The sequence below is a fragment of the Porites lutea genome, chromosome 5 (assembly GCF_958299795.1).
Source record: "Porites lutea chromosome 5, jaPorLute2.1, whole genome shotgun sequence".
Lineage (NCBI taxonomy): Eukaryota > Metazoa > Cnidaria > Anthozoa > Scleractinia > Poritidae > Porites > Porites lutea.
This window is the reverse complement of record NC_133205.1, coordinates 18,505,575-18,577,663: the sequence shown is the minus strand read 5'-3', so window position 1 is coordinate 18,577,663 and position 72,089 is coordinate 18,505,575. Positions and strand designations below refer to the sequence as shown.

General features: G+C 39.1%; 1 protein-coding gene and 1 pseudogene across 1 annotated transcript; both read right to left on the bottom strand.

Moving 5' to 3' along the window:
- Positions 1 to 50,892: 50,892 nt before the first annotated feature.
- LOC140938025 (uncharacterized) lies at positions 50,893 to 51,684 on the bottom strand (annotated as a pseudogene).
- Positions 51,685 to 58,820: 7,136 nt separating this feature from the next.
- LOC140938024 (uncharacterized) lies at positions 58,821 to 64,347 on the bottom strand. The gene is made up of 5 exons (XM_073387574.1): positions 63,784 to 64,347; positions 60,576 to 60,790; positions 59,927 to 59,967; positions 59,266 to 59,362; positions 58,821 to 59,001 (listed from the first exon to the last, which is right to left on the bottom strand). Exons 1-5 carry the CDS (start codon positions 64,345 to 64,347, stop codon positions 58,821 to 58,823), a joined length of 1,098 nt encoding a protein of 365 aa, XP_073243675.1.
- Between the last annotated feature and the right edge of the window lie 7,742 nt (positions 64,348 to 72,089).

Here is a 72,089-nt window from a genome sequence, read left to right as displayed (position 1 = left end):
ACAGCATGCTAACTCAACACGCTTAGTGTGTCCAAAGACACACTTTATATGCATATTTAATTGCTGAAGCAATCAATGACACACTGTGTTTTGTTTCAGTGTATTTAGCACGCTAACCCTTTGTTTTAGTCAAGTGTGATCGATGACATGCTTAGTGGGCAAGTTGACACAGATTAACATGTTAAAGTAAAAGAAAACGTATCTTGAAAATATAACTCTCGTATAAATTTAATTTTTTATTGGATAGCCTCCATGCCAACTTTCAGTGAGCAAACAACAAAATTCCCTGCTCTTTTTGTGGTTTTGCAATGAAAAGGTAAAATATTTGATCCCCAGCTTAAGGCGAAAATTGTCCGCTGATTAAAGGTAAACAAGCAAGCACTTGAAATTCGCTTCTGTGACTTCCGCTGTAGTGCAGATGAAGTTTCTTGTCTAAAAATGATGTTGAATGAATCTGCAAGTCTTAGAAAAACCTTGATCAGTATTATAACCATGACTGTTTCCCCTTGCTTTTAAAAGCTTTAGGTTACTATCGTATGTATTAAGTCTACAAAAAACTTTCGATGTGTGTAAAAGCAAGAGGTTTCAAATTGCACGTGACATTCCTCGATTTGCTAAAATCGAAGCAGTGCTACAAACGGTACACTCGGAGATTTCTCAGATCATTTATTCTGTGTTATCTTTGTCTTTTTTGTAGTACGTTTTGTGGTAAATTTTTGAAATTATCCCATCGCAGAAACATTACATTTAAACTTAGAAAATGATTCTCGGCAGCTGTATTTCGATCTTCCTTCAACCCGTTGCATATGACAAATGCAGATATGTATACATGTACCTTCACATGCTATGCTCCAAAAATAAACACACTTTCTATACTTCAAAAGATAGACTTCATAACGATAATTTTCTAGCTTAAGTTTTATGATTTATCTACAACTTGGTTACGTAATGTTGATGTGCTAGTTCATGTTATGCGGTTGAAGTAATTCGTTTAATATTATTTCAACCTTAAAATTGAAGGTGCTCTAAAAGAAAGCTACAAGAAATACGTTTGAGATGTTTTGGAAAAAAAAGAACGCGCTCCACATAAACTGAAAACTCAAAAAGTCTGGTTTAAATCCTTGACCCCTTTGTAGAAAATGTTTCAGCTTTGTTTTTCTGATCATGAAGTTGACTGATTATTTACTGATAAGAGCTTTGGCTTTCCCATAAGAATTACTGTGCAATGATTGCATTACAATAATGTTACTTTCACTTCTCATCCAGTACGTTTGCGTGCAATGTACATGTACATGTAAGCACACTAAGTTGCACGCTTTAAATAGTATGGTGTCTTCTTCCATGTGAACTTGTGTTATCAAAAGGTAACTCGCTGTCTGTGTTAGGCTGCTCACGCTTCACTGTTCTGTGATGCACGCTTTATTGTTGTTAGTGTGTTATGTGAGACAAAAGCTTTGCCTTCTTAAATTGTGCTCTAGTGTGCTTTGTAAGCATGTTAAAGTTGATTTCTTTTGTTTTTAAGTGGAATCATGTTGTGAGTATGTTATCACCTTTGTCTCTGAAATCATAGGGAGGGTCACATAATGTTTTCATATTCCTTTGGCCCATTTTTGGTCCAGGAACTACCATATGGGATTCAAACAAAACCCCAAAAAATCCCTGCACCAAAATTTAACCCCCTCAAAAACCTCATGCCAAATTTCCGAACCATAAAAATTTTCCATAAAGCATTAAATTTAATGTTATAACACAAAAATACAAAAAATTATGTCCCAAACATAATTACATTTTTGCGTCAGGATACCTGTTGTTATCATGCACTGGCTGCGTGAACTGGGTACTAGGGAACATGTGATCGAGGATTGCTTTATAATACGTTGCGCAAATACGAGGGCCCCTTTCTACCTCTACACCATCGTGTGGCAAGTTATCTGTTCAAATTTTTCAGGCAAGTTCTTTTGCGTTTTTCTTTTTTGTCTGCATGGAACAGCCGAGGGTTCTGATTTTGGGTCACTCCTTTATACGTAGGCTCCGGGATTTTATTATTAGGAATAGTCCCACATATAACCTCAATTTAAACATTAAAACCCCGGTTACAATTCATTGGCATGGCGTTGGGGGTCGAACAATCGATAAGGTTAGGCGGTTTGATTTAACCGAAGTAGAACGTTTTAAACCTGATGTTGTAATTTTACAAATCGGTACTAACGACCTCACACGCCGTCGGTCTTCTCCAGCATCTGTTGGCTCTGCCATCGAGGATTTGGTCTGTTTACTTCATAATGAGTACGGGGTTCGCTTAGTTTGTGTCGGTCAAACCGTTAAAAGGCACCCGGTTGGGGCGTTCAATGCAAACGTACAAATCCTGGCGCAGTACCTTCAAGGGGTCTTAGAACCGCTCCCCTTTGCCATATATTGGACGCATCGGGGATTTTGGCGGGCTTCCCGTTCATACTTGTCATACGATGGTGTCCACTTAAATACAGAAGGGCAGCATAAACTCTACAGGAGTGTAAGGGGGGCAGTACTGCATTGTTTAAAACGCATAACAACATAACGAATTTCTCGCCCAACCAGTTTTAATTTTTGGCAAGTTCTGGCCTTGGCCAAGGAGTTGCGTTCAGTGGGCTTTTGGTGTCTTTCTATGTTCTGTCCATGTGCTTTTGTTGCAATTTAATAGTTGCTTTGGGATTCTGTGCATTCCTGTGTGATGCCCATCCCTGATTTATGTCAATCATGGTCTTTGGAATTTTTTGCGTTATGTTGCCTGAGTGACAACCAAATCCGGCCGTCGTTGACGTGCCCAATTCACTCCAGCTATTAACGCTTTTACATGTGTATTTATAGATACCTATGTTATCGGCCCGTGACTGACGCTCTCACATCACATCTGATGAAATACGATTGTTGTAGCTGGTTAATGGGCATCCTGCATGTTTGAATTAGCGTACAATGCATTCTGCCCCCTTGATTCTCCTTGTTGTCTAATCCCGACTTTGCCTATAACATGTCCGAATTAACTCTAGCTAAGTTTTATAGGCCTTATTAATCAGCATGCCGCCACGAAGGAAATCGCGACGAACAGCAGGACCGGCAGATGATACCGTCAACGTACAATTTGTTCCCGACCCGGTCGAAATCCCCCCCTCCCAAGCGGCCGTTGAGGCGTCTACATCTGGTGCGGGATCGGAGGGCCTTTCCGATGCAATGGTTTCGTCTATTGTAGCTGCAGTGAAGACGGCGATACAGTCGACCAACGCGGCCCAGAATTCTTCCCGTTCCATCAATCTGGTCGCCGACGCAGTGCAACGCGATGTGCAATCTCTTACCAATACTCCAGTTGGGGCCGTTGAGTCGTCAGGTAGCGAGACATTACCCAGTGCGCCTTTATTTTCTAGTATAGGTGTGCCCTTAGGTAGCCGCTTGAGTGCACGCCTAAAGAATAAGATCTGGGCGGAGGAATTCGTCAACTTTGGCTCTCTTCTAGATACGTCCCCTTATCCGGATAAGTTCGCATTATCTATCACCGCTCCCACCGCCGGAAATGGGTCTAAAACCCCTAATTTTACATTCGAACCGGTAAACAATGCAAAGAAATTGACGTCTATTCACGAGTGGGTGTCGGCTTTCCACTCTTTTGTCGCAGTCTACTGCGAAAAATTCCCCAGAGAGACGCCAAATTTGATGCAATTTTGCGAAACAGTGCGCGACATCGCCACACGTGGGGGGGACTGGAACTATTACGATGAACAGTTCCGGTATCTTCGTCAAGGCAACCCACAAACGTACCCTTGGGGAGTGGTACATTGGGAGTTATGGCATCGTGCGGTGACTTTTCGTGCCAAATCTGGGTATTTTGCAACCGACAAACCCAACTCGAGGTTCAGGGGAAAACAATCAATGGTCAGAGGGGTGTGTTTCACGTTCAACGCCGGTCGTCCCTGTGCGGGCTGCAGATATGACCATAAATGCTCCAAATGTGGTGGTAGACATGCAGCTACGTCCTGTCAATCTGCCTCAAACATTCCTAAACCAGCCGGAGATAGAACTATCGCAACTCCATCACATAATAAACAGCCCGCCAGTAACGCCGGTAAAAGTATCCACCCTTAGCCCCCTTTTACAACAATACGACCCCCGTCAAAGGAGGAGTTTGCATATATCCCATCATGCTTTGCGTTTGAACTATATTATCAAACTCTATTCGTCACGTGATACTGTTAGTTCAAGATGGACGCCGTGGAGAGAAGGCCGTGCGACGTGAAGCTATTAAAAGATAATCGCTACGTATGGCTTCATTGTATCGATCTGGAAAGCCGATTCGAGCCTACAGTCAAAAGCTTTCCACTTTTGAAGGTCAAGCTTGTTTACGGCCACTTTTCGTTCATGTGGGATTTGTCGGAACGAAGACTAGTAATGTTGCCCGACTCGGATGATGTGATGTCGAAATTAACTGGAGTAAAATCGCCTTGTTGTATCGACGTGAAGTCAAGTGATGGAGCGCCTTGCTCTAGGTGTATCTGTGTTCCATGACGATTCATGAGATCGGCGCTTGCTCTCGGGTTTACCCGGAGAGTCGAACGTAGGTACATGTCTACGTTTTAGACTTCCCTCCTCCATAACAAACAAACCTAAAAGGAACAACTCAGGACGTCGGATGAATATTTCTAGTGATTTAGATCTCAAATAATACCAAAAGGAATCCAAAATAAACCTAACGATACATACAAATATGTCTATTGCAAATCCATAAAACAAAGCACGTGGAAAAGGAACAAGATCATGCGGAATTTGCATCACACAAAAGCACCGTCAATTCTTAACAGACCAAAATTTGCACGCTTTTCTTGGTCGTCTACGGTTAAAACTAGAGAGGTCAAAAGAGGTCAAGACCCGTTTTCTGAATATTCAACCTTCACTTTCTGAAATGGAACTACCGTTGAGATTTATATTTGCATTAAACATTATGCAAATTAATAAAGATAGGAACCACTCGACTGTAAACACAAACACAAAGGCGCGCTATTGAAAAAACACTCTATTGTTTCATTGAACTCTTCACGCTTGACGACCATAAAGCGCCGAAAAAATAAAACTAACGAAAACTTGAAAGAAAAATTCATAAAAAATGGTAAAATCACTTACCTGGAGTACGCCAAAGTTGGCAAAATGGCAGGCTAAAAATCACTCATTAACGGAAAGACGACCGCCTTCGACCCGCCATTTTCATAACAAGCGTAACGAAATTGCACCAAAGCATGCTGGGATATATGCAAAATCCTCCTTTACCCCCGTCTAAAGCAATTTTTGATTGATGGCTTTTCGTTTGGATTTCGCGTTGGGTTTGTTGGTACTAGCCAATTACGTCTTGCTTCAAATTTGCGCAGTGCGAAGGATCAACCTGAAATTTTAGCTGCTAAACTTGAGAAAGAATGGTGCGCTGGAAGAATTGTAGGTCCATTTTCTCGTCCACCTTTCGATAATTTTATTTCTTCACCTTTAGGCGTAGTTCCAAAGAAAACCCCAGGGGAATTTCGTATTATACACCATTTGTCATACCCAGATGGATCGTCGGTGAATGATTTTATTCCGGACCAATTTTCGTCGGTTCAATATGCTTCAATAGGTGATGCTATTACACTCATTAAGTCGTTAGGTAGGGGTTGCTTCATGGCCAAGACCGATATAAAATCAGCTTTCCGCATTATCCCGATTCACCCTGACGACTACCATTTACTGGGTATGACATGGAATAATTCGTACTTCTTTGACCGGTGTCTGCCCATGGGCTGTTCTTCGTCTTGCGCTATATTTGAAGCTTTTAGCACTGCGCTCGAGTGGCTTGCTAAACATTATCTCTGTGTTTCCGATGTTTTGCATATTCTGGATGATTTCTTGTTTATTGCTACCTCTCAAGGGAAATGTGCCTCCGATTTAAACAACTTTTTGAGCCTATGTGATTGTTTAGGGGTACCTATAGCACATGAAAAAACGGAAGGTCCTTCAACCACTTTACAGTTTGCGGGGATAACACTCGACACGATTAACATGGAAGCGCGTCTGCCGGACGATAAGCTTCAAAAATGCAATGCTCAGTTATTGGACATGCACAGACGCCGTAAAACTACTCTGAAAGAACTTCAATCTTTGATTGGATTATTAAATTTTACTTGTTCAGTTGTTCTACCTGGTCGGGCCTTTCTTCGGAGGCTTGTTGATCTCACAAAGGGTGTCCGTCTCCCTCGCCATCGTATACGGATTACTGAAGCCTGCCGTCGAGATTTATTAGTGTGGCTTCAATTTTTAAGAGATTTTAACGGCCGTACATTTTTTCTGGACGAACCGTGGCAGGTTTCACCGCCTCTCAACCTTTACACCGACGCCGCGGGCTCAAAGGGCTATGGCGCACTTTTTGGGAAACATTGGTTTTACGGAGAGTGGCCTGCCAATTGGAAATCATTGAACATTGCATTTTTGGAGCTTTTTCCGATTACTATCTCGCTCCACGTGTGGGGATGTCAAATGAGCAATCAATGTGTCTCTCTGTTTACTGATAATGCGGCTTTGGTTGACATTATCAATAAGCAGACTTCAAAACACCCCATGATCATGATCTTAGTACGTGACCTTGTCCTAACATCACTACGTCATAATATTTTGTTTCGGGCTTATCATATACCCGGTGTTGACAACACCCGGGCGGACTTAATTTCTCGTTTACAGATTGTAGATTTCAGGAAAGCATTCCCAGATGCCGACCCAGAGCCAACTCATGTTCCCGAGACCCTTCTCCCGCAGAAGTGGTCGATACGTTAAAGGAATTACTACATTCCTCACTGTCGGAGCAGTCTCGCAAACAATACTCACGTGCTTGGGTTGTCTTTACTGAATTCTATACCCGCTATCAGGGTGCCGATTTACATTTGCCTGTTTCGACCGCGTGTATCGCATTATTCATTTCCTTTTTATGTGCCAAGGGCCTTGCTCCTGCTACCATAAACTCGTACCTGTCAGCAATAGCATATGTACATAAGATCAAAGGCCACTACGACCCGACCAAATCATTTTTAGTTGAAAAGCTTCTTGTGGCCGTCGGCCGCCGTGGTCAGGCCGATGTTCGTATGCCCATTTCACGTCCATTATTGTACGAATTAGTTAGAGCTTTACAGCATACTAGCCCATCTGCCTATCGTCGATCTCTGTTCGGGGCAATGTTCCTGACAGCATTTTATGGTTTCTTTAGAATAGGTGAATTATCTTGCAATAGTAAACAGCAAGTTGACACCGTTGTGCAATTTGATCAAGTCACTTTTTTGAAACAATCTTCTCGAGTGACGGCTGTCAAGATTGTGATCACTAAGTTTAAACACAACACGAATAATCGGCCGTTTGTCATAACTATAGAAAGCGAACCTTCTGAAACGTTTTGCCCCGTGCAGACCTTAATCGACTACATTAAACTTAGGGGTTACCATAAAGGCCCCTTGTTCACGTGTGCAGCCGGCGGGGCAATCTCGACAAATAATTTTAACACTGAGCTCCGTCGGGCTTTGAACTTTTGCGGCCTTGATTGTTCTCGCTACAAGAGCCATAGCTTTCGCATTGGTGCAGCGTGCCATGCGTCTGAGAAAGGTTTTTCGGATTCGCAAATACGTGCCCTAGGTAGATGGAGTTCGGACGCTTTTAGAACTTACATTCGTCCGCCTTCGCTCAAGGCTAACTAATTGTTTTTAAACGTTTCAAAGACGCAGGTCAAGCCGCGGTTGGATCTCCGTTGTATAGGTCAGTCAGGAGCTGCTATACAGTGGTGATTTTCACTACGGCTATTTAATCATCCGTTATGGGACCAGTATATTTTGTCTTCAGCTCTGGTTAGCTTTCACGGGCCACGGTGGATTCTCTGATGCGTGGGTCAGTCAGGGGCTGCCATACTGAAAGGGTTTTTCACTGTGGACTCTTTCCGCTATCACTTACTATGTACTTTACCAATCTGTTCCCATGTATTACTTTATCAATATGTTATCTGTATTACGAAGGAGCTACGGTCCTGGCACGAATTGCTATGTTATTTAACCTCTGTTTTTAATGTCAGTTCGCGTGCGGTTCATGACTAGGTCAGTCAAGGGCTGCTGGAAATGACCGTACTTTACAGGATTTTCTTATATCCTCGCTGTTTTCAGTTTAATACTCCTTGGGGTTCTTAGTTCCGGATCTTGGTGGGGTGGTCACACGCTGTGTGCCTTGTGGCGCTTATTTCTTCCCCACCTTTTCCGAAGAGACATTCAATTACTTAATTTTTTCCATGTCACGTCACGCTCTGATTAGTTTGTTAAGCGTGGCGTGACTTTTTACTGTTATATTAATAAATACGTCACAATAGTGGCCAATTTTATCCAACCATATGAGTACATTGTCTCTTCGTAAAACTAGTGCGACCCGGAGCTAATTACCCCTCGACTACCTAAGTTTGCGAGATTAGTAAATCTCTTATATATAACTTTCGGAAAGGTATCGTGATGTAAAAACAAAAAATTATGTCCCAAACATAATTACATTTTTGCGTCAGGATACCTGTTGTTATCATGCACTGGCTGCGTGAACTGGGTACTAGGGAACATGTGATCGAGGATTGCTTTATAATACGTTGCGCAAATACGAGGGCCCCTTCTACCTCTACACCATCGTGTGGCAAGTTATCTGTTCAAATTTTCCCACCTACCTCCCCCTCTTCGCCAGCCAGTGTTTAGTTTTCTCTCGGAAGGCGCTTATTTCTTCCCCACCTTTTCCGAAGAGACATTCAATTACTTAATTTTTTCCATGTCACGTCACGCTCTGATTAGTTTGTTAAGCGTGGCGTGACTTTTTACTGTTATATTAATAAATACGTCACAATAGTGGCCAATTTTATCCAACCATATGAGTACATTGTCTCTTCGTAAAACTAGTGCGACCCGGAGCTAATTACCCCTCGACTACCTAAGTTTGCGAGATTAGTAAATCTCTTATATATAACTTTCGGAAAGGTATCGTGATGTAAAAAGAACCATTTTAATAGTTTTGAATACCCAAAAAGTCCCTTCTTAAATCAAGCTACCCCAAAAGATTCTTGCCAAAATTTTCCGGGTGAGGATAAAACATGGACCAGGGGTCCATGGACCCCCACTTTGGACCGGGTCCATGGACCACTTTCATGGACCGGGTCCATGGACCCCCTGTCATGGACCGGGTCCATGGACAGTTTTTTTAATAATGATCAGAAATGAACAAAAACAGAAATAGTGCAAAAATAAGGTTAAAAAACAACAACAACAACAAACAATGCTCGATTGATCAGTAATGTTTAATTGTGCTTACATAGTATAACAAAAAGGGGGGGGGGTGGTACCTCATGCCAAAATGCTGCTTGTTCCAATGAATTGTTTTCTCTGATGGGTAGATTATGCTTCAGAGGAAAACCTTTTGACTGAGCAAATGTGAATTTTTGCTACTTATTTCATACCGAGAGGTTGTGACACACATATTGATTTTCTACCTCTTTTAAAATGTAAAGCTGTTCATTGCGGCTGATCAAAAGGGTTTTAGGTTGTTTAATTTCTCCAAAGTGCATCCTGGATCTGAATAATTCTAAGCCACTTTCTTTTTGTCCATGAATGTCACTTTTTCCTGCAATGTTTTGTCACGCTGGGCCCAGCTCCTTAGCGCTTTTAGCAGGACGATTATAAATTCTCACAGATAGTGATTTACAGATCCAGATCTTGAAGAAGAAGAAGTGGCAGGGATTGTAGCTTAAACTGAAGCTACATCAACTATGGAGAATTGCAATGTGACTCAGTCATGATTGCTCTAAAAGTAATGAATTCTTAACTCCAGCTTGTTTTTCTAAGGGTGGTGCGAGTCTTTGTACTGGAGGGCGTAATTCCTCTCTTGGTGATAACTTTTGAATCAGCTTAATTTAACAGTCTTGTGACTGCACTTGTGCAAGCAGAGTGTATGTCATGTAAGCACAACTAAATATTTGTGATCAATCGTGAGCATTGGTTGACACCGTCTCGTCAAATCTTTTTTTGGCACTATTTCTGTTTTTGAGTGTCCATGGACCTGGTGCAAAACCTTCTTATAAAAATAAAAATAAAAAAACTGTCCATGGACCTGGTCCATGACAGGGTGTCCAGGGACCCGGTCCAAATCCTGGTCCATGTTTTGTCCTCACCCAAACCCCCAAATTTTCCTACCCAAAAGCATCCTGAAATTGAAAATTTTAAACCCAGAAAAATCCTTCGATTGTTGCTGTCACTTGAAATCCACAGTATTCCCCCTGGGATCTGCTTCCAAGATAAAAAGAATTTATTTAAAGACGCCAAAATTTGCAGTGATCAACAATACCTCTAGGTGCAAGTGGGCGTTACCTAAGATGATTTCTGTAACTGCCTTTAACAGTTGCGACGTAAGCATGAAAGTGAGGCCTTCTTAGGGCCACCAGATCTACTGCAAACTTCAAAGAAAAGGGCAGTGAAAACAAGAACAATTTGTGATTTAGTTAGAGATTAAAAATTAACCTCAAAAGATTTTCCTTGAGCAGTTATAGTAAATAAAAGTGCATTGGAAAGTGGACAGTAGAGAACTAACTGTGGGTAAGGATCCTTCAGAAATAAATGAAACATCAAGTTTTTATAATAGTACTTTATTCAAAGACTTTTACATTTAAACATGATACATATTTGAAACGGAGGAACACAAGGTTATCCCTATAAAAGGTCCTGTAACTGAACTTTAAAACCATAAAATATAAAAACAAAAAAGCACAGGTAAAAAATATTAGAGTGGGTACAAAATGGTATAGTAAGAATGATATGTAGGTGAAAATATTATATTTTACAGTTTAAACATAAGTTATTATGTCAATAAAAGTTCATCCACCTTTTTAAGCCTTTGTAAAATTTGTTTTTGAGATTTGGGTGCTTCGTGCTGCATGCTTTGGTCTTCGTTTTTGAGTGCTTCCTTTTTGAAACTACCCCTTGGCTGTTTTGTTTTAAAGATAAAGGTTTGATGAATGCTGAAGAAGGTAACCAGCTGACTGAACCTACTTTTGGGGCCTTTTGAATGAAAATTAGCCATTCATATTTTAGTGTCAAACCTTCCAGATCATTCATGATACGTTTCTGGGAAACTGCCCACCTAGATACATGTATCCCTCCCCTAGGCCAACATCAACACTAACTTTTCACTAAAGGGCAAACTGTTGCCTTAGTGGAGGGGTAGGTGGGTAGTTCTGGCCCAGAAACATATAATAATCCAAACTTCCTTCTGCATTGTGTTTGATAATAAGTTTCTTACATGTACACTGTATGTAAACTGTTTCATTTTGTCCTTAACTTCCAACAGACAAGAAGTGGTTGCTGCGTTTTATATGTCCGGTACATGGTTAGTGTTGTTAAGCACTGGGTGCACACAGACGTACATGCAAGTGTATCTCAGGTTAGTGTGTCAGAGTCTTTTAAATGCTTTTAAAGAATAATTAATTTTTTTTCTTAAAAATGTGATTCCAGGTAGAGGACTTACATGTAATATATTAACACTGAAGAAGTGTTCTCTGTGGAGAAGTATTTCCCTAGTCTCAGCCCCTTACCATTTTTTAATCTCCAAAATTTCATGAATGTTTTGTTAACCATGAATTGCTTCATGGGAAAATTTGACAATTAATGTTTTGTTGTGCTAACAACCTACATGTATGAAGACCTATGGTCTGTGGAGACCTGTGATGAACGGAGCCTGGAAGGCCCCAATTACACTGCCAATTCAAAAACAGACTACTCACACAACGGCAACATTCTACACTACAGCAGACTACATGGTGCACTATACTTCAAGTGCTACCAAATCAAAGCTACACACAGGGCTTCTGATATTTCGTGGAAAAAAAAGCAAAATTTCGCGGGATTTTCAGGGGCAAATTCGCCGAAAAATCGGCCGATTTCGCGGGATTTTCGCGGGAAAAGAGTCAAAATTCGCGGAACAATCGGTCGATTTCGGGCGATTTTCGCGGAAGAAAAGTCAAAATTCGCAGAAAAATCGGCCCATTTCGAGGGATTTTAGCGGAAAAAAGTCAATTTTTCGAAGGATTTTCAGGGGCAAATTCTTAGGAAAATCGGCCGATTTCACGGGAAATTTCGGGGGGAAACTTCGCCAAGAAACAATCAGTAAAAAACAGCCGATTTCGCTGGGGTTTTTTTGGGCAAATTTCGCTAAAATCGATCAATTTTGCGGCGATATGACCAGCGTTGGGGAACGTTTTTTTTAACAGGGATAATCACTTGCCCTTTCAACAACAGTTCGCTCGAGAAATGAGCGAATGTTAAAGCTATTAACATTATGGTTAGTGCCCAGTTTTTCGCAACGTTCATCTAAAAACGCCTCGTAGTTTTGGGACGTTGTTTACTCGTTGCAGTGACGAAGTTTCAAGCTAATTTTGGACGTTTGGGGTGAATAAAACCAGTCTAATAGCCAAGATAAGTATTAAATATGTTTTGCCGACATGTATTTGGAAATATTTCTGGCGGATTTCGCGGTATTTCGCGTTTTTTGGGAATTTCGCGGGATTTCGCGGAAAAACCTGAATTTCGCGGGTCCGCGACTGCGCCAAATACCAGAAGCCCTGTACACAGTAGCGTACTCCAGTCTTATAGCGGTTATGAGTCTCCAACTTACCAACAACCATTCAATAATTCTAGTCCCTATGGAAGAGACCTTGCTGCCCAAACTACAGTCTACTGAGAGTAGATCAAGGTACCTCCAGATACCTGACTGCTACAAACTTTCTAATGGCAGGTTTGATGTAAAACATTTTTTACCAGTATTCTATTTCCACGTACTAGCGCTGAACTGCACTCTGATGCAATGTACAGTAATTGCCAGCTGTACTCCCTAGGCTATCAATCAAAGCCTTGTGACATCTTTATGAATCTACTCAGCAGTAGCCTGCCTTTCACTTTCTTTCAGTAAGGCAAACAGGATGCAGTTGCACCAAACTGCTGCACGAGGACTCTCTCATTTTCTTTTAGTGACCTATCCTTGCAACTAATAAACCACACTACCCTCTCGGCAGTTTGACGACAATAATTTTTCCCGCGGAGGTACACATTCAAAGAAGAGGTAGACTATTTTTCCAAAAAACCTTAACTTTATAAACAATGCCTTACAGACTGCAAGCCCTAAACTGCAAGCCCTGGCCCTGAACTACCAAAGTGCCGAGGCACCCTACAAAAATAACAAGAAAGGGAGGAAGATATGCAAGAAATAACCTGTCAAGTGAGTAGACTTGCTACCCTATAATAGTACTGATGAGAGTGTGAATATAGATCTGATACGCGTGGCTGGACCATTTGCTAAGCATCTTGATGAGGTGATCTGGTAAGCCATAAGAGGCTGCTGAAATAGCTGTGCCAATGCAAAATCTATGACCGATGTATAGCAACCAGTGACCCCAGCAGCGGAGAGGGTGGATTGAATACCAGATATCAGCCATTGTCAATTTAGAGGGGTGCCTCAGAGAGAATGAAATTGGGGCCAGAAGTTGAGCCACGGACATGTAGATACTGGGTAAGGGGGTGCATGGGGCAGAGATTATGTTTCTCAGCACCAATGTGGATATAGCAACCTTGGCGAAAGGGGTCCATCGTAGAGTACTTAATGTTAATGTGGACATCGGTGACAGCAATGTGGATGTTGGGATTGAAGTGGGAGTTGTCGCTGAACTCACCAGTGCATAAGATACCCAAAAACCCAAGACAGCAGGCAGCCCAAGCATTGTATGGTTGTAGTCAGAGAAGTTCAAGGACTGGAAAAAAATTTGCATCAGGTTGATTGTGATGGGTTGGCGTTGACACTTATTAGAGCCTTGGTGACGTTGGTGTAACTGAAGGCAACCAACCAGCGGTGAAGGGACCAGATTTCTAAAAGGTAAACCTTTTGTGAATGAATGCTGGAGAGCATTGGCAAGATGGCAGCGGAAAAGGATGAGCACGTCTTCACTGGCTAATAGCTGATCCAGATAGGCTATTGTTCTGAGCACAGAAATTCAAGAAGAGGTGTTAGACAGAGGTATAAACTTTCCTGGTAGAAGGGGCAAGACCCAGAGGCACATAGAGGTGGCATCCCTTGTAGAACCAGACATATGCAAAACCTATGCTCATGCTATTTGTTTACTATGTTGGACTATGTTTCAGCTATGTTATGTTCACTACTGCCTATGTATCAACTATGTAGCATACCACACTACATAGTCCAAAGTATGCAAAATCTATGTTGAAACTATGTTTAGGCTATTTGAAAAGTACATAGCTTTTTAATACCTATGCAAATACTATTCAAAATCTTTTCATAGTCTTTACATAGCTATGTATTTACTATGCAATAGAAAGTTCTGCTTTTCCTTCTGATTTGCATCCTATGTATTTACTATGCAACAAAGCAAAATAGCTTTTACATAGCATCTCGATCTTCAATTTTATTTCCAACAAGTTTCCTAGCTTTTACATAGTGCTATGTATATTCTATGCTAAGTGATGAAACATATTTGCAGCCTATGTTTTCACTATGTGACATTTTAATTTAGCTTTATCATGAGATAAAGGTTACATAGCTTTTACATAAACGTGATTTTTCTTATATTTTCACTCATGACAAATATGTAGTCTTACTATGCGTTTCCTATGTGATATTTCAACATACCTTTTAAAATACTAGGCATGTTGATTGTACAGGTTAAATAGCGCTTACAAAAAGCGTACTTCCAACGTAAAAAGCAGTGTTTAACACTAAAAAACTTAAAAATCATTTACTACAATTTTTTTTGTGCTTGCAGATAGTTTCTTAGTGAGAAGATTTTTGTAAAGCATTGAATCGCTACATCCATCATTCCTGACTTAACTTTCCTTTCTAGCTTTTATTTCCCTAGAGTTTCTTTGCTTGAAATGATACCTCCATGCATCATTTTCTCCTTTTATATTAGCTTCGATCCTTCGTCTTGATTATGGACGACTCCTGAATTCATGGTCAAAACTGCGAAACGCTTGTTGCAGTCCTCGGTGTTTGTCAGCCATTTTGTTTCCACTAGTTCCCAGGGAAGCCCGTGAGTTCAACACATGCGTATTTAGCGCTTTATCGTCACATGGGCCTTTTCAACCAATGAAAAGGTGTGAAAATTGGCTGATTCCACGCGGGCACTTTTAAGTCAAAGAAGACGAACTGTAAAGCGTGCGTTTTTACAAGAAGACGCTTCTTTTTACTTCAATTTAAAGTCGTTTTCCTGCCAGGTTCGACAAAAAGTATTCCTAACGTTGGTAAGTGATGTTTTTCTCAATTTGAGTTTCGATTTACCCGTGTTGTCTCCCCTTTTCGCGTACCTGAACAAGTTAGATCAGTCACCTTCGATCACGCTTCGATACTCGTTCGTTTCAATTCTAAAACGTCAGGTTGTTTTTGTGTTCATTTGCCTTAAAATCTCAACTCTCTGTTTGCAGATACTTATTCGTTGCAGTCAAAGGAAAAGTGTATGGCACTGAAGAGCACGACATCAGCCAAAAGTCTACACGATAAGCAAATTAAGCAAACTTTAACTTGTGGTTTCGATTCTGAAACTGCTCCATGAAAATACTGTATTTGTGTTGCGTGTTCGTGGTATTATATTGCTATAGTTTTCAATTTTTCGTGTCAAAACCCATTTCTTACCAATGTAAAAGATATTCTAATTCATATGTGTATACTATTTTTACTATTCTGGTGATTTTTACGAGGGTATTTTAAACACTACATTTGCTTAAGCAGATCAAAACCTACCAACATAAAAGACTATGTCAATTCTATGTAATTTCTGTTTGAACTCTAATTAAAGGCTATGTATGTGATATGTTTTACCTACTCAAATACTATTAAAATCCTATTTCAAACCTATGCAAAGACTATTTGTTCTGTGTTTTCCCTATTTTAATGCTATGCAAAGTATATGTCATCTTTAAAAAAGGCTATGTTTTCACTATTCCTAGGCTATCTGAATTCTAAGCAAACCCTATTCAAAAGCTATTTAATCAACTGGCCCCTGTTCCATTTTACTATGTAAACTCTATTTCAGTCCTATGTGAAGGCTATTTATTTCCTATGATTTTTCTATGAGGTTGACTATGAAGTCTAAAATCTCTTTCTGAAAGCTAAGTAAATTGTATGTATAGGCTATGTGGAAACTATGTCATTTCTGCCTTTATTCCTTCCTTTAAAAACTGCATAGCTTTTAAGTAGGTTCCGTTTGACTAGCAAAAACATAGCATTTTCGATACAAAAAACATAGTCCTGGCATAGAAACAACATAGGATCTGGTTAAAGCAATGTATGACTCATTAACATAGGTTTTACATAGCTTTGTGACATAGCATTTGCATAGATTCTACATAGTGTCTGATTCTACAAGGGATTTATCTGCCTGCATATATCCAAATCCAAGAGGAGCAGCTATAGAGTATGGGTTGTACTCAATTGACTGAGAGACCTGTGTAGGAAGCCATGCGACTGAAAACCAGTGACCCTGGAAAACTGCTGCATAACCAAGAGCTCCAGAGGTATCTGAAGGAACCTCGAAGTAGGGTAGTGGAGCCCATGGAAGGTACTGAAGAAAGCTGCAACCATTCCAAGACTTGAAAAACTCTTGCCACCAGGCTAGGTCCAGAAAGGACTCCTGATTGAGACAAATCGGGTGGTCATCGCAGCAAAAAGCTCATAGCAGGTTGATCATTCAACACAAGAAAGTGTGACCTCGGAATATGACCTTGCAGGCATGCTGAAGGTGACCTATTAGAGACTCCAGTTGCTTGCTTTTACACCATGACTTTTGTGACCATTCCTCCAACAAGGCAGTTATCCTATCAAATTTGTCCTGAGGAAGGCATACAATGTACCCGCAGATTAAGGGAGTCCAGTTCAATGCTTAGGATTGTTAGGCACATCTGCAGCCCTTCTTGTTTGTCTGGATGGAGGGGATGCAAAGCTTATAAAAACAGTCAACAGACCTGTTCAGATTATGTTTAGAGACAGAGGAGCCGGGAGGGCCAAGAGTGTAAAAGTCATCAACTACGAGGTAATGCATCAGGAAGGTGACATAAAAGGCACCACACAATTTCATACTCAACAACCAGCGATACTCTGTATGGACTGGCAAAATGCAGTATGCATTTTGCACATCAAGTTAATATTATTTTTGCCATAAAAGAACCCCGCCCCAGCCGCACTATGGCCGCAATAATCTCATCTACTTTCATGTACTGTAGAGAAAAATCCTCGCCTGCAATCCCGTCTTTGACACTGTGGCCAGCAGGGCTTGACAGGTCAAGGATGAGATTTCCCAGGTTGGTGGCATTTGAGGATGACGTTGAAACGGCTCACATGGAGGACAGGGAGGAGAGGCTAAGTGAAGGGGCCCGCCACCCTGCCTGTCCAAATTTCCAATTGCAAGTAATTGTCAATGACATGAGGGTTTAGGAGTGCCAAAGCCATATTCGCCCCGCTGACTTCAAGGAAGTACTGTAATTGAAGCCAAGGTGAAAACCATCACCAAGGCCTTGGACCACGTACACAACTTCGTCTGGGGTAGGATAAAGGCGGAGCTCATGGTGGTATCTATCCACTGTAATGGGAGTAGGCTGAGAAACCGGTCTTAATGGACAAATGGCCAGAGAATTCAACAAATGACCAGAACTTGGCAGACCCTGCTGCTGAGAAGGTAAAACAGAAGGAGCTGAAAAGTTATCATGAGAACCAAAGCGAACAGAATAAAAACTATGTACAGGTGAATTGGCTAGGAGAGGTGACCTAGTGATGGCAGTGAGCCCCCTTTGACAGAGAAGGGGAGTGGTACCATTCACTCCATGCTGAATGGCCAGAGCAGTGGGTGGTGCCCAAGGCTTGTTTTGTAGGAGTGAAGAAACCGGCAGTAGCCAAAAGGCATCCGTCATTCCAGGAGTAGCCTGTTCCAGGCGTTCAGATAGTGGGGAGCGGTGCGAAGTAAAAAGGAGCGCGAAAAAATAAAAGTGAGGGAGGAGGAGAGGTGAGAGAGGGAACGCCTGTTAGATTTGTTTTAAATAGACTCATCCGCCCACTCAGACCGCATCAGCTGTAGGTGGTCTTCACTTATCAATCAAGACTGATGTTACAGCTCCGTACATTTATTATTTTTCTTACGAATAAATCAAAATTTCTCAGATCAAAAATTAATATTATGTATGTATAATCGTACTGAAAACCTAATGTAAGACTTTCAGACAATAGAGATCGGGAGAAGTAATTTATTTACGGCTTTAAAACATGATTTCAGCTTGTACGTGACAAAAAAATTATGAATCAAGTGACAAACAAATATCGCTCATTTCGATAGAAAGCCGTTTCAATACAGATCGTTAATTCGAGCAATGAAAATGCCCAGCAAACGAAGGGAAAATTTACTATTCGGTGATTGAGTGGACCTCGTCAATAGCGATAGCTGCAACTTGCTTTCCAAGCTTTCCTTTTGAAGTCCTTTGGTCCATTCCTTAGACAACCACGATTTGTGACTGCAGTATGCCTTTGAGTGAATTTTGAAGGATCATACAATTTCACAGCTTCCACTTTTAAAGGCTTCATCCACATCTTCTCCCATCATTGCCACTGCTACTCCAATTTTGTTCAAATGTTCCACTTGGTCTTTAGTGATGGCAATCAAGGGAGTTACCACAACAATCGTAAATGGCATTCTATCCTGCCTTCATTCCAACGCACGCTTTATTCGAGGAAAAAGCTGGAAAATAAGTCTTTTTCCAAAGCCGATCGGTGAAATTGCGAAGACATCTATCCTGCCGACTATGTGTTTTAAACAGTTCCTTTGCTCTTCGCGTTTAGCCTCCACGTTTGGAAAGTCACTCAGCGCTGTGTTTGTTGCGAGTTCGAATTCTGGACGGGACGTAGAGTCTGTCATTACCGCCCTATCGCATTTCTCGCTGTGATAGAAGACGCTCCACTGTTGACAAAAACTGTCAAAATCAACCAATCAGAGGGTATACCAGGATCTGGTATACCGGAACGCACTTTTGTTAAAAATTCTTACAAGCATTCCCGCACCTCTCTCCCCAGTCCCCCTCTACTTTTCATCGCTTTCTTTACTTCGCACCGCTCTCCACTATCTGAACGCTTGGAACAGGCTATTCCAGGAGTGGCTATAGTGGCAAGACTGGTGATTACCCAAATATGCCAGAGGCTCTGTTAGTGACAAGGCAGAAGAAGTTGAGGAGCCTAAAGCGGCTGAAGTGGTAGTCAGAGATCTGGTTAGAAAGTTGTAGAGGTATGGGTGCATGTGAGACTAGTCGGTTGACCCGAGACTGCTGGCACTTCTTTTCTGAAGGCGATGTCTTAGTGAAGCCATTTCGTCAGAGAAGCACCTTGCTGTCTGAATAATGAGTAGCTTGTACTGGTTTAAATCTTTCCAGCAAGAGGGGAAGGTGTGGCAAAGAGTAATCCAAAAGATTGTGAAGGCTTCTGTCAAGGTGACGATGTCTGCTATTTCAATGACCCATTTCGTAGACCCAATACCACCATTTTTCTCTCCAAAAACGTTTGGGACTGATTTCTTGAGCTTGGACATTGTCTGGTTGTAGGTCGGCCAGGTCTTCCAAAATCCCTGCTGTAAGTTTGGGTCATGTAGCAGCTGTCATTGTTTTCTGTGACCAGTTAGGAGAGACCTTCCCAGCAGTTCCTACACTACTCGTAATTTTAGAAACAAGCTTATAAAATTATAAGACTGGAGCATAACCAGGACCCACTACAGATGCTTTGTTGAGACTTGAAAACGTGGAGGGCACAGATCCAATGGCACCACCACAAGAGCCCCCAACCACTACAGGCAAGTTTTCGCCAGAGACTGCGTTGAATTTATAGCTGAGATGAGAGGAACAGACGACTCAGCCATGTTTGTGGTCCTACCGCTGGAATCTCATTGGGAAGGCAGAAATCTGGCAAGAGCCCTTGAAATTGCCTGTACTAAAGAATTGTGGTCGCTAAGAATATGTACACTAACGGTTTTCCATTTAACGGCTTAAAGCATTAAGAACCTGTTAACTAAGACTTAGTGTTAAAACGACTTTGGAAAGCGTTGAAGCTGTTAGTAAAACCGTGAGAAAGTATAGCTTACCATTAAAAGCATTTGAGAAACCGTTAAAGGTATTAGTCCAGGTCGTTGAAAGTTGTTCGAAATTTCATTCCAGGACATTGAAAGCATACGGCAAAGTCATTAGATTTGCATTCTAGGATGTTTAATGAGTTTAGTGAAGCCTTAGAAGTTCTTTTTATTTTTCTGTCCTTTGAAATTATAATCATTAGGTAATAGACTTTTAAGTGGCTTTATTGGTTTGTTGTCTTCCAAAAATTTTACTGCCATGGCAACGTGACGTAACGCCTTCTCCTCTCCATAGGAATCAAATTTCATGACCTTTCTTGCCTTTTTCGTCAGTAGCTGAAAAAACTGGTATTAATAAGTGGCTATTGTAGAGAGTGTCCCCAGTGGGATTTTTGGGATCCAGGATTTACCCTTTTTGGAGCCTGAGATTTGGGATTTTAAATAAAATTTTAATGTGGAAGGGGGATTTAGGATTGCATTTATGGATCGGACGCGGGATTTAGCGTTATTATGAAGTGGGATTCAGGAAATTGTTGTCTTAAAGCACTGAGATGCGGGATTCCAGATGGTGAAAATTTTACTCTCATAATACAACCCCCTCTTTGAAAAAATCCTGGTTCCGCCCCTGGTCTTAGGTGATAGGAGAAATACATTGTATCGAAGACACATGCACCTGCTACACAGGCTATAATAATATTACAACGAGGCTTGGACATCATAATGTGATGTGATGTAATTAAAAGATTATATCGAGATTGTGATTGCGATAAAAACTTTTGGGATTTCGGGATGAAGGGAAAATTTTGGTCAGTATGGCAGGATTGAAGATTCCTTTTGGGGATGAACCCGCTGTAGAGATATGGTTGTTGTAAGGAGTTGGACATTAGTGGAGGTTCAACTGTAGTTTGAAACCAACAGCTTTCGAGAGGAACCAGATGTCATATCACCCACCACCATCACCACAAAAACTATCCTTCTTCACAGTACAACAGTTACTTTGTATGTTTTTTGTGCATAACTGAAGCCTGTATGCAGGGTTTATTTTAGAAATTAGCCAACGAGAATCAAATAGGCCCCCTTCTGTAATTTTAGGGGGCCCTTTTTCAAAAAAGGGGATCCCTCAAAAGTTATTTGAACTTATTGGTACAGACTGTTTCATGAGAAAACAAATGTTTATTGAAATCATCATTACAGACTTGTAAGTACTGAACATAAGGTTAAAATGACTCTTATGCTTTAACGTAAACGAAAAGCTTCTTTCAAAAGAACAGTACTAATCCTTGGCTTTTTTTTGTATCCCATTTGACACGGCAATGTAAATTTTATGCAGCATTTTTTTCCAAATTGCAGAAATCCCGCAAGGCTGAACTCTACAATAAACCCTGTGTATGTCCGTATACTACTAATAATAGTAAAATAACCTACAAAAGTCTGAAATTATGATGAACTTGCTTTGCTTAACCTTTGGTTATTTCTTTTTCAGGCAGAAAAGAGTAATAAAGATTTGTCTTGAACAGATGTTCATGAGTGGCTCCAACATTAGCGAGGTAACTGATCTGCAGGATGTCATTACCTCAGGGAATTAGAGATCACCAGTCATCAGGTTGGTTTGTAGACCTTTATTGGCAATATCCAAGAAAATTTGGTTATCACATGATCATACACCAACTGCCCGACCATCCATCTCACACTTTCTAGGTGCATGCTTTTTGGGAGCCCAGGTGCCACCTGATATTGCACATTCATGTTGTGATAAATTGACAGCTGTCAAAACAGGGTACATGGTGTATCTGATGACCAGTATCACCTGACCGTACTGAGGGCTCAGGTATTGACCCCTTCAAGGTTGAGTATTTTTTGAAGTTCTCTGCTGACAAGTTACTAGTTTTCAAATGATCTCGCTATCAAGTTCAATTTTTTAAAAATGCGTAGGAAATAAGTTGTGTTTATGAGCCACACTATTAAAATTTTGATTTCAAACTGACCTCGGATGCAAAAATTCAGCCAGCCATTACAGGCATGGAAGGCAGTTGCTTTTGGCGTTTCTCACCATGGTTACACATTGGTCATGCTCTACATCCAATTTTTATGTTCTGATTGGTGGGCTGTGAATTTATGTGGAAAATTAATTAATTTATTTTTTTCCACATTTTTACAATTAAAAATGTGGAAAATTTATGCTACATCTGGAAACGTTGTTTACTGATAGCTGAGGGTGACAGAGTTTTGTGTCATCTTGTGATGTTTTTATCTCTTTCTCCACTGGATGTACAAAATGAAATACGTCTGCCAGCAAGATTCTTCTGTTATTCTTGGCTGATTTGTTTATTGGAAGTTGAGAAGTGGGCCTCTTGTCAAAGTAATCGGAAATCCATTTTTTTTTTTTAAAGAGGGTTGAAAAGTCTCAAGTGATTCTGGCTTTTAAGTTACTTGATGGCTTTCAGGAGCTGCATCTGGACTGGTAAGCGTGAGTAATTATTGTATTTGATGTTTGTTTGTTTGTTTTTTTTCTTGTTTTAATGAAGTCAAGCATAGTTTAAATAAGCTGCTAGTTTATGCACATTTGTAAGATTTGAGACAATGAACTGACCAAGCAGGCATTTGTGGGAAGGGACGAAATACAATCTCGGTAAAAACACCTGCATGGGTGGGAAGTTAGACCAAAAACAGAGGGGTAGATTCTGTGGCATTTCTCAGAGGATGACATTATGTATGCTGTCCAAGACCAAGAAAGTTGAAGACGACTTACACTCGACCGATTATGAGAATGATGACTGTCAATGGTTACCTACCTGCTAAATTTAGAAATCTATTTAGTTTTGGAAATGTTTGCTGACACGGGCCAGGAAGTCGTTGAATGTGTGGTACAACGGGCCTGAGGTTAACCCTCCTAGGAGCAAGTGGATGTTGAGGAAGTCTTTTCACCCAGCTGTTGTTCCACAGCCCCTATTCAGGCAAAACCTTTTGATGTTAAAATTAATGTGGCAATTTGTCTTGAACAGGGTGTGGCAGATTGTGAGATGCATGTTTATGAGTGGCTCCAACAATAGAGAGGCAGCTGTATTAAAGGATGTCATTACCACAGGAAACTGAGATGACAATTAAGTCACTAGGTTGGTTTGTAAACCTTCATTGGTAATACTACTAGCATAGCAAAATAGAATGTTACTAGTAAATTGGGTGGTATTTTGATAAAGGACTTCTCCTGGTTAAATTGGGCATTTCTGATCATACAATGTGTATAGTCACTTCTTAATTAGAGTCTTAAGTTGTATAATTTTGTTTTAAGTATATGAATGTTATGTGTTTATCCTTATTGAATGATGTTGTTTTTATTATTGTTATTATTGATATAAATATAAATAATACCTCTGTTTTATAAGTATTGGTTCTTAATTGAACTGATAAATAGAATATTATACATATACAGTGGAACTTCATCTTTGAGATACCGATCTGTTCAATCAACAATTCCATTCAGGGGACACAAAATTTGGCCCCAGGCAAATATTCTTATATACAATCTATATATCTGCTACATCTGTTGAAGGGACACCTCTATTCAAGGGATGCAAAATTTGGCCCCAGGCAAATATTCTTATAATCTTTTTATCTGTTACATCTGTTGAAGAGACAGCTCTACTCAGGGGATGCAAAATTTGGCCCCAGGCAAATATTCTTATAATCTTTTTCTGTGTTACATCTGTTAAAGGGACACCTCTATATATTCAGGGGATACAAAATTTGGCCCCAGGCAAAATTAATATTCTTATAATCTTTTCATCTGTTGCATCTGTTGAAGGGACCCCTCTAATCAGGGGATGCAAAATTTGGCCCCGGGCAAATATTGTTATAATGTTTTCATCTGTTGCATCTGTTGAAGGGACACCTCTATTCAGGGGATGCAAAATTTGGTCCCAGGCAAATATTCTTATAATCTTTTTATCTGTTACATCTGTTGAAGAGACACCTCTACTCAGGGGATGCAAAATTTGGCCCCAGGCAAATATTCTTATAATCTTTTTCTGTGTTACATCTGTTAAAGGGACACCTCTATTCAGGGGATGCAAAATTTGGCCCCAGGCAAAATTAATATTCTTATAATCTTTTCATCTGTTGCATCTGTTGAAGGGACCCCTCTAAACAGGGGATGCAAAATTTGGCCCCGGGCAAATATTGTTATAATGTTTTCATCTGTTGCATCTGTTGAAGGGACACCTCTATTCAGGGGATGCAAAATTTGGTCCCAGGCAAATATTCTTATAATCTTTTTATCTGTTACATCTGTTGAAGAGACACCTCTACTCAGGGGATGCAAAATTTGGCCCCAGGCAAATATTCTTATAATCTTTTTCTGTGTTACATCTGTTAAAGGGACACCTCTATTCAGGGGATGCAAAATTTGGCCCCAGGCAAAATTAATATTCTTATAATCTTTTCATCTGTTGCATCTGTTTAAGGGACCCCTCTATTCAGGGGATGGAAAATTTGGTCCCAGGCAAATATTCTTATAATCGTTTTATCTGTTGCATCTGTTGAAGGGACACCTCTATTCAGGGGATGCAAAATTTGGCCCCAGGCAAATATTCTTATAATCTTTTTATCTGTTACATCTGTTGAAGCGATACCTCTATTCAGGGGATGGAAAATTTGGCCCCAGGTTAATATTCTTACAATCTTTTTATCTGTTACATCTGTTGAAGTGACCCCTCTATTCAGGGGATGCAAAATTTGGCCCCAGGCAAATATTCTTATAATCTTTTTATCTGTTACATCTGTTGAAGGGACACCTCTATTCAGGGGAAAGGGATACTTTTTTCTGAGTCCCAAATCCCAGGTTTTACCTCCATTCAGGGGAAACCTTAGTACTCAGAACATGACTAACCACAAGGAGGGTTGATAAGTTAAAGAGTACACTGATCGCAATGATTGCAGCTTTCACAACATGAGCAATATCTCACTTAAATGAAAAGTGATGTACTGCACTTGTGAGGAACAACAGTGGAACAATTTGTCAGAGAAAAGTTAACTGTGATTTTTTATTTAGCTGCTTAAAAAATGATAACTCCAGCAGATTTCAGAACTTCAATAAATTTGTTATTGGTCAAATTATTAACAATCCCTTGCCCAACCTTCATTCAAGGGGCACTTCTGTTCAGGGGACACTTTCTTCATTTTTGTGGTTGTACCCTCACTGGAAGCAAGCTCTCCTTTTGGGTGAGCAAAACGAGCTGCGTGACAACGTGCTAGTGAGTGATTTACAAGGAAAGGGGGGTTTGTTTGGTATGTAAATTACATTATTTACACACTTCCCTCGTAACGTGAGTTTGGTCTGCCTGTGATGACAGCATAGCTGACAAAGAATTGGCAGTTGACCATCAAGAAGAAAGACAGAAAGAGTAGGGAGCAGCTGGAGTAAAACTTAAGAGAAGCCTGGTTGGTGATTACCATGGGGAGCTTAGTCTTCTGAATGTGGACGACTTTTCAAATTTAAATGAAACGAGAATCAAAGTATTGAGTTGTTATTCGAGTGGACATGTTGATGTTCCATGTCCAGTGGATAAAAAAAACATATCAGTGGTCAAAAACATTTATCTTTGATGCAGTGGAATTAAAGTTGTTGTGAAAGCAAGCTAATAAGTAAATAATTTCTGTGCACCCTTGCCTATCTAAACTAGACAGGCAGTTGTTACTTTTGTAATCTGCAGCACGTTTGCGGTGACAGTTTTCACGCAGGATGGAAATGAAATTTGATAGTGATCGTTGCAAGCTCTTTTTTCTCTCCCCCGCCCCCAGCTTTCACATCTCCTCTCACATGCCTCTCGTGCGTCTACTTTTCACGATTTCCCCCAAATGCAGAGCTTGCTCACAGGCTATACCCTGAATAGAGGTTCCACTGTAGTAATGTTTCAAGAATTTCTGGGGAAGCATGCCCCAAGAAAAAAAACACCCCAGAAAAGGGGGACTTCTGGGCCCCTCATTGATACAGCTGTTTACACATTTTTATTGTCTCTAATTTAACCAGATGGCTACTTGAAACCCCTGACTTTAGATAGTTTTATCCTGGCCTGTTGCTAATGTTTTGTGGTTTTTTGTTCTTCCAGGTCAGATGCATATGCCACAAACAGACTGGATCAAGTCTTCAATGTTAAGAATAGAGGTTATCTTCAGTACTGTAAGGACTGCATAGTTTGCTTTGTAATTCAGCTCTTGAGTGAACCAGATAAATAAAATGTGGCTGGCTTGTTCAAAAGACAATTACTTATCTTATCCAGAACATTACATTAAACTACATTTAGATGTATTTTAAGGGAGTTACCGATAGAGGATATCTTGAAGGGGTCGGTTTGTCTGTGCACATCCAGTAGTTTACAACATCATTCTCATGATTCTAGTTGTATGGAGTTTCCTTTCTCCGCCGTTTTTTGCCACAAGATTCATTGATACAACTTTGTTGGAAATTAGAAAGTAAAAAATAAAAGGCAATAGTTTCCACTTTTGATGATCCTGGTCAATTCCACTATATTTGTTATGGAGAAGTTGATGTTCAAAACAAAATATATAATGTTTGCTTAATTTTCCAAAAAGTAAGTTTTTGAACAAAATCTAGAATATGATCTCAGAGCAGTTAATTGAGAAAAGAGATTGGATCTATTTACAGTCAGATTTTGATGGGTAAATGCATTTGACTAGACCCTAAACCATTTTAGGAAATAACAGTCTGTGTTTGAAGCTCAAGAAGCCATCCAATTCACTGTCTTCACAAAGTGAAGGGAAACGTCCAAAACACTTAACTGTGTGCATCTTGACAACTAAGCATAATTTGAGCAACTTTAGTGGATGTCACTCAACCTACAATCCATTGTAGGTGTTGAATAAACACTGCTAATTTATAATAAATCCTAGTTTATTGTGTGTCTAAACATTTGGCTTGAAAATTATTCATGCCAAATAGATTTAGCAATTTATCATTCCTGGATAAGTATTAGTTTGCTTTTGACCAGTTTTGCCACAGTTATGTTATAGACATGAGCTAAGTTTTGCTAGTTTACAGCAGTTTTACATCACCTCCATGTGCAAAATTGCATTGCAAAGTCATTGTTAAAGAACTATACTGTCAATGACCCAATAGTGCCAACCTGTTAATTTAAGCTCACAATCGTTGTGTCAGCAGCATTAATTTGGTGAAAGTTTGGCTAAAAAAGGAAACATTATTTTTGACAAAAAAGGCTTTAATTTGGCCAAAAAAGGACAAATAATGTACTGCAAGCTTGCATGTACACTGATGTGCTTTGGAGTTTCATATTATTATTCAGTCAAGTCATTTTCTTGTTCAAAGAACCTTACGTACACTTCACTGCACTTAAACTGTTTTGAAAAAGGATAACAACAGAAAGTTAAGCCATGAATTTAGTTTAGAGTGTTGCTGAAAAAAATTCTCCAACTCAAATAGCAGTCTCTGAACTCAATCCAGAATTTTAGCCAAAAAAATTGTTAAGCCTCGCACTTCATCAAACAATGACTTTGTAAAAATATTAAAATGGGCTGATAACTAAAATATCATTCATAATTTTGCAAATTTGAAATTTGAAAACTATTTCAAATTTTAAACTTTGTTAGCACTGTGTTTAGAACTTTGTTTAAAGTTCTCATGATTTGATTTTCACATGGAGGATAAAAAGATGTAAACCTGACTGTAGGTAAGATCAGACATGCAATCTACATTATGGCTTATACAGCCAGCATCAGTAATTGACAGTCTTGCTGATTGACGACTTGACTGGCTAACTGATTGGCTTAGTGACTCTCTGACTGTCTTACTGATATATGTTCTGACTGAATGACTGACTAGCTGCTGACCAACTCACTTACTGGCTAATTGACTGACTGACTAACTAAGACTAACTGACTGAATGACTCAGACTAACTAACTGACTGGCTGGCTGACTGACTGACTGATTGGTTGACTAACTGACTGACTGACTGACTAACAGACAGACTGGTTGACTTACTGGCTGGCTGACTGACTAACAGACTGACTAGTTGACTAACTGACTGACTGGTTGACTAACTGACTGACTGGTTGACTAACTGGCTGACTGACTGACGGACTGTCTGTTTGACTGACTTGCTGACTGACTGACTGCATAGCTGACTGGATGACTGAGGGGACAAAAATTTATACAGGCTGAATGATTTGTTGCAAGAAAAAAATGACTGGTTGGCAGGATAGTGACTCTACTGTCTGAGCCGGGGCTAATGGGATGATGCAGTGACTGAATGATTTGGAGCTGCCTGTTTGACTGTGAACTTAGGACTTTATAAGCTACCAGTAACTCATGGCCTACCCCCCTTTCAATCCAATATGGCAACTATGTAAAACCAATATTTCTGTAATCTAGGATGGCTTGTTTTCTAACTGCATGATCATTAAATATTACTTGATGGCACATTTTGTCCAAAAAACAAACAAAGAGGAAATTTCCAAATTTTGACCAATATGGCAACTATTTAAAATTGATTTTTTTATCGTCTAGGGGGGCTTGTTTTTTAACTATAATAGGTGATCATCAGACATTTTTTTAGGCCTAATATGTCCAAAAACAAACAAATGAAAAATTCAAACCAAACTCGTGGGTTATAAAAAAACCAAAATGGCGACTATGCAAAATGAATATTTTTTTAGTCTAGCAAGGCCTTTTTTTTACTACATGATCATCAGAACATTATTTTCTGGCCTTATATTTCCAAAAACAAACAGAGAAAATTTTTAACTTTTACCAAAACATGGGTTAGCCCATTTGAAAAAATTCCTTATATGGCCACTATGTACAACCAATATATTTTTAGTCTAGGAGGGTTTGATTGCTAACTAGATGATCAACAAATATTATTTAAAGGGCAATTTTCGTCCAAAAACAAACAAAGAGGAAATTTTCAATTTTTGACAAAAATCATGGGTTAACCCCTTCAGAAAATCTCAGTATGGCAGCTTTTTAAAATCACAAATCTTGGCCTAGGAGGTGCTTGTTTTCCAACTAAATGATCATTTAACATTAATTTTATTCGGGTCTACTTTGGCCAAAGGCAAAAAGGAAATTTCCAATTTTTGACTAAACTCTTGGGCTTACCCCTTTTAAAAAAATTTCAATATGGCGACTATTTAAAATTGATTTTTTTTTTATCATCTAGGAGGGCTTGTTTTTTAACTAGATGATCATCAGACATTATTTCTATGCCTAACATGTCCAAAAACAAACAAATGAAAAATTTCCAGGTTTGGATTAAACTCATGGGTTAACCCCTTTAAAAAAAACAATATGGCGACTATATATGTAAAATGAATATTTTTTATAGTCTAGGAAGGCGTTTTTGTACTAAATGGTCATCAAACATTATTTCAAGGCATATTCTGTCCAGAAACAAACAAAGAGAACCTTTCCCTTTTTTTTACCGAAATCATTAGTTAACCCCTTTAAAATTATCCAATATGGCAACTATGTAAAATCAATAATTTTATAGTATTGAAAGGCTTGTTTTCTAACTAGATGATTATCAAATGTTATTTCATAGCTTATTTTGCCCAAAAACAAACAAAGAGGAAATTTCCAGTTTTTGACCAAAATCATGGGTTAACCCCTCGAAAAAAAGCCTAATATGGCCTCTGTGTTAAACCAATATTTTTTTAGTTTAGGAGGGCTTGTTTTCTAGCTAGATGATCAACAAACATTAGTTAAGGGCCAATTTTTGTCCAAAAACAAACAAAGATAACATTTTCATTTTTTTCACAAACATCATCGGTTAACCCTTTGACAATATCCCAGTATCGATATATTTATAGTCCAGGAGTGCTTTTTTTTTTTCTAACAGATGATCAATTTTCCTCGTTTCTTGCTGATTCCATGTCAAACCGAAATACCTTTTTATTTACTGTTAGACTGGGATATTGACGTATTGACTGGGTTTATGACTGAATGAATGACTTGTCTTGACTGTATAGTCTTGGCATAGTTAATTGAGTGGAATGGTTATGAAACCCGTCAGACTCCTTTGTTATATGTTTTTGTGGACCTGAAAGTGCACAACGTTCAAAAGAATTCCTATCATTTTGATTGTATTGACCAATAAAAACGTTGCATTAATTTATTCCGTAACAATTTGCCAACAGAAAACAAAGGATTGTGCACTTTCAGGGTGCTTCCAACATAAACTGCAGCACTGTTGTTTTTATCATTGATGTTTGCCGCTTTTCATAACCAGTCTCCTCTCATAACTACGGTCTTGGTGGATCGTATGTCTGTGCTAGTTTATTTGTTCGTTTATTTACTGTGAACTTTAGGATGAATCTCAAATCACAGGTAACCCAGTCTCACTATTTGTGTTACGTACGGGTTTTATATAATTTAAGTAAATATAGAGAACATATAGGACGAAGTTTAGGTCTAGAAATTTGCTAGAAAATGGAAGTAAAAATCGATGAGACTTACCATGCCTCGAGTTTTGTTGCCCTTAACATGCACACGAAGTTTCGGCAAAAATACTCTCCTCATCTTCCGGACACTTCGTGTGCATATCAAGGAAAACAACAACTCGAGGCATGGTAAGTTTCATCGATTTTTATTTCCATTTTCTAGCAAATTTTCTATACCTAAACTTTGCCCCATATGTTCTCTATATTTACTCATGTTATTTGAAACCCGTACGTGACACAAATAGTGAGCCTGGGTTACCTGTGCTCAAATCTGCCTTACATTGCCCAAACTTCAAGAGAAGTGGGTATTAGCTTTTGCCGCCATAAACTATGGGATTCTTTGAGTCACAACCAAGAAGAAGGGTAGGGTATTGGTTTGGCACGCGAGAAATCACTTCACTATTATAAACCAACTGTGAGAACTAGCATTTTCATCACTTGGGGAGTAAAAGAAGTTCACAGTATCAAGAAAAAAGGTCTTGGATAAAGCTTAGTGTGTAATTTGTGACTGACTTTACCAATGATTTGTTTATATCGCAAAATGCGCCATAAATGAGTGCGTTATAGTTTCTTGTTATTTCCAGTTTGCCTCAGAATCGTAGTCCTTGTTTGCAGTTGTCCTTGAGATCGTCACGCAAGGCGTCTGACTCTGCGTGACGACCCCGAGGGCCACTTCAAGGAAGACTGCACTATTTTATTTCATAAGAATAAGACAGTCAAGATATTTTCTGTCTATTTATTTTCTGAAAATCACTTATTTGTGACGTACTTTGCGTCGACATGCAAGGTGGTTTTTTTAAAGATTAGTCTGATTTTTACCACAAAGATTTACCAAGAGTTTATCAGAAACAGAACTTAGCTCTCTCTTGATTTAAACCAGATAGTACTTTAAGCTCAAAATACGAGTGTTGGTGCGAGTTTGAGAAAGACCTTAAGGTGTTTCGATACAGTTTTTCAGAGACCATACCGATATTTTTCATTCGCCTGTTAATGTTTTACATTCAAACGATGCGAAAAAATGTATGGTCCGTATTAATTTGGAAAAATTAGCATAACATCAAAACAGTGAATGTTGTACTAACGGAGAGTTTTGACCGGTTTGTAGGCAACGTTTGCCTTGAAATTTCAAGGTGTTACAGTGAGTCAATCTTAATGAAAGTTTCAGACATTACTATGCACATCATAGAGATTACTTGATTAGGTTTAAAAAGAATTTGTCAAGCCGTTGTAGAGATACACAGGAAAGCGCTAAAAATCAAAATTTAGAATAAAGTTGCGCTTAGACAGGTGGTGAGGTAATGCCGTAAAATTCCGAAAATAAGCCCCGGGGCTTATATTTTTCAAAGGCCCTTTTTGAGGGGCTTATTTTTGGAGGGGCTTATATTCGGAGGGGCTTTTCTATGGAAAGAAATTTGCGTTTCAAAATCGATTGGGCTAGCTTTATAGGTAAAAGGAAATTTACCGTTTTTGCTTTGTTGTACTTTGTATTTGGGGGGCTTATATTTGGTCGGGTGATTTAACGGAGGGTTCTTTGCGTTACGAGTTTGGGGGGCTTACAGCTAAGTACGGTACGGCTAAGTTCAGTGAGATCGTCAAGAAAAAAAGCATAAGCAGAAACATGGGAAGACGGAACACAATCATTCTTTTCTTGATCATCACTAATTCACAAAATTAAAGAGCAAGCGCAAGAAGAAATAAAACAAAATCTTTTGATTTTCTTGTACTTGTGCTTTAAGTGCGTTAATTACTGTTGAGAATAGAAAGAATAAGTGCGTACTTTCTCCTGTGTTTGTGTTTATTCTTGTGCTGTTACGTCCGCACTTAACTTGTGCTTGTGCTTATGTCGCTGGTGTAAACAAGTCTTTACTGCGCGCAATGTTTTGCTGTGTCCGAGCCTTTAGGGTGTTTATCTGGTTCACTCAAGTAGTTGGATTACAAAGTAAACAGCACGGGTACTGAAGATAACAATACTTTATTGAACAAATAAAACTTGTCTCTGTTGTCCATTATTTACAATAAAAAATATATTTAAAAAAAAAAGTAATCTAGCCTTCCTCGCCCCTGCAGGGTTGCTTTCGCTGTGCTCCGATTGGGTGTTCTTTTGTGTCCTCATTTAATATTCCAACTTTAAAATCCTGGTCTGTTTATCTATTCCCTTCATTCAACCTGGGGGCAGTTGGACACTTAGAAAATTCAGCAGTTTGTTCCCAAGTGTGGTGGGCAACGTAGAGGAAATGATAGTTTGCTCCTCATGCCCTCAGGGTATCATTCATTTACGTCACAATACCACACCGGCCAAAATAATTCTCAATGACAAAAATAATTTGTTTTAGTTGAAGACGCGTATCTACAAAGTCAATATATCGTGAAAATATCCAGAGACTCGGAAAAGAAAAAAGAGGGTGCTAAAGAGTGAAACTCAGTCTTCAGTGGGTCTCTTCAGTAACGAAGGCAGAGAATTGAACAAAGAATCGCGCTGGTCTGACTGACCTTAATTTCAGAAACTTCACCAAAGAGCACAAGTCAATAATAACCTCTCCTCTGCGAAGCAGCTGATGCTGGATTTCTCTCGCCCTATTTTAATGTTTAGGTCAAATCAGAGTTTAGGTTAAATAAGATTTTATTCTAACGCCTCTGCGAAGCACCTGATGCTGGATTTCTCTCGCCCTATTTTAATGTTTAGGTCAAATCAGAGTTTAGGTTAAATAAGATTTTATTCTAACGCCTCTGCGAAGCACCTGATGCTGGATTTCTCTCGCCCTATTTTAATGTTTAGGTCAAATCAGAGTTTAGGTTAAATAAGATTTTATTCTAACGCCGTTTATTATCAATTGCCGTTAATTAAAATAATTCCCGAGTGGATTTCGTCTTCAATTTTCGCCAAAGGAATTAGATCTGGAGCGACTTTGTAAATAAATATTTCATTAAGTTAAATTTTGGATCCGTTTACTTCCAATGAAAATAACGGACAAATTTTTGCTTTTCGAAACGAAACAGGAAATTACGGAAGTTAGCGGAAATATACATTTTTTATCCTATGAAGTAAAATAAAATGTTAGCTGGAAAAACTTGGATTTGATTTAAGTCTTAATTTATCCAGCTAGCCGCGATATTTATCTGCATAATAATGAAATTTGCCAGAGTAGTAATTTGGGTCAATTTCCCTAGAGATGTTTCTGCTGTCGTAGCTTGTCGTGACCGGAATGGATACATTACATCAGGTTTCCCACAAAAGACTGGAACTAGTCAAATGCGTTGTTTAAATAATAAAAATAAAATAAATAAGAAGAATCTTCCAGTCCTTTTTAATGTGCCAATTGAAGTCACTGCCGAGAAATTAGCTGAAAATTTAAAGAAGAAACTAAGCGAAATCTATGCTTATGATAAAAGTTGTTTATATATCATGAAATAGTTACAGGGGCGGATCTAGGGGGAGGGTGCTGGGGGTGCGCACCCTCTCTTCCCCCTGAGATAACCTGCGGTTTTCTAATACAACTGGTATTCTGCAAAAAAAAAAACTACGTGGTTTATTGGTGTTGAAGTAGAGCAAGAGACGAGTGCACCCCCTCCTAAAAAAAATCCTGGATCCGCCCCTGAGTTATGCTTAGAACCGAAGCTAAAGCATGAAGGTCAAATTAACTTGATGTCTCACACAAGCCAAGGAAATCTATTATATGTCCCTTTAAAGGAAAGGAAATAGAGAAGAGTTCCACAGCAGTCTGATTAACCAAGTTAATTTAATCGGAATAATTTGATCCTAAATTAATACGGTTTAGTTATCTAGGTTTTCGAAGGCTTAAGTAATATCAAAGAGAGGTTAGTCTTTAAAATCAACAGCCAAGTTTTTTTGACTGTAGTTTCCATTTGACACAAAAACAACAGACAAAAAACAGCATATGTTGATGTAATATAACCTTAGGTTTGATCATTTTTTAGACAATTCAGGAAGGAAATATGAGAATGAAATGACAATTAAGATAATACTTAAATCCTAAATTAAAACGGTTTAGTTATTTTGCTTTCCGAAGGTTTAAATAATGTCAAAGAGAAGTTGGCCTTTAACATCAACAGCCAAGTTTGTTTGACTGTTGTTTCCAGTTGACACGAAAACAACAGACAAAAAAACAACAGATGTTGATGTAATAAAACCCTAGTTCTGATCATTTTTAGATAATTCAGGCAGGAAATATGAGAATGAAATGATAATTAAGATGATAAATAATTGATTTGTATATGATTTTTATCCTATGCGATGGTTTGAACGGTTATTTATTATTAGGCCTAAGCAAGCTTGAGATAGACGTGAAATTTTTAGGTTTAGAAGAGAACTCCATTACCAGTTGCCCCCCATTAGAGAGATTTTTTATGACTATCAGCTCAATTTGATGTCATTTGTAAAAATCTACCCATGCCACCCCAGTGTGATTCAGTGTCCAGACCTCTGTCCTCGGATCCTCCATCGACACACCTACTCCGTGAGCCGGCACAATGTTAGCACCCCCGTTTTTCATCCTACCGCAGTGGAACATTCCCAGACATATTGTTTGCAGGCAAGCACCTTACAGTTTTTTTTTTTTTTCGAAAAAGGTGTGGGTAGTATTATGACAAAATGAATGAAGCCCCAAGAACATAAGAAGCAAACTCTCACCTTCCTTTACACTGTCCTCCCCACTTGGGAACAAACGGCCAAATCTTCCAAGTGCCCAACTGCCCCCAGCATGAATTACAGGATCAGATTAAGTTTCCCAGGATTTCTCAATTGGAATATCTCAGAGGACATCAGAATTCACACCTTCTCAGAGGCAGAGCTTCCACAGCCCAGCAGGGGCGAGGTTGGCTAGATTAAACATGACCTTTCCCAAGTGATGGGCTCCTAATCTTGTGAGTGTGCCACCTTAGATCTGAAATTAAATAAGAAGCTAAAATTTTAAGTAGATAATGCAAGCCCATAAGCACTTTAAAAACATGATAACCCTGTATTACTTGGCGTTACGATAAAATTCCCAAAAAGAGAAAGAGTTAGTAATTATCCTACCTTTTCACTAGTTTTTTTTTATAACCAATAATTGCTGGTTTGCTAACAGGCAAAACCTAGAGTAAAAAAAAAGACAACAACAAAAACAAACAAACTGACAACTGTTATTTACGAAGGAACTTGTGTAACACCAAGAAATGTGGACGTGCATATTATAAATAATCCGAACATAATTAAAGAGAATGTGATTGTAACCAATAGTCTGCTGTCTTGAATACACTACTAGGTTTTTTGAAAGCTATTCCAAAAGTTCTTTGTGATCTCCGGTGGAAAAACCGTTGCAAAGATGCAACTTTATAAGTTGTGAAATCAGTGCTAATTTTTGTTTCTAGAGTTGAACTAGAATGAAAGTTGGCAATAAAAAAACAGACCAGTGATGACCTTACACACTATTAAATAATTATATCGATGAAATATTAAACAAATTAAATCTAACCTGAATAATGTCCCTGAATTGAGATGCAGAGCTTTTTATTGCTGAAGGTTAACCCTTACATGCTAAGCATATTAATTTTTCTATTTTTTTGGTTTTGTTTTGTCTCTAAATGTTTCATTTTCGATGGTAAACTTTTACAAGGCAGCAAGAACTTATGCCTTGTAGTATGCCAAAAAATTAGATTTGAGAGAATGAACCAAAAACTTAATTTTTTCTCTGTGGTCCTATATATAAAGGTTATCCAAAAAGTATTCAAATTGACTTTTTTAAAAATGCCAATACAGAAATACTTACCTTAGTCTCTGGCTAAGAATGATTTATGCTAGAGAAAGGTCATTTTATGCTAGTTGAAGCCTGGTTAAAGGTCTTAATCGTGCTAATGAGCTTGCTGTTTGTTGTGTAAATATTATAGAATTATAATTACATTCTTCACTTGACTACAGTACTACCAGAATTTCTATTAATTCCCTATAAGTTGACTATTTAAATGCAAAGATCCCAAAGAAATTAAAAGAATAATGGTCTTCATAATCCTTGAATTACTTAAGAAACCTGGTAGTTTGCAGTTATATGAAACAATTGTGCAAATGGTCTAATGACAAATGGTAATAATAACAAAAATAGTTAAAATGCAAAGGAAGCAATATTGCCAACTGTTGAAATTTTGGAGGCAAAAAATTTCAAAGTTAAATATGATTTCCTGAATTTTCCCAGGGTACAGTATCTGCAGGCTGAAATGTACGTGAACTATGACATTAATGATTATTTGTGTTTCAGTGCTTAAGTTTGAGATTGAAATTCTCTGATCAATATTTTTTCACTCCTAGATGGTATAAACAAATCAGGTTTTAATCAAATTTTATGAGTTTTCAGTTTGAACTGCTTCCTCTGCTTATTAATTTAAGAACAACCCCACTTAACCATCAATTTGCCTACTCAAATCTGAAACCAATTTTTCCCAGATTACTTGTCTAAATAAACTTTGCTCTTAACCTGGGAAGGGCAGAAGATGCCTGTCCTTCCATGAAATTTTGGTAGCGAGGTGTTGATTCCTATATACTGGTACTATCAGTAATTATTTCGCAACAATTATCATTCAAAAAATAAAAACAAATTAATGACCAAGGGATATGTTCCCACCTAGCAAGCACAGTGAAAAACACACACACAAAAAAAAAAACACAGCTATTATAAGGAAGTTCTTTCAGTCATACAACAACTGCGGGTATTAAATGATTGTTGTGTATTAATTTTTATGTGATATATAATATTTTAAGTTCTATTCTTATGTCTATGAAAAAGTTGTGTGAATGGGGGTTGTGGAACAACAGCTGGGTGAAAAACCTCCCCATACGTCCACTTGCTCCTAGGAGGAAAACCCCAGGCCAGCTGTACCCCACATTCAGACCTCCCGGGCAGGGCCAAAACTTTTGACTTACTTTTTATCATCAGGTTTTCTATGTTATTATTATTGCTATTATTTAGAGAGTGAGATAATACTAAACTAAGATGTTTTAAAATAACAATTACACCATTTCTAGTCAATTAAAATATCATGCAATACTAACCAGATGCTGCAAGACTCTGCACAATGCACAGCCCAACTCTTAACCTGGTACACATGATGTCTCATATCACTTGCCCTCTTAAATCCATCCTCTCCATTCTCTTCTAAACAAGGTTCTTGTACTAGGTGATGTCATCCAGCCAGCTCTAGTTTGCCTTCTCCATTGCCCAGCCAGCTGTCTTGTTTCACCCCAAGTCTGTCCTCTCCATTATCCAGTTGCCTTGTACTACATCTAGGTGTATCTTATGTGATTCCGCTGGTTGATGTGTTCCCATCTAGTGTCCAACACTGTTCGCCCATGTAACCCTCTCTCAGTCTACCATGCTTGTTATTGCTTTCTGATGGACAAGAAAGAGAATTCATTTCACATGAACATTTAAAATTAAAGGCACCTGTAAATTTTAATAAAAAGTGCTTCTACCAAAAGATGGATTCTGAGTGACAGGCAAAGGGTACTTGTACATGTATTACCAATTTGAAAAATTTTTATGTTGTTATGTATCTTCCAGAGTACAACTAATACAAAGGTCGACAACATAAGGCAGCATTCATTATGTATACTGCAGGGGGCGGGGACACAGAGGATATTTTTTAAAAGGGCACAATTTTTTTAAGATCCCCCATACAACACAGAGAATTTTCTGACAACCCCCCCTCCACCCAGTCTTGCAGAGGAAAGTAACATATAGGCAATACTGTCGAAATGGTGGAGAGGTCAATGTTTAAAATAAAAAACTAAAAACAAAGGTAACAAAAGGTTCACAGAGTTTTGTGAAACAAAAATATCTAAAGAAGAGGATATAAAGGTACAAGCACTCTACTTTTTAAGGCCCAAACTCTGTGTCAAATCACTTTGGCAACTGAGGGAACTGACTTAATCTTCAGTGGGGATGCTCTTGAACATGTAGATTGTGCTATTCATTATTTTGAGAAGCAAAGTGTTGTTGATGTTGAAGATGATGATGATGATGATGATGATGATGATGATGGGAGCGATGAAGTTGTTAATGCTGTCGATGATGATGATCACGATGATGATTATGGTGGAAAAGAAGAGGGTAGTAAGAATTTTGGTGACAATGATGAAGATTAGAACATGCCTTCACAATGAAAGTTGTAATGTGTTTTGTACAGTTTAATAACATTCGTCAGCAAATTTTAAACTGGTGACATTTTTTTCAAGTTGTGTATGCTATTAATTTTGAGCTATCAAACACTTTAAGACATTCCAATGTCAACTTGTTTGCATAGAAATACTAATTATGAAATATTTTTTAGGGGCATAGCCAGCCCATAGGCCTGTAGATTCGGGCCTACAAATTTTTGGTTTGATCACTAATTATGTGGAAAGGAAAGTCAGCCAGGCCTACAAGTAGTCGAAAAGCTGGCTATGCCCTTGTTTTCTATGGCTGTTACATTAGTCTATAGAGCTCTATTGTTTGGTTCCAGAAAATATCCATACCACCCCCACATAAGGGGGGAGGGGGGTCAATTTGCCTAATATTCCAGTGGAGAGGAGGGGTGCACCATAGGGAAATATTTCCCGAGGGTTCTCGTGATGCGTAAGAGAGTAACAAAGAAAAAACACAAAAACTTACCATGACAATTTATTTGCGAAGATTATAAAAAGCTACGAAAGTTAAAGAGCTACTAAACATAAGGGTTAATGAACATAGCAAACATAATTATTTTGTCAGTCCCTTGGCGTGACGTCTCAAGCGAAACAGTTTGCCGTTTTTGAACGGATTTTACAGGACTTTTATGATTACTAAAAAAGTCAAGCGTTTTCATTGTAAAGCTAATTGCTTTTACAGTGTAAGTCAACAGCAGCTCTAAAATTTCAATGAAAAGGTTAATCTTTCTTTAACTGGAAAATTGCTGTTATTTCTGTGTTTAGCAGTAGCCACTGAAATCAAGACTAATGAATGGCCTGAAATGTGTGGTTCCAGACAATATCCATACCACCCCCACGGAAGGGATTTACCGTATGGCCCCCTGCCCTCTGGATTTTTCCAAAATCGGCCCCCAAAATTTACCCCCCCTCCCCTCCGGAATTTCCAAAATTTTTGCACACCCCTGGAAATATTGCTATCTCTTATTGAAGTGAACAAAGAAGTAGTTTTGTCTGCTAGGATGCCAAATTTTGTGAGTTTCATGTATATTCTGTTGAATTGTATAAGAGATAGGCAAATTCCTTATGCCAACTCCTTATGCGTTCAAGTCACAAACAAATTTTGTGAATTTCACTAATTTTCTGTTGAATTCTACAACAGATAAGCAAATTCCTTTTGCGCTCAAGTCACGAAGAAATTGTTGAAAAAGTTCTTGGCCACACGAAAATTTAAAGCAAGGTCGCGAGGGAAATATAACTGTACTTTTCACTCACTGCATCAAGAAGAAAGCAAGACTTGAAGAAGTATAAACAAAGAGATCAGGACAGCGCGAGTATCAATTTTGCTCGACCAAATTTGCATACATGTATGTGTATTTGAGTTTGCGGTAAAATTGCTAGTTGCTGATTTCATTGATAAGAAAGTTGTCATGCAATGTTTGACGTGCTGGAAAAGACTCTCGTAACTTCTTTGTGATAGAGAAACAGTCAAGTGAAGAAGAAATGCAACCAATGAAAAATTTTTTGCGTAAGGCCATCCCCCTTTTTTTTCATTTAGCGTTGCATGCGTTTCCTGATATTGGGTTGGTCGGTTGGATTAAAAAAAAAGAAACTAAAAAAAAATCACAAGAAGTCTCAGAATAGAAGGCCCTGGTACTCCAGGACAACGTTAAAAGTTAACATTCACATATATTTGGATTCACAAAATACATAATATACTGTAAAAAACGTTCCTGTTTTCGTTCCTGTTCTTTGCTATGCTGTTACTAATATGCTCATTTTTCAGATTGAAAGAATTATTTCAAGTGAAAAATGGTTTAACTACATTGTTACTTTTTTTTTGGAAAATGGCAAAAATTTGGGTTGGTCAGACGACACTAAAGGGAGAAAAAAAAGAGGATGGCCTAAAAGATAAAAAATATTATTTTCCAGAAACTTGTTGAAAAAAAACTTAAGTATTGAAGGGTGTTACTAAATAGAGTAACGCAGTAACAAGTTAAGAGTAATGGAGTAACGAGAAAATGAGTAATGGGATAAAAATTCAAGAGGTTAAGAAAATAAATCAATCAATCCTAATGAAAGAAAAAACATAAAAATGGTTGTAATATCATAATAATAATCTTTTGTAAAGAAAAGAAACATTCAAATGGATTGGTTCGCTCGAAGTTGCATTTAACATCAATCAATGCAGAATAACCGAAACATTGTTACTGCCAGGGCATGAAATTTAACTCTTTATTGTAGGATCTACTTGGCTACTTAATATTTCAAAGTGGTAGCCAATTCCATAAGTCGAATAAGTCCTGAGTCCCCTGAAAAAAATATAAACAAAACAAAACAAGAAGAAACAGAACAAACAAGGAGAAAACAGCCGGTTTACTAGATGTTATTTTAGAGCTGAGATCCTCCAAATCGACAAGTTTTGAACCCAAATAATTCTAGCAGGTAATCAAAGTAAGCAAAGAGGACCCCTACATATCTACTTGGCATTTGCCAACAACAGAGTTTCCTAGTGAAATATGTGCCATTTTGCATGATCGTCATACAGACATTGGTGTTTATATTGGTTGCAATTTCACGCCCTGATAACATGCAATTACACGAACTCATTGTGAGGGAAATTTTAATTTGTTAAGCCTGGGCTTAATGGATGGCTTAAAGGCAGCTACGCCCCCTGTCAGCGCTGAATTCTGTCAGGGATTTTTCCGCTTCTGGTCATGCTTTGGCAAACTTTAAAAATAAATATTGGTGTGTTATAAGAAATGCCTGAGCTAAGATAACAACAACTAACAGTATTTTGAAGTCGTAGAAGAGCCCTTGCTTCCACTTCTGTGTTCTCCCACTTATGATCCCTTCGGGAAAGGAATGATCATGTCTTCTTCTAGACGTACTTTGAGATCAATCTCTTATATTAGGACCTAGGAGCTGAAGTGGCACTTGCAGATGGTCTTTACCATCCTGCTAAGTACTACAAAGATGGACCTGCATTTGGCATAAGAATACTTTCCTTAATAGTCTTACAAACTTAAATTAATCCATTAGTTATAACAATCGTTCACATTGAAACCTTGAAAACTTAGGGTAATCCCATGCCTTGTCTAAAAAAGAATGTGTCACAAAAACTGTCTGTTACTTTTCTTCATGATCTCAATAAGCACAACGAATACCGCAGTATCAAACTATATTAAAACCATACCGAAATCAATCTTATTGAGGCAGATGTCGATGTTGGTACTAATGCTACTACCTGGGTACTACTCATTTCAGTTGTACATAATTTATTCAATGATTTGTGAAAATTATTCAGAAACTCGGCACTTTTAAAACAGTCTTCCTAATCCTGGACTGTAAGAAATAACCTTTTAAGGTGAACGATAAACGGAACATTGTGTTACTCTATCTGCTGGATAGACATATTCAACTGCAAATAACAGCCGTAGCCAGGTGACTTTTTTGGTGCGAAAATACTACTTTGCTGGAGAGAGCGGTGGGGGTGACGTCGTTGTTCTAAGCAATTTTTGGAATACACAAAGCTTTCGAGATTGGTAACGGTCGTTATCAGGCTATTACAACCATTTTTATGTTTTTCTTTCAATAGGATTTATTTATTTTTTTAACCTCTTAAATTTTTATCCTGTTAGTTGTTTTCTCGTTACTCCGTGACTCATTATTCGTTACTGCGTTACTCTGTTTAGTAACACCCAGTATCGAATAAAACATTATTATGTCAATACTGTTGATAATTGATTGATAATATGAAAGTGAAGATGGCTACAAAGGAGCAGAGATCCATAACCATTCATGATAGGTTTGTAAACAAACTTCGTAACATAAGAGACCTGGAGAATAACAGATCATTCGACACGAGTGGCTAGAGATGAAATGGTTTTGGGATGGAAACTCAGCTAAAATTTATCTTTGAACAGATAGGTTCAGTTCCTCCAACAGTCGACAAATTCTTTTTTGAATGGATAGCCCTAGCCATCCGAACGGATAACAATGTTTTGAAACGGATATCCCAAGCCGTTCAAGGAGATGACAATTTTTTCCAAACAGACAGCCCCAAGCCGTTCAAACAAATGACATTTTTGTTCGGAACAGATAGCCCAAGCTGTTCAAGCTGACGACAATTTTTTCTGAACAGATAGCCCAAGCCGCTCAAATGGATGACAATTTTTTTTGAACTGATACCCCGAGCCATTCAAACGGATACCAAATCCGTTCAAAAATGGCAAAACATTTTTCAAGCATAGAGTGCTGGTAATCAGGGGCACCCAATGTCAATTTGCCAAAAATATCTGTTCGGAAGACAATTTGAGATCTAGAATTTTCGGAACATTTGTTGTAAAATTTCTTGCTTGCCTACCTCTCCTGGGATTTTCAAACATCTAAAAAATGGCGGTCAGTATAAAACACGGACTGCGGACTGCGGACTACGGACTGCGGACTGGGTATAAAATGCGGACTAGGTATAAAACGCGGACTGGAAAATACAGACTGGGTATAAAACTTGGGTATAAAATACGGACCACGGACTACTTTGGTAAAAACGGTGCTAATTGGTTCTAGGTAAGGAAAAATAAGATCAAACGATCGCTAAATAGCAAGACACGTGAGTTAAAGTTGTAAACACTCCTCATTTCTTGGTGGAGGTGTGCCGCCGGTTCTCTGAATCATCAGCCGGATCAAAATGCTATTTTCTTCACCCATTTTTAGACCTTGTCTCGGTCTCTAACAATCATGAAAGGGGTCAGGATCAGGGGGGTACTCCCTTATATAAGTAAAGGGTAGGGCTTTTGGGCCTTTTTGGTCTGAAAACACTTTGCCTATTTTGGTCTGGAATCGGGTATGGTTTTTCGAGGGAACTACGGGAGCGTACATGAATGGACGTATTTATTGTTTCAATTCCAAATGAATAAGAACAAAATAGAAATGTGCGAATTCGAAATGCATTTGGAGAATTTTTTTGTTTCCGCTCTAACTTGGTAATGATGACATAATGTCTGCGTAATTATACCTAACCTGTTCCAGGCTCCGAGATAGCTGGGTCCGCTGAATTGAGAAAGCGCGAACACGAAAATAAAACAGGAAAAAACTGAGGAGTCTCCCCAACTATCTGAGAGCCTGGAACAGGCTAAATTAGGCCAGGACCGACAATGGGTATGGATTTTAGAGATCTGGTCTGAAAATGGGTGTGGAAAATAATATTTTTTGGTCTGCAATAAGGTCAGGATTCGGAGAACCGGGCACCACCCCCCACCAAGAATTCCCAGTAGTACCCCCCTCCGGGGATCAGGAGCAGGGTGTAAATCATGTCATCATAATCATCGCTTGGAATATAATGTTGGACGACTCATTTAGGTTATTATTCACGTATGTGAGTAATCCTTCCCCCCCTTGCCCTCTCCCCTAAATACCGCTTTTGTGCATCGCGGAATGCCCTACATTGATCTTCTCGTCTGAGTTCTTCATTCAGTCCTCGTACGGAATTGTGGCATTCGACAAGAATTTTACTGACCTGACTAACACCAATGCTATTTTTTTAATTCGGTGCTTCTTATTGGTTTAAAACTGCAAATTGAAATCTCTTCTAACTCCTTCTTTTTATAAAATTCAGAGTTAAATTTCAGTTGCCTTGAGTACCGGCATAACCTTTCTTCTCCGTGGGAAGAATAGACTACGTGAACAGCCGAGGGAATGTTAAAGCTGGGACTACTGTTTTTGCTAGTCCGCTTTCCTTTTCTCTCAGTTTTACCTTTCTAAAGCTATTTTTATTTACATAGTCCGTAGTCCGCGTTTTATACCCAGTCCGTGTTTTATACTCAGTCTGGAGTCCGCATTTTATACCTAGTCCGTATTTTATACCTAGTCCACAGTCCGTGGTCCGCAGTCCGCAGTCCGTGTTTTATACTGACCGTAAAAAATGGTATACATGCCCATTATTTTTTTAACGGATTTTTACCCTAGAAAGCTCACTTTAGAATTTTTGGGAGCTTTTTTCTGGCCAAAATTTTCAAAAAGGTAAGATTTGATCCCTATAATTTTTAGATCACTAAACTTTCAGCTAGGAAATCCGAACAGATAAAAATTTTTAGGGATAAAGATATGCCTACATCTACCATTTAAAAACTAACATACATTTAACAATGCTATGTTTAAGTGACTGAACTATACTCTCGTTGGATGCCCTGAGTAATTAAGATGGTTTTCTTTTATAAAAAAATCCACAAAACAATGCTTCCTTTTTTAATAAATGGAGAAAAAAAATACAACCCTCCCCTTTCCCCCTTGCCCCTTTCCAAACAAATTGAGATCCCCCCCCCCCCCAAAAAAAAAACCTCTGCCCCTTCCCAATAGAGTTTTAGCTTATATCAGTTATTTATAACAAGAGCAATGACCGGCACTTGTGACCTGTGACCTGTGACGTGTATTCTGTACTTGCCAAATTTCATGTTTCACCTTAATTTGTACCAGATCTCCTAAATTAACTTGATGATTTAAGCTATAAGCTTAATCCTTTAATTACCATCACCAATATTACTTGCTTATGAGACCATCGCTTTCTGCGAAAAAGTCTTAAATTTAAGCTTAACAGTAAATATCTTAAACTACAATGTAATCAAACATAAGCCTACCTCACAAGACCCGTGCCAGATTTTTCACGACTTCTGCCATGCCAGGTACGAGAATTTTTGGATCATGAATAAAGCCAAGTGTTGACGAGTAAGTAAAAGAACTGCTGAAGCTCAAATCCGAGTTCCAGAAGTCTAATTATGTTACTTTAGATCCAATTGACTTCAAACGTGAACTAACCTCAATAATCGGTCGCCATGTTGGTTTCTTGTAGAGCCCAGTCTCTCGATTGGCGCATGCATCTCGCGCGCGGGCTTTTGCAGCACTCGTTTCGCGTTTCTCGAGTACTCGTAAAACGCGCTTTAGGGCGCGGGCGGTCAGCAAAGTGGACATTTTCATGCTTATTACTTGTCCATGAACTTTCGCGAGTTATGAGCGAGACTATAGTAAATATTACTTCTAACAGCGACGAGTGCTTCAACTGAGTAATGAAACCAAGTCCACCATCCTCAAAGCAGTAGAACGGTATGTGCTCCTGTCACTACACAGTACAAAAAGATCTCTGGGCGATGCCGCGATGGCATGTCCCGTGGCTTACATCACCCCTAAAGAGAGCTATTCGAAAAAAGCAGCGTTTATATCGCAAAGCAAAGCAACTCCAGACCCACGAAAAAAAAAAACAGAAAAGCAACAAAGAGCAAGCTTTTAAAACCTACAACGCTTACGTCTCCAATTTATTGGATTCCACAACAAACCCTGACCTTCCCACCCTGGGTAAGCGTTTCTGGTCCTTTATCAAGTCAATGAAAAAGGACAAAGTGGGTATCTCTCCCTTGAAGAAAAACGGAATAATAATAATAATAATAATAATAATAATAATAATAATAATAATAATAATAATAATAATGATAATGATAATAATAATAAATAATAATGAGTCTTTATTTCATCAAAAGATAAAACTACATATCTTATGTTACAATAAGAGAAGATAAAAACTATGATAAAAATATCTACGTTATATGTATATATTAAAAAAGTGTATCATTACAATAAATGGAGCTTAAAAATCAACCTATTTACAAAGGTGTTCATAAAACGCTCTGTATTAATTTTCGGGCGTACGCAGCCTTTTTTCCTAAGATTATGTACATAAGTCTTCTGGACAGGAATGATATCTTTTAGTGGGTGGCAATCCGTTGATATTAATTCCTTTAAAATGTTTTGGTCTTGTTTATTTAAAAGATTCTTGATAAAAACTGGAAATGAAATAAAACGGCGTTTATGGCATCGGTCTAAAAAATTTTGTATAACCGTAAGATCGGATTCCGATGCCCCATAGACTGAAAGCGCATAGCTAAAATTAGGTAAAACAATAGATATAAAAAGGTGATCTATCTCTGCCTGAGAGTAGTTATCCTTTCTTAGTGTTCGTAGGACGTATAAACACTTGTTTGCTTTGACAAGCTTGGTTCGTACATGCTCATTGAATTTCCCGTCACTCTGTAGAGTTACTCCTAGTAAAACGAAGCTATTACATTGAGGAATATTGTTAATTGGAGAGTAGAGTACATTGTGATTTTTCTTTCTAACAACCAGCTCTTTACATTTACTAGGGTTGCAGACCATTTTATTGTCTTTGCACCAGGTTAAGAACTGTCCTACTATTAAAGTCGCCAGACGGGTCACGGAAAAGGGGAGGCCGTGCATGATGGTAGAAAGAAGGCTCTTATTAGAGCAATTTAAGTCAGATTTTACTCAAAAGGATCTCCAGAACCTTCCATTTTTCCACAAGCCCCCAGACGTAGTTAATCGATTAACCGATAATCAGTATTAATCGATAGTAATCGATATAGATCATCGATGAATATCGATCGATAGAAATCGATAAAGAAAAAAGGTTGTGACTTTTATTAATATAGATGATTTTCCCATAGAAATCGATGATGATTTTTTATCGATCACTATCGATTACTATTGATTGTTATCGATTTTGTTAATCGATTATTATCGATAAATGATTTTTTTTGGTCGATATTAATCGGCGGATTAAATTGATTAATATCGATGATATCGATTGATTTCCCATATCGATTTTTATCGATTAACTACTTCTGGAAGCCTTCCCCAACATTTTTCAATTGCATTTTGAGACCTTTGGAATTGCTAAGCTGTTAATCTCGGCGTCAAAAAGGCCGCTGGCCCAGATCAAATCCCATGCTGGGTACTGAAAATCACTCAAGAAATCATGGGCCCCATTCCTGTAACAGTTTTTGTCACTTTGACTGCAGATAGTCCGGCAGGACTGGAAAAAAGCGAACGTACATGCCATCTTCAAAACAAGGTTATAGAAGGTTATAGGTAACTTGCCCGGGGGGGGGGATACTTGGGTTAATTTTTGCTGGGTGTGTGCCGCTGGCCTCTCAGAGCCCCTACTTCATCATAATCTAATCTGTGGCCAATTATAGACCCCATCTTAATCACTTTAGGGCAAATATGTGATTTTCGCGATCCCAACTTAGTCACCTTCTATTCGTGTATCTACCTTATATTCAGAATGAAGAACACTTCACTTTTCACCTACAGTACAAACATTCTGGTACGTTTAATATGCTAACCGTAAATATGAAGAACTGACTTACCCTAAAACTCAGAAAGTGTGCGACCCCATTCTAGTACCTGTATTGAAAATGTGACCCCATTATAGTCAAACCAGTCGTGAAAATGCGACTCTATCCAGCGGGAAATCCCCATTAGCCTCTTATAAGGAGGTACCCTCCCCCCCGGGGTCACTTGCCTCGAACTACAGACCCATTTTCCTCACTTCTCTTTCCTGTAAGATCATGGAACATATCTGACATTTAGTCACATTATGTCCCACCTTGAAGAGTTCAAGATCGTGTCTGATATCCAGTTTGGCTTCCGCAAATCTCATTCATGGAAACCCAACTGCGCATCACTCTCAAAGATCTTGCTAAAAACCTTGATCATGGCAAGCAAAGCGATATTATCGTGTTTGTCTTTGCTAAAGCTTTTGATACTGTCCCACACCAACGCCTCCTACCCAATTCAAGCTAAGCCACTACGGCGCACAGGACACAATCAACAAGTGGATTCAAGCTTGGAAGGCTTAAAAATTCGCTTGTGTCAAGTCTCTACGGGAACACTTGGGGAGTTTTTCTTTTTTTTCGAGCGGATCTTTGCGTTAATGCCGTGAGATGGGTAAAGGGAGGGGCGTTGCGGGTGGGGCGGGGGAGGGGGTGGTCCTACGCAAGTTATCACGGACATCAAAAAGTTGAAATAACGCATCACAGTGATTGAAATTATGTGTTTACGTTTCACGGAAATTTCCGAAGTAAGTAACCTTTGCTCCCTTCTGCGGTGGACCTTTCTAACCGACAGAGTTTCATTTTAATCGAGGATCCTAAACAACGCTTTTCGGACTCAGCTTTCAAACCACAGTTTTCAATGAGCTTCAATGATGCTTATTAAGTACCCTTAAGAGCTTCAAGGGATGAATGCTTACTGTTAATGGGTATTTGAATTCGTTCCTTATTTCCAAGAAAACCCATGACTCCTACAGCTTTGGGATCTACATAATACATCATTCCTGCTAATTTGAAAATTTGCTCATTATCACTGTCTGCCATTGCACCCGAGATCACCACGCGTGTTAGCTTCACAAAAATAAGAGCTGATTGGCGGAAAAATGCTGACGTCACGGAAGTCGTTTCCCAGCTTGGGATCGCAGACGATATTTTCTCGGCGGGTGAGACACACAAGAGCCGACAAAGGCGTCTGCTCTCGCAGGCTAGGTCATTTAGAAAAAATAATGACGACTAGTCTTTTAAGACATTTTAAAACAGTTCATATGAATTTCCACCAATTTTTTTTTCCAAAATTTGTCCTTCAGTTGAAACTTACCATCTATTTAAACGAAAAAAATTAGTTAAAAATCACGAATGTCGCATAAAATATTTTAAAGTTCATGTACTATACGACAAGCAAACCATTCAGACTTTTGTTCCGTTTGAAAAACGTCTTTCCTGCGGACAATTTATTGATCCCTGCGAGTGTGTTCCCTGTGCTTTCTGGTTTTGGTTCTAAAGCTTTTTCTGATTGGTTATTTCACTCTAGCCAATCATAAGCAAGCACTGCAACAGTGCATGAAACTTTTGGGTGAAGCGTTATAACCCGGGCATAAATCAGACTGATTAATTATCTTCCAAAGAAAAGTTATAGGCAGGCATACCATTTTCAAAGAATATAGCGATATTTAACAACAACAAAGTCTCTAAAGATGTTTTTATGCCTTGAAAGGAGAAAAAAAACGTTTCACAAGTATTATATCAATCAATCAATTGGCTACTTCAGAGACACACCCTTACTCATGTTTCCCTGCAGTGACCCTAGAGGCCCGATATATAGGCACATTGAACACATAAGATCAATACAAAAACAAACCTTTTAAAGTTTTCTTTATTCGTTTGCACCTAAAAAACAACGGTGACGCATGGAGTTGTTCAGCTACGGCAACTACGGCGAGTCGGAGTCGGGGTCGTAAACGCAGTCATAAGAGCCCTTACGACTTAGTGAATATCAAAAAAATAATAAGCGCGACGGAATCGGAATCAGAAGAATCAGAACGTTTCCATTTTCTCCAAAGAAAGCGACATTATTGCTCCACAAAGTCCACACAAAATTGTACAGACTTTTGTATGGTAGGGGGAGGGTAACCAACTTACAGGTCATGCAGCACTAGAGGTATCAGTAGAAGTTTCCATTAAAAGGCAATCAGTGACTACATGTGGCTAGTGCTTTGTAGAATATTACATTTAAGATAAATCAATGTTGTATAAACACGATAGTCGGTCATTTAGCAAATAAACTTCCTACAGTTTTGTAGGTAATGACATTATATTTCAAATTATTACATTTAAATCAAAGAGAATATATAAAAGGCTGTCAAGGCAATAATAATTGAGTGTGATAACAAATTAAGCGAGAAAAGTCGTATGATTACCCCTTAATAATTCGCCCAATTTGAGGGAATCCTGATTCCAGAATCCAGGGAATTTTTTGTTAAGGAATCGTGAATCCGGGAAATTTTTGCTTGTCGAATCCGGGATCCTGGACCAAGCTCTTCTGACAAAGACTGGAATCTAGTACGTGGAATCCGGAGTCCAAGTCGTGGAATCCAGAATCCAAGACTGTCCCGGATTCCCTTACATGCGGTGAAATAATATACACGAAAAAAATTTAATGGATCACAATTCATCGCAAAAACACATCCCAGTGTCACGCGCGATCTTAAAGTGGTTCTTAAGTCTTTCTTTTACTGTTTATTAGCCAACCTTTAGTTCTACGTTCCTCGAGATATTTTCATTTTATTTCCTTCCTTTGCATTATACTTCCTCGTGTTTTGCTCTGTTAACTACACACTGCATTGCTCTCAGCCAATTAAATTCCCGAACATGAAATATGAATTCATTAACGAACTAACGTTTGGTCTTGTTAAATTTTAGTGCGGGCCCATTGTTTTTGAGCAAGAATCATTTTCCGCTGAAGTTCTAGTTTCAATTGCTGCCGCAGTTCATCTTCCTTTCGTTTAAAGCTGAGCTCCATGGCATTTTTTTTCCCTTCGAAAATTTTGGCAAGTTCATGTTTTTGAATTCTCAAACTTTCAAGACCTTCTTTGAGGACTTCAATGCTCTGCAGCAGATAAGCTCGCTCAAAAGAGTACTTCGATTCACATTCGTCTTCTACGACTTTGCGTAAAGAGACTTTCTCCTGCTGAAACCTTTCTGACATCGCAGCTTTTTCTCTCTCAAACGATCCTAACATGATTTCTTCTTGTTTCCGCAGCAGAGTCAACAGTTCCCTGTTATCCGCTATATTAAAGACGTTTTCACAGCAACTGCTTGCAGTTCCATTCGCCGTTGACTTTGTAATGGTGTCAGGGATTTCGTTCTCTTTTCGCAAGCTCAGGTGATGGAATGCATCACGATGAACGTGTCTAGTGAAAAGGTCGAATGATCTCCTCAGTTGACAAAGTTCGTTCTGAAAGAAGTCTTTTTCCTCTGTAAGAACTCTATTAAGCTCGTCTTTAGCTTTAATGATCTCATTATACTCATTCCTCACTCTCATTTCAAAGTCCCCTTTCTCTTCAGCACATTATTTCTCCATTGTCTCTCGCACTTGTTCCAATTTTTCTTCAAATTCCCCCATTTGTCGCCGCAAGATTTCGTCAAGTTCTGTTTGACACGAAGATTCTTTGGTGTCTATAATCTTTTTTTCCGCGGCCATTGCTGGCACTTTTATCAGAATTATCAACCTCTTCTTTGAATCAAAAAAACGCTTCTCGTCTGCTCTCTGCGGTCTCAGTCTCGCTGGATTTGAAACGTTCGCTTTTGTTTTCCATTCAGTTTTTCTTTCTCTTTCTCCCTGGGAGGCTATAAATGGCTGACAAAAAAAATTGTATCGAGATTATGCTACCAGCAGAATTCAGTTTCGAATAAGCTGTGTTTATAATTCATTTTCCTTTCATCAGCAAGAGGAGTTCCGTTGGAATTCACTGATTTAAGTGGTGCTCACTTTAAGAACGTTGTGCCAGTAATTATAAACGACAGGTGCGAGATTAGTTTGTTTATAATTTGTATTCCAAGACTTTTGTTTGAAAACTAAACTACCTGTATATTGTGCAAAGTAATTTGCGTAATAGAGGTCGAAACCCCCGACCCCTAGAGGTCTAAGACAATCTCGCTAACAAAACTTTCATGAAGTTTTACTTTGCAAGCGTATCCTCACCCTTGTGTAAATTTCTGCTCAAATATTTTGTTTAGTCAGTTTTTTAATGAGTAAGACATCAATAAGTGCAACCAGTCAAGAGTTAACATAAACTCTTGTTTGTTTGTTTGTTTTATTATCTTGTCCTACATCGAAACACTGTTTTGGTGCTACATTAGTTGCATTTAAGCCCGCTTTTAAGTTTGAGGTCGTCTAAAAACTCCCAAAATTGGCCAATGTCCAACTTAATCATAGTTGTCGCAAATAAAGTAAAAGGCGCCCTTTAACTTGTACCGTACCACACGTAAGATGTCGAATTTGAGTTAAACGTATTTCGTAAACATTTTATTGGAATGCAGCAGTTTTTGGACGAAATTCTTCTTAATTACAACCAAATTAAGACAAGAATTTTTCGGCCTATAAGCTTCCAAATTGTGCTGCCTAAATTGCCACTGATTACGACGGTTTCTCAATAAAATAGGCGAAAAGGACGGCGCGAAGGTAAATGATGGAGGAACGTCTCCCACTGTGGGAAGCTAATGGACACGGGATAATCGCGGGCGAAATCATTGCAAGCAAAGTTGATATAAAGAAAAACAATAGAGCCAGCCCCATCCCGTCAAGTCTAGTCCCGTCCCAGAATGGAAGGCGCTAAATGACATCTATCGACACCTAATGCCCAGCCGTACGAGGTGTATGGGGATGTCTATGAGGGCAACTAAAGCGTTTGAGGGGAATATGTGTTGGTACATTTTCGTTCCCATACAATACGTAAAATAATACTAAAAGCCTCGCGCCCAGCGGTGATGATGAATGTTAGTCTGGCGGGCTCATAAACCTGTGATGTTATTGCATGTAACCTCTCCTTGCGCCTTTCTTTTTCCTAACATAATTTTTCCTGCTTTGCTTATTAAACAAAAAAAAAAAAACAAATCAAAAATCAAACCATTACAGCAAGGAGCCCAAAACTGTGACTTCCTTTAATTAAATCACATTCTTTCTTGACTGCGAGCAAGCTCGACTCCATTCCGGTGCGACTGTCGCGCGACAACGCTGGCTCAGTTCTTCGCTCTGACATCTCCTTTCGTGTCCCACTCGCGCGCGACTTCTCACAATGACCTTCCTCGCAGGCTACTTTCAGGGGGACCCAACGACTTTTTTCCAGTAAAATAACTGTTCGAAGGAGCAAATATTGCCAAGAAATTTCTTGAGCTCGAGAAAGGCTTAAAATTCCTGGATAACTGCCAGTCATGTTCGTATAAGGTATTCGGAGTTTTTTATAAACTTATCAACGATTTTCACGTTTTTTTTTAACCGAGATATTACCGTCATTATTAAAGAAAGTCTCCTAAGAATTTCGGTATAAAGTACGGCTACTCCATGAGATCTATTTTTCGACCAGTCGACCCATCATGGTAGCTAAGAGTTTCGGATGAGACGAAAAAACCTCCAAAAACTTTCGACACGACCAAAATTCCCATAAGACACTGTATATCCTAAACCAAATTCATCAGATGTACAAGATTATTTTCGGACACTATGACATAGATCCTCATATGTTTTTTGATTTTAATGTATTAGCAAAAACGCGTATGAACCATAATTTTAAGATAAGACCCAAGAAGACACGTACAAATTGCTTTAAATTTTCATTTTTAATCGCTACATAACAGACTGGAATAGTATTCCATCGAGCATTATGCATGCATCTTCATTAAGCAGTTTTAAGTCCTATCTATTACATCATTTGTGTCAATTTTAAATCAGGTGTAACTCGTGAGTGACAAGTATGCAATTTAATAGATGGTTTTCACTGTGACGTCATCAAATTGTAAAGTCCAAATAGCGAGGTTTTACGAATTCTTACTTACATAAAGTTGAAGATAAACAAAAAGTAAATCTTTGTACAGGTTTCCGTTTCCGTAGCATGTTTCGTTTCGCAAATACAGCAATTTGAACTTCCGAGTTTTCACAGTGCGTGACACCAACACTCTCCTCTTGATTTTCAGCAGTATAACAACTGCAAGTATTAGGAGATATGTTTATGTGTACGTATATGCTAGTGTTCGAGTGAAAAGAAAGAGCTTTTATAGAAAAAGTGAACTCCAGATGTTTTTGTTGATTTCCGGCGGCCATATTGGTGCACCAAAACGGTGCACCAATATGGCGTCTCCATACAAAGCTCTACAAAGGTGCGTGAAACGTTTCGGCAAATAACTCAGAAACTATGGGCCACAAAGACCTGAGACTTGGACGAATTGTTTGTATATTAGTCTTTTACAACATTTCATTTTCTTGGCTTCTTCCACTGGACGGTTTCCAATTTAATTTTTTGTTGCGTGACAGTGAAAACGATCTATTAGATTAGCTTTCGGCCGTATTTAAATTTTACTTCTTAATTTTTTGTGTCAATTTTAGTATGCAATTTAATTAAATTAGTTTTGGGCCGCATTTAAATTTTACTTCTTAATTTTTAGTATGTTTAATATTGGAGAATATTCTTTGTATGAGAATCTAGTTTCCCCCAATTAGTCTCCAGTCATGCACTTTTTGTATTTTCTGTAATTTATTTACTTGTTTTTGCATGACAAAGTATTCTTAAACTTAAACTAAAACTACAGTTGCGGATCCAGGGACGGGGCCTTTCCCTCCACTTCTTTGTAGACCAAACTGAAGCCCAAAGGCCACTGCTGTATAATTAAGGATCAAACTCTCAAGTTTCTTTATTTTTGTGGTAGTCAACAACAGTTACTATGGCTCCTTCCAAATAAATAGAAATGAAGAACCTTATAAATTTAGAACCTTTTTTGCCAGACCTCAAATAATGTAGTAATTTGCCCAATAAGACTGCTGCGGCCTTGCTGGAAATCTGGTGGTCAAATTGTTCCACTTACGGTTATGGTGAAACAGAATATTACGGAGAATATTGTTATCCTAAGGCAGAATATATAGAACGGGGCATTCTGCTTGGTTGAGGAGTCGTAGTCAAAGAGGTTGTCTTCTCTGAAGAATTTTGTCAAGCGTACGACGTTTCACAACTTCCACGAGCATTTTTGTAGTGGCACCAACTTCCAATCTATTTTCTTGCTGTTTGACGTATTTATAGTAAATTCAGGTGCGCGTAGAGAGGATAATCTATTTTTGTGGCGTCGGCGTGTCAATTATTTCCCATCGAATCTGTTGGCCTTTTCTCACAGAGCCCAAGAAGCCGGCTTTTTTACAACCCTCGTTTTTGACTGACGCTCAAATTGTCTCACTCATGTAGTTCCCTCTCCACTCCAACACGCAATGTGCCTTGTGATATTTGTGCCGGTCCATTCAAATTAGCCCTCCAGGGGAAAAATCCTAAGGGGTTTCTGTATACACAAACGAGGCAATTGGTTATTTATCAGTTAGAGGGTACGAAAAAAACAATGATTTTGCACAAACTGTTTGCCTTTTGCAACATGTGGTAAAGCACATGTCGAATTCGAATTAACGTCTTAGTAAACAACGATACCACATGACCGTCTCGCTTTTTCTCTAGTTTGAATCATTAGGCTAAATAATCTGTCTTGGGGGGAACAGGGTGAAGAGAAGACGAAAAAGCGGCAACAGACAGGGCAAGGATTAGGTTCATTCTCTGCCTGACTCTTCCCTAAGATTTGTTTTCAAGTTAAAACCGGAGATTGCTTTTCTCGAGATTCTCAGCGTATCAGTCAGAAATGACCACAAACACAGATACATTTTAAAAGCCTTTAATTTATTTTAAAGAATGACATCAAATATATAGAAACTGACAAAAGCTGGACATTCGTTTATGAAATAGGCCAGTATCGATATATCAAGTGAGGTCATGTCCTGAGAACACAAAGAAGAGGAGTGATGACATTAGTTTCTTCTGGGTTTTTGACCTGCGCCGTTCTAAACCTCATATTTCATCTGCACTTCCATTGTTTTCAGGGATAGGGATATTGTCATGTCACAATCCCTCTTGTTTCCCCAGCCAATCACAAACAATCCTTTCAAACAGGTGCTGATCGCCACCGGGTTTTCTTGGCGTGGCTATGAATTTGGATAATAGTACGATATATCAAATGACCCATTCAAACCGAAGCCCCTACAATATTCTATCTTACCACTGCCATTCAAAAAATTATTTTTATCGTTATAAAATGAAGCAATATTGTTAGGTAAATATGCAATATGTATTAAATGAATAAATGTGGTTGCATTAGTTAAGTTATTGCTACAAACATCGAAACTTTTTTACTGGTACTGACTTCGTTCCTGGCATACTTCCGTGATTGACAAACCAGCAAACGCTTCTTAAGCTTCTCGATGACATTTCGGATCTAAAAGCTATGAGTCATTAGTAAATTATTCATGAGGTAGAGTATGATCCATTAAATAAAAGAATTATATATGCAGAAGGAGAAGGGGTACCGGCTGAACGCCGAAGCGGATAGTCTCCTTTCGGTGGCTGACCCTGATATTGCGTCTTTAGAGAATAGCGTGTTATATATTGTATACCAAATTCCAACCTTGATCTTAGCTGCAGAAATTGTAACAAAGGTTCCTGCATTGCGTATTGTATTGGCACCATCCGTCGGAAATTTAATGTTATTTTTTCCGAACTGCTCCTGATAATCATTTTCTCGTTCCCGGTCACTTTTCATACCTAGACGTAGGTTTCCTGAATGATCTGCTAACGACACTATTTGAAAGAGCACAAAAATCTAATCCATAAAATTACCATAATTATTGTTCAACAGCACCAAAGGTCTCTACAATTTTTGGATTTTTTTTCTTCTACTGGCAATATTGTCAATATTATCGAGGTTTTTATTTTTTTCCCGTTTTTTACCGAAACGACCAGTGCCAGGCTTCCTCTTTAGGCGAAAGGTGATCTGTTTTAGCCAAGCCCACTCGTTACCTGGTGTTTTGCAAATGGTACTGCTCTAACCCATTCCTCTTTTCGGAAACGTTTTTAAGTCCACTAGAAAAGGTAAGCCGCGCTCAAACTAACCCAGCCACACCTTCGTAACACTGAATTATGGCCACGGAATTATGTGGTGGGTTAATATATGGCGTCTGAGGAACTCTGAAGGCTATGATCAGCCACACTATACCTGATAGCCCTCGCACCGACACTGAAAAGAATAGCGGATTTTGCTTCTGTTCTAAAATAAGAACGGTGATTTTCCTGTTAGGGAGCGAAACTGCGCCGCCGTCCATCTTGAAATGTGGATCATCAAATAGTGGATAGGTTTCTGCCACTTCTTGTCGCAGTGTAAAGAGGTTTTCAGGTAAATGGGTAGGGGCGTGCGTGGGCTGGGACCCACATTTTCAGGAGAGAGGACTGTGATTTATTTCACTAAACTGGCCTCTCGGTCAACCGCTCTGGTATAATGTTCGATGTGTGTGAACAACTTGTTCCGGTTCTCTACCGTTGCTGTTTATGCTGTGTCGAATACCTTTTCATGTCGGCGCAAAAAAACTATTTCCAGTACTGCGTAGACAGACTAAAAAAGTGAAAGAACTAGAGATTCGAGTTATATTAACAACTTAATAGTCATTTGTGGGGAATGGCCAGCCTCGTTCCCAGGGTTCTCTCTTGGGAAAGAGGTTGGGGAATAGCATGCGATATTAATATGCTTAAGAAAATTGAACCCGATTTTAGTCCCTAAAATTTTTACATTAACTATGTTATTCAGAATTTTCTCGATTTCTTTCAAATGAAATTAAATATTACTGGGTATCTTATTGTAATAACCCATTAAACAGTTGTGCTCGTCATCTAAGTCCTATAATTCCTTTGTTGGGAGAGGAGGGGGACTCCCATATGAAAATAGCGCGGATGCTGGTCGTCTCGCTTAGACGTAGAAATTACATTTTTTTTGTCCCACTTTGGGTGTGCAAGACGAAAAGCTAATATTTCTACTCATATAAGTGTCGCTTAATTCGGGTTGAACGTAAAGAAATTAAATATCTATGTATAAAAGATGTTGTCATAATGAGTTAATAGAGAGTGTTCTACTTTGGCGGTCAAATCATAGTCAGAAGAGGAGACTGGTTATGAATGCTAATGCTGGCAAACATTAACATAGCAGTTTGATATGGGTATTTACTTGGTGTTACGGACGGGTGCAATCTAATTATTAGTCTAAATATCAGTCGAGCATTCCAGTATGCTTTCATACTGGAGCCTCCCGGAGGGTCCTGTATGAGCGAGCTTTAGCATCGAAGACGGCGAAGGCAGCGAAAAAGTCATCTTTAAACTGAATTTGCGTTTTTTCAAACTGTATCACGCTTATTCCAATTCCCTGAAAATGTCAAATGTAGGCAAATTTCTTTGGAGTTGATTTCTTAGGGACCACACTAAAGTTTTGAAAGAGAAGGAAAAATTCGTTTTCCCTTGTTTACGTCCTCCATAAAACGTGAAATTAGGGATTTCACGCCGTAGTTGTGCAGTGACGGCAAAGTAAAATACAAAAAAGCGTGATGCACGTGCAAAGTTGTTGTTTTGCTAATCAAATCTATTGCTTTTTTGAGGTTCTCGCTGCCGTCGCCGTCGTCGTTGCTAAAGCTCCCTATTAATCTGAAGAAGAAGCGGTTCTAAGACAAAAATTAAACCACAGAGATCCTACAGAAATTATAGCTTCGTATCAAGAGTACTAGTTTTTACTGGTGTTAGTAGCAGATGCTTCACAGTAACATGGCTGGTTCTGATCCAGCAGTTTGAAACAATAGCATGGGGTATCTTCTGTCATCATCTCCTCTAGTATTGGAATCAGTTGAGAGAATGAGGGTCGTTCATTTGGATCATCCTTCCAGCAGTCCATCATCAGTTTGTATCTGTTGAGAGTGGAAGCCATTGTTTAAAGTACTACCACACAAAGATATCATGTTTCCATTTACTTTTAATATTGGAGACAGTTATGTTCTAGGCTCTTTTTAGAATGGGGCAACGTAAAGGAAAGAGGCGTGCTGTACTTTCTACTCCTTTGAAGAGGCTGACAATATTCGATAAAGAAGAAAAAACTGTTTGAAGGACCGTGTAAAGATTTCTTCATCGTGCCCTCTTTTCGGGCGTCTTTTATTGTTTCTATTCTGACTTACATTTCATCACTGCACGTGTTGGGTTTCTCCATCCGATATCCAGATTTAAGTAAACTACATAGCCTCTTGGAGGTTATCCCAAGGTATGGAGTACCCCCTGAAATGACAATGACAATTTCAAGATGAATGTTGTTTTATCAAAGATCATAAGGCTTTTTTTTGTACCATATTTTCAATTTGTCAACTTAGGAGGGGGAACAAAATAACAAAATGTACAAGTTTACAATTGTTTTCTCTAATACTTATCCACTGGAAAACGATTTGCCCATAATTGAATAGCGCTATCCACCTTTTGAACAACCTTAATAACTAATTGGCTCGATTATTATGGGCCCGCGCTCCTCCTCGCGGAAGTCTTTTCTCGGGGTGCGGAAAGGAATAAGACCGGACAGGAGAGAGCAGCGAAATCGATCAGGCTGGATTTCCACTGTCGCATAATTGTTACGCCGTGCGTACGCACGTTTTGTACGCACGTAAGTATAATAGAGGCAATGTGCTGAATGTACATATATGACAGGGCGCGCGTAAGCGTCGGTATTGAGCGAGATTCAACTTAAAATTTACGTTTATGTGCGACCTTCCATACTTTGGCTCTATTTTATTCATGGACGTAAAATTTACGTGCGTAAATATACAAAGGTTTTTAAAAAGACCAGCTTACCCATGGTGGCTAGTTCCCACAGAACAATTCCAAAAGACCATCTGCAATAAAAGGAAGCAGATAAAGAAATAGCAACGGTTAAATTTATATAAATAACAAATTCGGGAAGGAAAACAAAAACCTTTGTTAACCTGGCACCACTGAACGTAATCCGTGAGGGTAAATTTTTGCTCGCGAACTCCGGAATGAATGAACATTGGAATCCGGAATCCAGATTGGAATCCGGAATCCTGCTAACGACTAAAATCTGGAATTAAGCCCTTTTTGAAATCCAGAATACTCTGAGTTGGAATCCTGAATCTAGTATCTGGAATCCCGGATCCAAGACCAGCTAAACGTTTCTATTTATTTATTTATTTATTTTTATTATTATTTTTCCATGTTGATACGCCCGAACAGGCTTTATTTTCCACGTCCCAGAATATTTCTCAAGAGATACAGTGTCGTGATAATGACTGCTATCCTAACTGCTGCTATAGACAGACTGCTATGACCAAAATTCTGCCTATTTTTAGCTATTTATTTATTCTAACCAGTACATTGCAGGGTCTATGATATCGAGAACCTCAATGCACTAGTGGCAAACTACAAAGAGCATCACAGGTAACCCAAGCTTGGCCTAACAGTGACCGCATTGACATAAACTTACACGTCAGTCTTGAATGTAAAAATGCAACTTTCCAACGCTTCAGGTGCCATCCATTTCATCGATAGCTTGTTTACGCTCGGCACTTCGCAAATCTCACCCTCATTTGTGTGGCGTAACAATCCGAAATCAGCAATCTTTACCACTCTGTCTTCACCAAGTAGGATATTACGGGCTGCCAGATCACGATGAATGAAACCTTTGCTGGCCAAGTATTCCTGGCAGGGAAATAATCGAAAAATTAATTCTCAAACAATTTTTAGTAACAGATACCTTAAGATCAACACAAATTTCTATTTGATTGGTCAAAATGAAAGTAAAACTACAGAACCTCGATTTTACGGGGATTGCAAAATCATATCGTCAAATCGTTGTAAACGAACTCCCGATTTAACGATTTGGCGGAAAAGCAACCAAGTGCAATGAAACGCCTGTTTCAGGCTCTAAGATAGCCCTCCATCGCCCTCTTTTTCCTAGATCACGAGCTCATATTTTTGCGTGTCTTACACTTAAGCGACATCCCTACTATCTGAGGACACTGCAAGCTGTGCCAGGCAAACGGTCTGGAAAGTAGGTAGCCTGTTCCAGGCGTTCAGATAGTAGAGCGCGGCGGTAAGTGGGGAGCGAGTTAAGTTGTACACCGGGGAAACGGGCGGGGTGGGGAGAGGGCGAGAGCAAGAGAACGCCTGTAAACATTGTTAACAAACTTTGGGTCGTTGCGGTATACTGGATTCCAGTACACCCTCTTATTGGTCGATTATGACACCTTCTGTTAACACTCGAGCACCGATGACATTGATGAGGAACGCGATATGGAGGGAGAGAGGCATCTGTTATCGAATCACACTGACATCGAAGCTCGGCCTATAAACAATGCAACCGAGCATTTCCTGTATGCAGAATCTTTTCGTTAAGAGCAGAAAATTTGCTTGAATCTCGTTCGCTGAGGCCAGGACGCTTTCGCGATTCTTCCAACGGGCTCTGGGAGACTTTCATTTTTTACTTTTTCCACGAATAACAAACGTAATCAAAGGAAACGTTGGCGAGTCAATTTCCACGATCATCATTGTTGCGCCTCTCGTAGCAATAATGAAACCAAGCTCAAGCGATTTGGAATAACAGCAACAACAGCCGCATAGGTTGGGGACAGGAGGAAGGCATGGACGAAGACACGGCAATGTGAAAGGAAGGTGTGCGTGTGATATCATTTATGGAAGCCCAGAAAGGCAAAAAAATCTTATTTGAAAGGTTACTTAGCCGCAATAAAAAGATTAATGCTTTAACAAAGGTCAAAGAAAATCAGTATTTAACTGCATCTGGAATTCTTTCAGAAACAAACCGCAGGAAATAATTGCCCAGTATGCATGACTGACCGTCTAAATGTTAGGCTCAGAGCGACAGAAATTAGATTTGCTTAGTTAAAAGAAGGAAAACCTCTGATGTTGTTTATTGAAAGCTAACTGAAAGGTCACGTTTCACACTATCACGAGCTTATGGGTCGCGTCTGACCTGTCAGCACTTTGTAGTTCATGTCACAGTTACGCGGTCGGCGGTCAATTAAGGGCGGAAAGGGCTCTGTAAGGGAATGTTTACAGGCGTTCTCTCCCCCTTTCCTCCTCTAGTCTCCCCTTGTTTTGTTTTTTCCTTCGTGAATTTTTCTCCCGCGCTCTACTATTTGAACGCCTGGAACAGGCTAGAAAGCGGGAAGAAAACTGATCGTCGGTCATTTGCCTTTGACACTGTCGCGCATATTTCAATTATCTTGAAGAATGGAGGGAGGATTTCCGTTACAGTTGTTGGAAAACGAATGAACAAATTAAGTAATTGGCTAAGTAATCCTCGCGCCGTATAACTTTCAGCACAAAATTAAAAAGCCGTCAAAGTTGAGCAAGCTAAGTGAACTACCGTATTTATTGGAATAAGCGCCCAACCTCTAATTAGCGCCCACCTCGAATAGGCGCCCATCCTAAAGGCAGAAAAAGTTAATAAGCGCCCAGCCTTGAATAAGCGCCCACCCCCTCCTCCTCCCAATCAAACTCAAATAAGCTCGGCTCACCCCCACCTCACCCACTTGAGTGAATAAATTCTAATAAGAGACTTCCCCTGGGGACGGAGTTTTCTTCAGAATATTTTACGTTGCTTTGTTACTTCTTCGCGTTTTGTTATTAGCATTTATTGTTTTGTTGGAAAGTAAACATACTTCACTTGCTGAAAATGGTGAAAATTTAATAAGCGCCCAGCCTCGTATAAGCGCCCACCTCGAATAAGCGCCCACTCTCAAGGTCCAAAAATTTAATAAGCGCCCAGGGCGGTTAATCGAATAAATACGGTAGCTACAGTCGACTCGAACAATCGCTAACTCGAACCTTACGCTAACTCGAATCGATTTCCCCTAGGTTTCCTTCTTACATTTACTGTAATTTTAACCTTGATCAGTAACTCAAGAACCCTCGATAACTCAAAACTCCTGCTAACCCGAAGTAATTTTTGTTTTTCTTCAGATCACTTTAATACAATTTTACCCTCGATAACTCGAAGGGATGGATATTGGCTGAAAAATAAAGTTACAGCTGAGCCATCAGATATATCAATTGAACCATCATGGTGGCCGTTTACGAAAAGCAATCCCTTCAGCCATCAGTTCCACTTGCAGACCGTTTATTGTGCTTTCCAATATTCCGATTACGGTAGTATTTATCTTGTCCTTGCTGCTCATCAAGTCCCGAAAACAAATTTAATCATTGCTTTTTCTTTCCTCTGCTTCTGTTCATTTCTTTCCCTGCCCTTTATTTCCTGTTCTGGCATGAATTTTCAGCTTCGTTGTACAATGCAAATAAAATAACTGATAGTTAAGTCTTATTCTGGTCATATGACTATATTCATAAGACACCTTTTCGAAACTATGAACAGACCTGATTAAATTTCAATAGGTACCTTCACAAACGGCTCCATGTGATTTTACACGTGTTATGTTTCCCGAAAAATTCAGCAAGATCAAGTAGTTAACCGTAATTAATAGCTTTTATTATTAACGCAGCAATTTGAATGCTTGAAAAATCTGCCGTCTAATGACCAGATAGCACATACTTGTAGACACAGAAAAACTAGTAATACAGTATTTTAAACATGATACGGGAAAGAGGCAGATTTTTGTGATTCGCAAACGATGACTAAATTGCTTAAGGCATTCTTCGGTCGAAAACGTTCTTACCATCCCCTTAGCAATCTGCCAAGCATAACATAGAACTTCTTTTCCAGAAATGCCTTCTTTGTTATCTTCCTTGCCCTCACAGCTACCTTCTTCTTTCTCGATGGTGATATTTTCTTCGGCGTTTCTTAAAGGCTCAGCAGGAGTGAGCTCTTTTTCTTTGAAGAAATGGGCAATATTAATCGAAGGTAATACCATCACCGACGCAACCGGCCAATTTTGCCCTTCGCTTTGAGCACGTGACGGGCTAACATCGTCGCTTTCTTCTTCCTGCTTGTCATCTTCGTAACCCAGGTTTAAGCAAGGAGGTTCCATCTCACATTGAGGCGCTTCGGTGATTAGAACTCCTCTTTCATCGTCTTCTAGGTCGATTTTAATTTCCTTCGCCTCGCTGGAATGATAAACGCTTCCTTTTCCACATTCTTCCTTGTTTCTTTCCCTGTTCTCCTCTTTCAGGTTTTCATCCAGGACATCTTTTGTTTGCAGGTCGTTAGACACTAATTTCGGCCTCTCAGGAACAGGAAGCTTCAGCCTTCCAACGACATCACTTTGACGACTCTTTTTCATTGTAAGCTGCAAAAAAAAATACTGAAATGAATTCGGTCTGGTTATGAAACCGTTCTTTCAGCAGAAACAACTTCAACACCATCAGTTGGTTAGCCGAAATATTTTTGCCCATTTAAAAGGAATCTCTAAGAATTGAAAGATTACTTAACCGAAGTTTAACTGCAAATCTAGGTGGGAATACCTTGTGGGCCCCCTTCTTTAAACAGTCCACGGAAAATTCACCTCAAAAAATGAGGTGAAATTGCATGTCAAAAGCGCTTCGTTTTCTACAGATAACAGCTGAATATCAAGATTGTCTATTTTTTACCGCATTTCTGACCATAAAAACTTTATCCCAAAATATCTCGATAACGCTCTTACAGATTACGCTTAAACTTCACGAACATCGAGGCGGCTATTGAAGAAAAAAGCTCCCGCAAACGATTTTGGAAGAACAGTTCCCAGTGCCGAGAAATACTGCTGCAAGTGAAATAGGTAATAGCGTCATTTCGTTGCTATGACAACTCCGATGTCATTGCAACCTTGATCATAACAAATTTTCATCTTTATCTAATACAACTGTGGTGGCAATTTTTCCAAATCTTTGTTTATGGCGACGTAGTTTATGCTCAAACTTGCGAGGTATTGACCCCCCAAAACACCCCAAAAACTGTATCGAGCCACCTTAAAAAGAAACGTTTCTACTACGTCGGTCGGAGGTTGAAAAGCAAAACTCTGGTGTTATCGGCTGATTTGAATAACTCATGTTGCCACCATTGAAAGACCGTGGAACGAAAAGCTGACGGGCATTTTGAGCGGAAGCCCTTTGTCAGCTCGAATCAAGGACGGTTTATCAAATGGCGGAGCTCAACTACGGTGAATACATGGGAAAATGAGAAAAAAATGAGTAAATTACCAGAAAGAAAAGCGTTCGTTGAAATAAACTATTCTTGTCTTGTTACCATGTTCAAGCAATAGCGTAGCTCTGCCATTAGTAATCCCGTGATTCGTTCTGACCAGAAAAGGTTAACGCCCACCTGGGGGGTGGGGGGGTGGAGGGAGGGGGGTACTCTAAAAAATTTCGAATAGTTGAGACAAGGGAAAACCAATATCTTATTGAAGACCTAAACATGGAAAATGAAGCCCAGTTCAAGGGAAAAACAAAGCCTAAGAATTAAGGGAAACAGAAAAAAACTCCCTTAAATCGTGCTCCTAATCAGCTCTAGGGTAAAGTTCAGTTTTAAACAGATCTATGATTTTCTTCTCGTGTGTAGGGCATTAACGAACGTGAATTTTACCTGATAGAATAACAGTACACTATCTAAAGATCACATCGGCAACACTGCGCCATTAAGGGCAACAAGGATACCATATTTAAGGATGGAGATCCGCATCCTGTCGGGCTGGAGTACACCCTGGGGGAAACGCTCAAAACGTCAAGGTTATTTTTTTCTTTTCTGACCACCTACCCCTCCCCTAAGACAACATCAACACTACATTCTCACTTAGGGCAAAATGCGGCTTAGGGAAGCGACAGGTGGGCAGTTTCCCGGAAACCTTAACTGTTCCTACCGGGGCAAAACATTTACCGATCTTTGTTTTCCGAATACATGAATAGCATTTAAACAGAAGAAGATCTGGCTGCAGATATAAACTGCGTTTGGAAAAGTACGAATATAAGGTTGCATTGATCTACTTTTTTAAGTGCACCTCTGTCTTTGAGAACTTAAATCATAGGTAACATGTACAAAAGTTGACATCAAGTTGTATAGCATCTTATTATTTTTACTGAAGGGTTTTAGACGTGTTATGAGATAGAGGATTTTCCTTCTGCCCTAAGAGTCCACACAATAAAAGAAAAAGAACATACACACGCAGCAGGATGGTCATTTAGAAAATTAAAGTAGAGCACAGAATAAGAATGACGTCAGAGTGACTAATTTGCAATGTTTGTCTGAAATCTGCCATTTTTGTTATTTTCATGACAAAAGTCAGACAAGCTTGACATTTTAATGACAAAAAAACAAACAAAAATGAGGAATTTGTTTGTCTGAGTTTGAGTTCTATTCTGTTTTCACATGGTGTCATGGCGGCCATATTTGTGTCCCAAAACAATGAAACGGCGGCCATGTTTGTGTCCCAAACCAGTCCTGTGGGAGATGAATTCTTTTCTTATGTAAAAGCTTTCTTTTGTTCCAATAAATTTGCATAGATGCTGGCCACGTGAGTCAAAAACACAGAATAAATAATACCTGTGGGCAGCGATAATGCAAATGGCAAGCAGGTATTTTTTAAACAAAAGGCAAAAAAGAGGGCAGCAAATTTTTATTGATACAGCTGCTAAAGTAATGATACCTGTTGCCTTTTGTTTCTAAGCCACTGTAGAAGATCTCCGTTTGGAACATATTCCATGATTAACATAATGGGAGGTGATTGGATCCAGTAGCCAAGCATGCTCACAATATTACGGTGTGTTCCGACTTCCTTCATCAGCTCAATTTCCCGAACTAACTGCCGTTTGTCCTCCTCCGTGGCATTTTCTAAAAAACAAGACATTTAAAGAAAATCCAGGAATCAGTGACCTACGTAAACGTTCCCTGCTAGCAGAGGTCTCTCACGGCGAGGCAAAAATGAAAAATTTTTGCCTCGCTGTGAGAGACCTCTGCTAGCAGGGAAACGTAAACGCTACACGGTATCAGTTAGTGCTAAACAACTAAAGCCAGATGTAAAGAAAAAAAAACCTAATTAAAATGAAAATATATTTAACCTACGAAAATAAAACACAGTCAATAGTTAAGGTCCTAATTTCTACTTGAGAAAAAAATCTATTTGTTAAAAAAATGGTTCCGTCAGTTAAGTGACGTAGATGAAACAAAGTCACAAAGAAAAAAACGCCAGTTCTCTTCACAGATATAGCGATCACCAAGCACGACATGTAACATGATGTAATACTGGAAGATCTTTTTATCTCCAGTAATATGACTTTCCTTGAGTGTACATTTGTAATCCCAACGCATCTATCCAATTGGCTCACTTTCATTAACTCTGCATAGACAGGGACATCCCAGTATGCTTTTGTAGTTGGGTTTCATTAAGGATTTTCGGCTCATCGTCATCGTCATGAAAATAAACGTTTTAAACTTAAACGACCAGAAAGCGGTATCTCGTAATATTACAAAAAATTGTTGAACAAAACTACGAAATAAAAATAACGCTTAGAGGTTTTTAAAGCTTTAAGATTGCTCTTAGAAGAACGAATATTCAAACTCCATTTTACACTGTATGTGCTCTGGAGAATCATTGCAAAGTTTAGAGGCACAAACAAAAAAGCATATATGATCGCCCGATAAAATGTTGCCTTGATCTAATTGTCACTAATTAACAAGTTCATGGTTGATGATCGTGAACTCCTAACAGGCTTGTATTAAAGTTTGAAACAAATGATGATTATAGCTCGGACATAAATAATTTAAAATTCCGCTACTCATGCTCCAAGGGAAGCCAATGTAGTTCTCTAAGTAAAGCTGCAATAATGTGGTCACATTTACAACCACATACGATCAGATAAAGTTCTCAAGTGACTGAAACATGTGAATAACGTATTTCGAAAGATCACATAAGAGAACGACCAATCTACACATTACGAAGGCATGCACAAACATTTTGAATTGGTTTAAACAGATAATCTGTTATCATATCACAGCCCTGAGCTGAGAAGTGATCATGCAGCCTGCTCTGTTTTGCATTTTTTATACCTGTGTGGTTTTGTTAAAAGGTGCCCGCTCGGTTTTCGCTTGAACACGGGCATCGATTTAAGCGCTATATACTTTTTAGTACATTTAATGTGACATAATCTCGAGTGTGCCTAATACCACTTATAACACGACTAACCTTGTGCGCACCTTATCAATGTTCTGATCTCACTGAAGGTTTTTATGTCTACATTAATTTATTCATTTCAAATCGTGTGGTAAATTGCAAACATTCAGGGAGGTCATAATATAAGTAGAAAACAAAATTTAAGATCTAAAATGGGCCCCTGAGGTACATGACAGTGTTACCGACTGGGGCATTGAGATGCTGTTTTCCACGATATGTTTGCTACTTATTGGATTAAATATTCAAACCTGTTACAAGAGAGGCTCTCTTGCCTGTTATTGCATGATAAGAATCACTCCCGTGAATAGCATTTGCTAAAAGAGTAAGTTATCTTTTTGCCATATTCTGAACTCACGCACCTGGTAGAACTTTTGTAGCAACAATACGTCCCTTATGCGAATCCAAACTGTGATCCTTGGGTTTGGAGGATGTATTCTTTTCAGGTAACCCCCTCATTACGCTCTTATAAACTCTCCCAAAAGCGCCTCGTCCTAGTTCCTCCATGATAGTAACCCGCTCGTGTGGGACTTCCAGCAACATCAACTCAGCAATGTCAGACTCACTGGATCTAAAGAAAATAGTGCAAATTAAATGTTAATGAAATTCGTCGTCATTAATCATGGGCTTGTGGTAATGCTTAAATCAGCGATGGCTTCCTGGTTTACACAACGTGATAAAAGTTACATCGCCTTGGTCTGTAAGGAAGGTCACTCACCAGAGCGACTTGACTGAGAGAGACAGACACTTAAAGACAGAAAGACACTTACACAGAAAAAATATCGTCTATTTCCGCATGCATATCATTATCATAATACATAACATTCATATAGACAATATCATTTTATGAAATACCGTTCATTCTTCTTTGCTCTCTTACGGTGGACGACTTTCCCCACCAACAAAGCAGAAAGAGCCACTGAAACTCCCCACACTATCCAGACAATTTTTGCCGTATCATCTTTACTGATAGGAACTTCGGGGGTAAGAGCCTCTCTGGTCACTGAGGGATACAACCAATAATAAAAGTGAAGAGCTGTTGATATATAAACATGGTCGGAATTAGTTTCCTAGTAACTACTTCCCGTTTACGACTCGTTATAGTTTACAGACCTCCATATTCTGCTAAACATCCTGTGACCACATCCACATTTTTCACTGAGCCGTTTACCGATTACCTCGAGTCTCTGGTCATGTCAAGTGAGCCCTTGATAATTTTGGGCGATTTTAACATCCGTATGGACCTTCCTCACGCAGCATATTTGTCTACTACGCATGAACTTGGTCATACACTTTACTTGATTATCACTCGTACATCTGATAACATCATTGCTGCATGCCCTTCTATTGGTGAGTTATTCTCCGACCATTTTCCAGTCTTCTGTCAAATAAAATCTGATAGACCTCAAGCTAATGTCACGCATGTGCTGTTCAGGAAAATGAAATCAATTGACCCCAACCAATTTTCTGAGGCCATTCCTTCTCAGCTTTATCATGATCCACCTAACGACTTAGACTCTCTAGTCAGTCGTTATAATGAGTCGTTACGATCTCAACTGGATATGTATGCACTTGTCTTAACTCGTGACATTAATGTCAGGCCTCTTGCTGCGTGGTTCATTGAAGATATTAGGAATGCGAAACGCTTGAGACGAAATGCTGAAAAGACGTGGAGAGCTACAAGATTACCCGTTGATCTTGCTGCTTTTAAGAAGGAAAGAAATCGTGTGGTGAATTTGATGCATGAGGCACGCCGAGTTTACTATAATCAGTTTATCGACGATAACAGCACAGACCAGAGGAGGCTGTTCGCGGCAAGTAAGAGTTTATTGAATATGAAGAAAGATCGATCTCTTCCCCACATTCGGTTTCACTGCCTGCAAACAATATGGGTCAGTTTTTTATTGCCAAGATTACCAGTATCAGGTCGAAGCTGGACGGAATCCTTGCTGTCAACGCCCGAGCCCAACCTGGAATCTGAATCTGGTGATATTGTATTTTCCCACTTCCAATGCCAAACGACTGAGACAATTCGTCATATGATTAAATCTGGAAAGAACAAATCTTGCATCTTGGACCCAACACCTGCCTTCTTATTATCTGCATGTTTAGACTCACTCCTTCCGTCATAACTAATATCATCAACCTCTCCTTGCAGACTGGATATTTTGCTGAAACCTGGAAAACTGCTGTGGTATACACATCATTTAAAAATTCCGGCTTCGATTCACTGTTCAAGAATTTTCGTCTAATAAGCAACTCGCGGTTTGTGTTTAAATTAACAGAGCGTATGGAGACCTCTCAGATTCAGTGTCAGATAATTACAAAAAATATCTTCCCTCAATTGCAATCTGTTATCGCTCCCATCAGAGCCCGGAGACTGCATTGTTAAAGGTAACGAATGATCTACTCATGAATATAGACAAGGGCCATGTATCACTCTTACTACTGCTGAATTTAACTGCGCTTCGACACTGTTAACCATGGGATTTTACTACAATCGCTTCAATAAAACTAGGTGTCCGTTGACTGCTCTTTCCTGGATCAAATCGAACTTGGAAGGGAGATCTCAAAGAATCTGCATAAAGGAGACGCTCTCGCAGCCGTTTGAGTTAAAATGGGGTGTCCCTCAAGGTTCTTGTCTCGGACCGCTTTTGTTTACTATTTATACACAAGCCTTGTTCTCTAAATGCTAGTACTCGCTTAATTTATTGCACACGAAAGTCGTGCCATATCACGCCTCTGCTTCGCGAGCTACATTGGTTACCTGTTCGATACTGTTTTGAATACAAAATCGGCAACATTTTTGCACGGCATAGGCGTGGCTGCATGGATGCGTGGTTTCTCAGCTGGAAAAAGAGAGGAATATAGCTAACTACTAGCAACTACCAGTAACTACAAGTAACTACCAGTAACTACTAGTAACCACCTGTAACTAGTAGTAACTACCAGTAACTACTAGTAACTACAAGTAACGACCAGTAACTACAAGTAACTACAGGTAACTACTAGTAACTACTAGTTACTACTACTGACTATTAGTGAGAAGACACAATACTACGTATTACACAGAGTGTATATTACCGGTGCACTTGTGGCTTTCCACCATGAAGTATATACCAAAATAGCAACCAGATATTGCGAACATGGATTTACGAGTCATGTTATTACTCGCTTTGCTTGGAAATATTACGGCTTGACAGTTCTGTGTGAACAGCGCAAAAATATTGAACGGTTCCGTGTGAACAAAGTGTCCTGCCAAATTTTTCGACCGGTTGAAAATTCGACCGGTACCGTGTTAACGTAACCTTAAAGGGGAAGCAAACATTACCAGTTCACTGCTTTTGCAGTTGATTGTGATTTTCTTATAGAAACCTTTCTTAAAAGCGTTTTGACCTCTTTCCTCTTAAGGTGGTTTGGATAAAAGAAAACGTTATAAACTATAGAACAATTTTGATATATTCAAATTCACACTTGAGGCACAACAATGAATGATACATTTCTTTTATTTTATTTCCCCTAGGTATGACTTATGATATATCGAAATTGGTCTCTTTTTGCCAGCTTTACCGTCATTTTGCCAAATGTAGAAATGCAGGCCAATTAAGATGGCCATGAACATACAGCGTCGTGACAGGCATTTATTACAGAAGAACAGACCCTTAAAGTTTAAAAATTCCAGATAAACTTCCAGTAAGCGGAGGCCAATCTGCATATTTTTATTGTTATTGATCGGAACATCAAAGGGCTTTGTTGTGGTGAATTTCCGTCTTGATCTGTTTTACTGTCCACTTGGCTTATGAGGGAGCTGAAAGAGGGTGTCTACTTCCCTAGAGGTCTACCCCTAGCAGAGAGGGTCTACAATAGGTTTGGCGGGATGCGGGATT

Excerpts from the sequence above, each read along its gene's own strand:
- LOC140938024 (XM_073387574.1), bottom strand. The coding sequence starts at position 64,347 with ATGAAAAAGAGTCGTCAAAGTGATGTCGTTGGAAGGCTGAAGCTTCCT. Across the intron at positions 59,363-59,926 it reads GTGGGAACTAGCCACCATGG|GGGGTACTCCATACCTTGGG; the intron begins GTAAGCTGGTCT and ends TTGTCATTTCAG. Across the intron at positions 59,002-59,265 it reads AACACGTGCAGTGATGAAAT|ATACAAACTGATGATGGACT; the intron begins GTAAGTCAGAAT and ends CACTCTCAACAG.